Source organism: Schistocerca serialis, chromosome 7 (assembly GCF_023864345.2).
Source record: "Schistocerca serialis cubense isolate TAMUIC-IGC-003099 chromosome 7, iqSchSeri2.2, whole genome shotgun sequence".
NCBI lineage: Eukaryota > Metazoa > Arthropoda > Insecta > Orthoptera > Acrididae > Schistocerca > Schistocerca serialis.
The window spans coordinates 507,108,855-507,180,943 of NC_064644.1; the positions used below are offsets into that span (position 1 = coordinate 507,108,855).

The 72,089-nt window shown below is 41.4% G+C and overlaps 1 protein-coding gene across 1 annotated transcript; it reads right to left on the reverse strand.

The window, feature by feature from the left end:
• Positions 1-3,701: 3,701 nt before the first annotated feature.
• Positions 3,702-44,645, reverse strand: LOC126412106 (geranylgeranyl transferase type-1 subunit beta). The gene is made up of 7 exons (XM_050081537.1): positions 44,221-44,645; positions 43,889-44,105; positions 43,671-43,803; positions 43,425-43,544; positions 23,723-23,833; positions 23,457-23,586; positions 3,702-6,483 (listed from the first exon to the last, which is right to left on the reverse strand). The coding sequence occupies exons 1-7, from the start codon at positions 44,456-44,458 to the stop codon at positions 6,371-6,373; spliced, it is 1,062 nt and encodes a 353-aa protein (XP_049937494.1). The 5' UTR covers positions 44,459-44,645; the 3' UTR covers positions 3,702-6,370.
• Between the last annotated feature and the right edge of the window lie 27,444 nt (positions 44,646-72,089).

Here is a 72,089-nt window from a genome sequence, read left to right on the forward strand (position 1 = left end):
GTGATTGATTTGCAGTGTCAGAACTGTGATTCCTTTTTTAATTACCATTTATTATGTAAAATTCTTCTGATATATCACTTTCATTATTCTTCTGAATATCTGAAGTCAGGACACAAACAAGTTCTGGCAATTTCAATATTAAATAGGTCAAGCATATTGGAAAGCAAGACGAAATAATACATACAAATTTTCATGACACACACCTGCTATTACATGGACAGGTTGTTGTGGATGTCATCTGCATTGCAGCACACTGTGAATGTGTATCTGTTACAAACAGTATGTTGAAAGAAATAGGTATTCTACTTACGATGGTTGTATGTGGCATTCCATTTATGTAGATTAAAATTCAACACCAGAGAAATTACGGATCACAAATAAACAAGAAGGGCAAACAGGCATGTGAAATAAATGAATGTGTGTTCTATACATATATCAGCACCTCACACTTTTTAACTGTTGTACCAACCAACTCAAAGTAAATGAGGGCACACAGAGTTCTTTAATTGATAACAGCATGAATAGTAGTAATTCACATTCATGTGAAATTTTATTAGGAAACTGAAAATTTGATGTAGTTGCCCTGAGTCCATAGTTTGACAATAGTTTTTGAAATCTAAGGTATTAGCCAGATAGTGTACGCACTGAAAATAATTAACAAAATTGAGTATTGTTTATATGTACATATGGAAAGATACTAATGGCAATACATCTTCAGATTAAGAGTATCTTTCTAACTGCAAAAGTGTAAATTTAAAATAGATAAAAATGAAAGAAATAGCTCCCACAAACACGACTCACTTTTAATGGTTATTTAATTTTACTTTCGGTTTTAATTTCACATGCAGGCATATCTTACTTAGGTTTCTGATTTACAGTAAGGGATGGGAGACAAACTGTAGCCATTATGAATAGCTTTGTTCATCTTTTGGACTGATTGGAAGAAAATACATAATATATGTTGGTGTGCAGATGACTGAAGGCAGAAAAAAAAGCCTGCATTTTGTTGAACAAAAGGCACTTTTTTAAATTTCAAATAAAAAGTTATTTTGTCTGTAATGTGAATACCACATACCATGATATGCTGACCTTCGCATACATATTATAATGATCTATTACAAGCATGATGTGTATTTAGTTACCAGTAAACAACACAGTTATAAAAAGCAGAAGAAAGGAAAAGAATGTGATGGCAGTAAAGGTGTGTACCAGAATTTGGGTTCATTGAGAAGCAGGCTATCATCTGGTGTCATATACAAATGTTCAGGGACTTCATATTTGTAAGTATGAAACTATATGTGCATGCTTTTTAAACCTGAAATCTATGTTACAGTTACTACAGATGATGAAAGTTGTGTCTAAACTGACATATGGAAGGAAGTGTACTTTTTTTAAATCTCATTAAAGGTATCGGATGAAGTCTTCCTAAGGAATCTCCCTTATGAAAGTGTAACCAGAAACTGCCAATGCAGGTGTGCTGTGTGTGTGTGTGTGTGTGTGTGTGTGTGTGTGTGTGTGTGTGTGTGTGTTCAGTCAGCTCTGTATGAGGACTCATCCACAAGCTTAGAAATGTTTTCCATTTTGTTTATGTGCCTGTTGAGCACTGAATGGCTCAACAATATGATGAGTAGTTAACTTACACACTCTATTATTTATACCAAGGAGATTTCATTACCATATGTAATAAGGAAAAGGACTGTTCAGGACCTAAGTAGGAAATCGAGAGGTACATAGGAGAAGAAAAGGAGTGGACAACCAGCAACTGCTTTTTCATACTCTCTGAGTAGCCTCACTCCCCCAAACTTTTCCAAATTACAGAACTTCTAGTTCTATAATATAAGCTCCACATTTGTCACTAAATAACAAGATAAAGTCTTCACTTACATAACCACAGCATTTGAGTTTCAGTCGCCAATAATATGTCAAATTGGGTGACATCATAGAAACATTTTGCATCTGCTTTACGGCATATTTAATTCAGCAGAAGAAAGGAGAAACTGTGCAAACATGGTAGAATTATATTGCTCAGTTTTTATGGTAAGCTATTTGTGTATGTCCACTGTTGGTTTTAAATCTCATATGAGTTACAAATTTTATACAATGCTGGTTTGCCACAAGAGATGACAAACAAACCAAAATAACATAAGTAATAGACAGATATGATGCTGGAGAGTCTTGGAATACAAATAATGAAAGGAATAAAGATAACTATCATTGTGTAGCTATTCTTATTATCTTAAAATAATAAAATATCATACTCCATACTGGCACAGAGCTCAACAGACAGCAAAATGGATAAATTATCACTGTATAGGTATGGTGTTACCAAATAGCTGCAGTCAATGTTTTCAATTATAAAATGTGGGTGTGGGAACAATATGCAACATGGAATCTGAACCTCTTCATAAGCCCATCTTTTGAAAACTTAGAATTATGACTGTCATCATTATTTGTTCTGCACTGTGAGACACTCACCGAGAGGAACTATCACAGCTGCCAACAGTAGGACATGTCCAAAGTACAATATCAGAAACAAATATGAAAATACGCCGTAACATCTACACAAAAAGGTGTAGGTGCTTCATACACATATAGAGTAAACTCTTCAGTGCCAAATCTTGGCATTACACGGACCTATCAGTTCAACTACTCAATAGAGAGGTCAAATGAATTTCCTTAGAACTGAGAGTAAATGGCAAAGTTAAATTTTTAATAGAGGTAGAGAAACTAGCATGACTTAAAATGTGTATATTGGTGAAATTGCACAGTGTCCATAAGTGTATATTAGCATAAAGCATGTTTAATTTCAATGATTATAAATTTGTTGTACATTTAGCACAGTTAATGTACTGATGGTTGTAACATCTCAGATCACCCATAAGATTTTTTACTGATACTCATCATTCATTCATTGAATTTTTGTTTCTGTCCCACTGGTGCTTACAAAAACCACTTTAAAACAAACTCTCGCCAAAATTAAGTGTCCTGTAACTTCTTGTTGCACACTACTCAAGTGAGCTAAGTGCAGGTCCAATACACAACAAGAAAAGGGCTATTAAAGTTATGAGGCCAAACCTAGTGAAGGGAAAAAAAGGAAGGAAGGTTAGTATTTACGTATCACCACAGATATGCACTATGTAATAGTTTATCCCACATGAAAATGTTACATATGCAACACAATACTCTTAAATCATAAAATAGACAAAAATATGCTTTTTTCTTCTTGCTTTTTTTCTTCTTATACAAATGACCAATGCAATTTTGTAGGTCCCTATAATAAAAACTTTAAAAATAGTATGTTATTGATAACAGTAATATATTTATGTGAACCTTTCACTTTGTGCTATAGTTTCATTCATAAACACAGTAACTCTAATATTACAAGGAGATATATTCCTGTCAGCGAGTACATGAACTTCACCTTCTGAAGGTAAACTCTGGTCAGGTATTTATTCTATCTCCTTATAATTTCAAAAGTTTTCTTGATTTAACTTCGTAATTTTACAGTTTTCTCAACTGAATTTTCCTGTTGATGCAAACATGAAGTAAAATCAGATATGTACACTTGTAAGACTCCAATTGTACACAAATAAATATAAGCTATTTATATAGCCTTAGCAATAAAACACACAATACTAAAAAAAAAAAAAAAAAAAACATTTTAGAATGATTATGAAAGACAAAAATCTTTAAAGGCTATACACAAATGTAAATAATACTGTTCTGGAATAATTTCTTTCCTCCTTTTTGAATAGATGTATTAGCATCAATTACTAATGTTACATGCTCTTAAAGCAGCAGAAGAAATGAAGTTATTGTGCGTGTACTAAAAATGCTTCAACAGAAGCCAGTCAATGTGTAAATTACTTATTGTCCCTTGACATACACAGTAAATTATCCACTCACTCATCACTTTTTACCATTTTAGTATATCACTACCAAGCAAAATAATCACCAAGGCAGCTTTTAAAACTTGTTTATCAGTTAACTTCCTCACAACAAAGGTAGCAAAACAACGCTTTATACAACATGTAAAAAACGTTCAGTTACCCGTTTTCCTTCCTGAATTTATATGGGATACACTGCTTTGATGAAGAGGAACATGCAATAAATGACAACGAGCACCTGTTAAATAAAGAGGTGAGGTTTTGATTTAAAGATAGGTCTATACATAAAGGACAAGTCTATTACTAACAAATAGGAACCCTGCAGTCATAGCAGAAGTGACACATGTAAATACTTTTTCTCAGTAACTTGCAAAAGAAGGTAACATATCAAACATTTAATTTGATTGAAAGATTCACTTATAAATGTCAAAAATAATGTTATTAATGAACAACATTCTTTACTGAATAATGTCGCATAATAATTTCTGAAAATGCTATGTACAATGATAACTTTGACCAGATGTAATGTATACAGAACTTCTCACAACTACATTGTAAAGAGAATGCATAAACTTAAACACCTACTGTCACACTGTACATAAGAAATGTTGCACATAATCACAATACTCATTACACCTGAAGTAATGAGAACTATAAGGGGCTAAAGCACACTGTTACTGACTTTTAGATTATAGCAAGTAGGCACGTTCCTGCCATCTATTGCTCTTATGGTGAATCAGCTTTATCTCTATCAGTAGACCCACATTGTGAACATGAAGATTAATAAAAATATGTCTCACCCATTTCTCAGATATTCATCTGCATATAGGCCCAAAGCACAACACATTATTTTGTTACGCTGCAGTGCTCAAGTGTCATCTAGCATTTCCAACATAATTTAGTGTCTACATCATGTACATAGCAGTAGCATTTCGTAATCAGGGGAATAGTGGCAGTTTTAACTGAATGTCAAACTACAGAATGTGCTTAATGACAATGATGATATTGAGGAACATGAAGTGTTGGAACAGGTCATAATTATGTATATGGTGCATTCATTATCTGTTCTAAATGTTCTAATTCCAGTTTCACATTAATTACAAACTTTACAATTGTCAAACAACACTATTGTCACTATCCTCCACATGGAAATTTTGAGCTTTAACATTAGTAATAAAAATAATCCTAAATATTAATTAATATTTCATACCATAAAATGGGCACATTAGTTTTTTCATAGGTAATAACAGAAGTTGAGACTTGGTTAAAAACAGTTCAGACCTAAGAGAGTGGTGGTTTGTCTATAAATATGATTTTCCAAACATCTCTTTTCTCAAAACTTTGTGTCTGTGCTTTGGGCTCTCATGGTCCACAGTGTGTCATTTGATGAATGAAAATCTTTTATATGAGTTCCTCAGCACCCTCATGAGAATAATACTGACTAACTGAAGCAGACCGAATCTAATTAGTTTTCTGTCCCCATAGCTTACAAAAAGCTTCCTTTAAAAAACGAGGAAAAAGGAAAAAAATACATAAAGCTTATAAACATTATTTCATTCCCACAAATGGACACTAATCAGATGCTAATACCAAACAGTGATCAAATTGCTGCTTAAGTAATTACCCATGTAAAAGTCATACCACAGAATAATCAAATGCCTGTTTATCAGCAAGTTTCATCATCTACATAAGTATCTACTAAAATACAATGGGAGACTGCAATAGCTCTATGTACACAGCTATGCAGTGTTCTAATGTAAATCATAATTAGCTTAATGTTATACAAGTACTGATAATAGTCTGCATAGCTTAAAACCAATCAAAATTTCTTGTGTCTCTTAAATACCAATTACAATCCTTGTTCAATTAAATGGAATACAGAGATTTTTGTAACATGCCTACTAAATCCTTTTGTTCATTATACAAACTAACATGGCTGTTAGGATTATAAAGGAATCACAGATTGTAATTCAACCATAAAATGAAACTCACAGTTGATCAATTCAATGCTTACTTTTTCTGTGGGGGAAAATAGCACCATAGGAACAACATAAAAGCAGCTCTTGGAAAAGAAGTAAACACAGATTTTCTTTTCACAGTACAAAAATGTCTCAAAGAAATTTGTCTTTTGCTATAGAAGTCACTGATGTGACTCAGTTCAAATGGGTTCCAAGTGACTTCATTAATAAACTGAGACACAATAGCCTATAAATTCATGAAATTTGGTCTATATAATATCTCAGGGATAATTAGGCAGTTGTGTGTTTACATATGATGCAAATGCCACTGCTTCATTTAAAACAGGCATCATCCATGAGCACAAACTAAAAGTACTTACCATAGAATTCAAAATTCAAGCACTTTTCATGAAAAAATTACAGTATGCCAATCATCATACAAAAAGAACACCACTTGGACTTTGGTACCCTTGTGTCTAGCACAGCTAATACACATATAATGAAGCAGAATTTGTGCTGCTCATTCTACCACTCTTTATGAATCTTCTTAAGTGTAGCAAATGCCCGTTGCGTGATATTAAGTCTGGGCTCAACAGGTAATAGCAGCTCTTCATCCATAAGGCTAAGGCCACAAAGACCTGTGAAAGTAAAGTTTTTCAATTAACTGTTGGAGGATATGAATATGATTTAGAAATTACATGCAGTAAAGACAGCTGCTACTATGTTTTCAAGCATTTACTGTCAGGTCCCAAACTACAAAGTGTGAACAAAGATTTAATTATCATTATTAATTTTCTGTTTCTTTTCAAGTGTATATTTGCAGTCATCGTACACATTGAAATCCCTGTGCCACAGTACTGTGGCCTGACACAAGAAAATCCAAAATAAAATGGTGGAATGTTTCCTGAAGAGCCAAAATGCAGACTTCTACAATCAAAGTCTCCAAAAAGTCATCTAATGTTGGGACAAATGAGTTACACTTACATTAGAAGATGGATATGTCGAGGTGGACTAACCCCATCACCAAGTTGATTTTTTTGGTATAATAAGTGAAGGGTATAGCAGAAGAAGTGTTAACCAACAGGAGCATATTTTGAGTTACTCCATAATAAGACAAGACCATAAGCAAAACAAGACAAAACACTTTATACACTAAACTGCCATTACTAGTGGTATCTACACGGTGTCTGTAATTAAAGCTGCAGTTTCAAAATGACCAGAATGACATCAAATTTGAACAGAATATTATTGAAGCAGGGGTGAACATCACTGAGGAAAAAAAGAAAATAGATGGCGCTGTAAGCATCAGAACATGCACACCAACAGATGCACTGACATGGCAGTTCCTCAGTTTGTGCCCAGGATGCCCAACACCACTACCTCCACAAAGGATTGTGTACTGCCAGTAGCCCTGCAGAAGTTCCAGACACTCAAGGATTTGAAAAAAGACATTGGTCCAATGTCTGCTAAGTGTTTGGAGAAAATGTTTACAGGTTCTTTTGAAGTGCTACATGGAAAAGGAGGAAACAGCTGATCTGATGTCTGTTAAAGTTGCGGCCACAGTGTTGCAGGAGGGGTCGAGTGGTGGTGTGCAAAGACGCAGTGCACAGAGAACTGCCCAAGCGTTGGATCTGCCTATGAGCATGGTGCACAACATCATGCGAAACATCTTGCATAGCTGTCCATACAAAAATCAACCATGCTCAGGAGTTACTTCCTGCTAAATGCCAGCAAGACAAATGTTCACTCTGGAATTGCTTGCTTGCATGGAAGTGGGCAATGAATGACCATGGAACACTCTGTACATAGATGAAGCCCATTCCCATCTCCAAGGACATGTCAATACACAAAATTGGAGACTATGGGCAACAGGAAATGCACACACACGTCAATTGGCACCACTTAATTCTGCAAATGTAACTGTGTGGTGCGGGTTGAAGGCTCTGTTTATCTTAGAGCGGTATTTTACAAGTCCTGCAGGTACTATTACGTGTACCGTCAGTGGTAAATGTCATGAGAGTCTTTTGCACACCAATGTCATTCCAGCTCTCCAACAGTGTGGAAGTGGGGGTAAGACCATTTTTATGCAAGACAGCACTCATCCAAACAATGCACAGCCGGTGGCAGAGGCAGTTTGGAAATGCTAGAATTATCAGCTGTCATTTTACCATAGCCAGGCTGTCCTGATCACTTTGTCTTAATTGGTGTGACTTCTGGCTGTGGAGTTATCTGAAAGATCATGTGTTCTGCACTCAAATTATGAATTTAGCCAAACTGAAGTCATGCACTGTGCAATGTATTCTGAATGTGACCCCCGAGATACTACGATCTATTGTGGAATATGCTGTTTCTCAACTTCAGCTTGTGGAGTGGTGGATAATGACAGAGTCACTACGTTCTATGTTAATACTGATCTAGGACAATGTGTGACAGAACTTGAGTGAACACTGTTCCATCTATGGGAAACTGTTGTCAGTGACATCCTGTCATATGATTTTTATTTCATGAAAGATAACTGATCAAATGCATCATTAAGGATCAATTCATTTGATAAAGTATTGCAAGGTACAGGAAGATTACTTTGAGTGAATGTGGCAACAGAACTATTTGTTAACGTAATACGTGTTGTCTAACTACTGGAAGAAAACGAGGAAGCATGATGATTTCTACACACGAGTTTTGTATGCATATGGAAAATAGACAGTAAGAGTATTGCCATTTAGTTTTGATAACTTTGGGAGCGAAGATGCAAGTTTATCTAAGATATTAGTGATTGTCAGTTTAGAAGAACTTGATGAAAGATGAACACTTACGGAAAGGACAGACTGCTAACCACCGTGAAGATGACATGTTGAATCAGCACAATGAAAATATTGTTACACACTCAGCTTCTGGGCAAAGCTTTCTTCAGAAATGAAAGGAAAATACTGAAACATTCATACAAGCAGGCACACCTTATGCACGACTGCTATCTGGCTGCTCAGGTCAGACAGCACTGCTGGATGAAGATGATCCAGACACGAAAAGTTAGAAACCCAGTCATAAGTAAATCCACCAGCGTAACTGTATTATGTACTGTGTTACATGTGGAAGCCGAGCATTTAGAAGGAGCAGAGAAAATAACAATGGAGAAGCCACTGTTGAAACCTTACGACTGTCAGCAGCAACCCTGGTGGCGCAACACAGGATTCCAAATTGGAATCAATCACATGTTATCATAAGCCATACAGAGTGCCCATAAGATATAGCTGGTAATGGAGGAATCTATTAATCAGCAATTACATGATGGTATCATCCAGGATAGCAATAAAAGGAAAAAAGAGAAAACAGACACACTCAGGGTAGGTAGGTGGTTAGTGTTTAACGTCCCGTCGACAACGAGGTCATTAGAGACGGAGCCCAAGCTCGGATTAGGGAAGGATTGGGAAGGAAATCGGCCGTGCCCTTTCAAAGGAACCATCCCGGCATTTGCCTAAAACGATTTAGGGAAATCACGGAAAACCTAAATCAGGATGGTTGAAGACGGGATTGAACCGTCGTCCTCCCGATTGCGAGACACACTCACGCAAACCATATGCAAGATTCCATATATGTTAGGATGCAAAGGAAGAGCAGTAAAACTTGATCAAAGCAAAAGTGCTTAGTTCGGGCATCTGGCCAAACTGTACAAATATTTCAGTCCCAACACATTTAATACACTTTTATACACTGTGAGGGTGGTTTGATAACTCGGGTAAAAAATGTTTGTTTCTAAACTCATGTTATTTCTCAACGTAGTCTTCCTTGAAGGACACACACTTGGCCCAGTGATCCTCCAGCTTTTACATTCCAGTTGAAAAATAAGTTCCGTCAAAGCCTGCAACTATCTCTTCCTCATGTCATGAAAATTTCTTCATAGCAAGCCAAAGTTTCAAGTTCGGGAATAGGAAAAAGTCACTTGGGGCTAAGTCTAGTGAACAGGGTGGATGAGGATGCAATTCAAAGCATAATTTGTGCACTTTCACCACTGCCACTGCTGATGTGTGGGATGGTGCAGTATCCTGACAAAAGATCACTTTTTGTGTGCCAACCTGGGTCTTTGTTCAGTCAACGCAAGTTTCAAAAATCCAATGATGAAGCATAATAGGGTCCAGTTATGGTTCTGCCTTTTTCTGAGTAAAATGCTGTGGTCACCACCTTACCAGGTCACAAAATGGTTTTTGCCATCTTCAGTGCACTTTCACTAGCCTGTGTCCATTGTTTTGACTGTCATTATGACTCTGGAGTGTAATGATGAATCCAGGTTTCACTAGCAGTCATGAATCAGAGCAAAAAGTCTTGTGGATTGTGATTAAATACGTTGTGCTGGATGCATTTTTTGTGGACAGTGATCAATCATGGCACACATTTGCACACAGCTTCTTCGCAGACAATTTTCGGGGCAGGACATTATGAACTTGCTCAGTTGAGATGCCTACAGTCTCAGCACTATCACAAATTCTTATTCAACAGTCTTTTGATACCATATCAAGGATTTTGTCAATGGTTTCCTTTGTCATGACCTCAGTTGGATGGCTGGATTGTTTTTCTTCTTCAGTGCTTGATGAACTGTGGTGTCACCGCCAGACACCACACTTGCTAGGTGGTAGCTTAAATCGGCCGCGGTCCATTTAGTACATGTCGGACCCGCGTGTCGCCACTGTGTGATCGCAGACCTAGCGCCACCACAAGGCAGGTCTCGAGAGACGATATAGCACTCGCCCCAGTTGTACGAGGAGATTGCTAGCGACCATACGGACGAAGCCTTCCTCTCATTTGCCGAGAGCCAGTTAGAATAGCCTTCTGCTAAGTCCATGGCTACGACCTAGCAAGGCGCCATTAGCCTTACCTACTTTGAGAGTTATAGTATAAATGTCTCAAGAAGAATGCTGTAGTCATCAAATAATAAAGTTAAGTATAAAGCAGCTACGTACTTTTCTTGCTACCATTCAATAGTTATCCTGTTCCAGAATTCACGCCCGTCGGCGTGTGTGTGTACGCGTGCCTTCCTTTCTTTCGGCTACCCGTCACTGTGGACTGGCTGCCTTGTCAGTCCACTTCATTGGCGACGAGTCTACAAAGGATCTTGTGTTTTGCTTTGCCCTAATTTATTTGTGTCATGGCTTCGCCAGATGTACTGTCCGAATTTTATCGCTTGCAGAATCAGCAGACGCAGGCGTTATTGGATGCCCTTGGACAGCTCGTCCAGGGTCAACATGCGCTGCACACCGATGCGGCCGCCGCCGCTTCACCGCTACCGCAGCCACAACCTGCCGTTGCACCGCCTTTTAGGCACTACGACCCGAACCAAGAGACCTGGCAAGAGTGGTCCCGCCAGTTTGCCTTCCACCTCGCCGCCTACAGAATTCAAGGTAATGAGCGGCAGCCGTTTTTGCTTTCTTGTGTCGGTGTGTCCACCTACCGTGTGATAGTGAAATTGTTTCCCCGACGAGACGTAGCAACTCTGTCCTACGAGGAAATTTTGTCTGCATTAGATGTCTATTTCAAAGAAACAGTTAATGTGGTTGCAAAACGGTATACGTTTTTTCGTACAAAACGTACGGCCGGTCACACTAATAGGGAGTGGGTAGCAACATTGCAAGGACTTACTAGGGACTGTGCCTTTGAATGTGACTGTGGTCTTTCTTATTCAGATACAATGGTGCGCGATGCAATTGCACAGAACGTTTCTGATGTTCGCATACGGGAGCAAATTTTGAAACTAGTTAATCCCTCCCTTCAACAAGTGATAGACATATTGGATAGACAGGACACACTTGACTGTGCTCAGGAATCTTTTGAAACTTCGCCAGCTGTGTGTAACATTAACCGGCCCGCCGGGCGCTCTCGAGCTGCGCGGCCCGGTCAACTGCCCTCGCATACGTCCGCACAGCTGCCGCCGCGCGCTAAGCCAGGTGTGCCGCGCCAGCACACAAATGCAGTGAAATCATGCCCGCGATGTGCTACTAGACATTCGCGTGAACATTGCCCGTCACGCCAAGCTATTTGCTTTTTCTGCAATAAGAAAGGACATGTTCAAAGTGTTTGCCAGAAAAAGCTCCGTTCAGACAATCACAACCATTCCAGGCCCTTTGCTTCGCGCCGGAATCGAACCAAGGACACTCAGGCTCGTGGACCTTCGCCCATGGACATTCATGTCGTTAATTCCACTTCGTCCAGTGACACTTTCTCTAACAGTGACTGTGTTCGTCCCACAAAAACTGTGCGTCGACGTCGCCGGAAATCACGTCAATTAGCAAGTGATTCTGTACCGCTGTCTGTTCCAATTGCACAAAACAGTCGCTCTTGTCGTCAGCAGAACAATAAACTTTTTGTGGACTTAGACTTTGAAGGCAAAGTGATACCATTCCAGCTCGATACCGGAGCTGCAGTTTCATTGCTCAATCACGACACGTACAAACAACTGGGCAAACCTCCGTTGCGTTCCGCAAATGTTAAGCTAACCACATATTCAGGACAGACAATACCTGTGTTAGGACAGTGCAGCCTTCTTGCCACATACAAGGGACAAACAAAACTGGTGTCATTTTACGTTCTTCGTTCTTCTACGGCAGTGAACTTGTTTGGCTTAGATTTATTTCAGTTGTTTAACATGTCTATTGTAAATCAGGTCCTCTCAGTGAATCAGACTGTGCCTTCAGACAGTGTTTCTCGCTTATGTGACGAATTTGCAGACATTTTTGCACCAGGCTTAGGTTGCGCTAAAAACTATGAAGCACATTTGGAACTGAAAGTAAACGCACAACCGAAATTTTTCAGAGCGCGCAATGTTCCCCACGCCTTGCGTGATGAGGTCGCAAGAACATTAAACGATCTAGAATCACAGGGTGTAATTGAACGTGTGCAAGCTTCTCTCTGGGCCTCACCCTTAGTGATTTTGCCAAAACCTTCCGGCAAATTGAGACTTTGCGTGGACTTCAAGGCCACAGTGAATCCCCAACTAGTGACTGCTACTTTTCCTTTGCCCTGCCCGGAAGATCTTTTTGCTAAACTGTGCCCGGGAAAATATTTTTCGAAGTTGGATCTCGCCGATGCGTACTTGCAAATACCTGTGGACGCCGAATCCCAGCGCGTATTGGTGGTTAACATGCATCTTGGATTGTACAGGTTCAAAAGACTGCCGTTCGGGTGTGCATCAGCCCCTGCCTTGTTTCAGCAATATTTGCAAACTATTTGTGCGTCGGTCCCTACTGCCGCCAACTATCTGGACGATATAGTGATCTCTGGACAGACAGAAGAAAATCATCTTGCGAACCTCCGAACGTTATTTCAGGTCTTGCGACAAAATGGTCTTCGCTTGAGGAAGGACAAATGTGTGTTTTTTGCTCGTGACTTACCATACCTGGGCCATGTCATCAATGCCCAAGGCATACATCCGAGTCCAGAGCACCTCCGTGCCATACAAGATTTACCTTCCCCTCGCAATGTGAAACAGCTACAGAGTGTGTTGGGTAAAATTACCTACTATCACAAATATATGCGCAATGCCTCTTCCATTTCAGCTCCGCTTCATCGCTTACGCCGTAAAGGTGTTCCGTTCGTCTGGACGACGGAATGCGAACGCGCCTTTCGCCAGTTGAAATCGGCGTTGCTTTCTAATACGTGCCTTACGCCATTCGATCCCCAGAAACCCCTTTTGTTGATGGTAGATGCATCGGATTTCGGGATCGGTGCTGTGCTTGCGCACAAAGTTGGCTCCCATGATCGCCCTATTGCCTTTGCGTCCAAATTGCTCTCGTCTGCGCAAAGAAATTATTCACAGATAGAGAAAGAAGCTTTGGCTCTCGTGTTTGGTGTTACTAAGTTCCATGATTTCTTGTATGGTCGTCACTTCACCATCATCACAGACCACAAACCTTTGACATCGCTTTTTCATCCGACCAAGCCTGTACCTCCCCGTACAGCGCAGAAATTCTTTCGCTGGTCTATTTTCCTCTCGCAGTACCGCTACGATATCTTGTATCGGTCCACTGCTAAGCACGGAAACGCCGATGCGTTGTCCCGTTTGCCTGTTGCTGAGGATAAAGCATTCGATTCTTCCGAACTTGCTTGCTTGTTCATTGATTCGGAAACCGATGAAGTGGTCGAATCATTTCCGATTGATTTTCGTCGTGTAGCTACAGCCACAGCTGCTGACCCTGTCCTTGCTACTGTTTTGCGTTTTGTTGCTACGCAATGGCCGTTGTCAAAGTCTCGGATCGAGGATCCGTTGGTTCACCGATTTTTTGCTCACAAGGAGAGACTTTTTGTTTGACGTGGTGTTTTGTTGTTGCGTTCTGATAATGATCAGTCCAGAGTCGTGGTCCCACGTTCGTTACAGTCCTCTGTTTTACGGCTTCTTCACCACGGACATTGGGGTATAGTGCGAACGAAACAACTTGCTCGTCAGCACTGTACTTGGTTCGGAATCGATGCTGCGATTACGAATATGTGTTCTTCTTGCATGGCGTGTGCCGAACAACAATCCGCACCGCCGCGGAAAGTCTTTGCATGGCCAAAAGCCACTTCCCCTTGGCAACGCTTGCACATTGATTTTGCTGGTCCATTCTGGAATGCTCGATGGTTGGTTCTGGTCGATGCCTTCAGTAATTTTCCTTTTGTTGTCCGGATGTCTTCCACGACGTCCTCCGCCACCATCCAAGTGTTGTCTGCTATCTTTTGCATTGAAGGTCTTCCGCAGACTATTGTTTCCGACAATGGCCCACAATTCATGTCCGCAGAATTTCAGTCATTCTGCCAGGCCAATGGTATTCAACATCTGACATCCGCGCCGTTTTCGCCTCAGTCCAACGGTGCCGCTGAACGATTGGTCCGGACTTTCAAGTCACAGATGTTGACATTGAAAGAGTCGCATTCTCGGGAGGACGCATTGTTGCTCTTTTTGTCTTCGTATCGCTCTCAGCCCCGAGATGGTCGCTCGCCGGCTGAGTTGCTCCACGGTCGTCCTCATCGCACCTTGATGTCTTTGCTGCATCCGCCGCATCAGGTTCCTGTGCAGCGGCAGACTCCTGCTTTTGCTCCAGGCGACGTTGTATTTTATCGCAACTATCGCGGTTCACGGCGTTGGCTCGCAGGGTGCATTCTTCGCTGCCTCGGCCGCGCGATGTATTTGGTTTTGGGGGCCTCTGGTGAGGTGCGTCGGCATCTCAATCAGCTGCGCCTCTGTCGTCGCACGGGTTCTGCCGCTCCCCGTCTGCTTTCAGCGACGGTGCCGTCCGGTCAGCGCCCTGGGGACCCATCTACTGGCTCGCCTCATCCCCAGGTGTTACCGACGATGCCTTCCCATTTGCCCCATGGCGACGCGCCGCCGCAGCCGCAGCCGCCGCCGCCTGTTCTCCCGCCGGCGCCGCCCGCATTAGACGCTTCGCTGCAGCCGCCAAGCGCCTCCCAGGGTCACGCGCCACCGATCGCTTCCCGTGACCAGCTGTCCTCCGCCATGGAACTCCCGACCGCTCCGGACCACATGACGTCATCGCGCGTCGGCTACCCCGACGCAATGGAGTTCGACACTTCGACCCTCATGTTTCTTTACGGGCGCATACACCGCATGTTGACGTGCACCCTGGACTAGCTTTTCAGGCGTTTCCTAGCTCCCCTCGGACCGAATGACCGGGTGCGGGTGGCACAGCCTCGCCTGTTGTTAGGCTCCCCACCTCGTCGCATACGTCAACATGGGGTCCTCCCCACGGCGGGCGGAAGCCTTATCTCACGACCATTCGCCGATTTGCGGGGGAGGAATGTGGTGTCACCGCCAGACACCACACTTGCTAGGTGGTAGCTTAAATCGGCCGCGGTCCATTTAGTACATGTCGGACCCGCGTGTCGCCACTGTGTGATCGCAGACCTAGCGCCACCACAAGGCAGGTCTCGAGAGACGATATAGCACTCGCCCCAGTTGTACGAGGAGATTGCTAGCGACCATACGGACGAAGCCTTCCTCTCATTTGCCGAGAGCCAGTTAGAATAGCCTTCTGCTAAGTCCATGGCTACGACCTAGCAAGGCGCCATTAGCCTTACCTACTTTGAGAGTTATAGTATAAATGTCTCAAGAAGAATGCTGTAGTCATCAAATAATAAAGTTAAGTATAAAGCAGCTACGTACTTTTCTTGCTACCATTCAATAGTTATCCTGTTCCAGAATTCACGCCCGTCGGCGTGTGTGTGTACGCGTGCCTTCCTTTCTTTCGGCTACCCGTCACTGTGGACTGGCTGCCTTGTCAGTCCACTTCATGAACCATGTTTAAATACATTAATCCAAAAGTAACATTTGAGAAGAAAAGTTGCTACTCACCATATAGAGGAGATGCTGAGTTGTAGATATGAAAAAAATCCTCTCACAATTATAGCTTTCAGGCATTAAGGCCTTCGTCAACAACACACACACACACACACACACACACACACACACACACACGACTGCAGTCTCAGGCAACTGAAACCGTACTGCGAGCAGGAGCACCAGTGCATGATGGGAGTGGCAACTGGGTGGGGGATAAGGAGGAGGCTGGGGTGGGGTGGGGAAGGGATAGTATAGTGGGGGTGGCGGACAGTGAAGTGCTGCAGTTTATGTGGATGGCAGGGGAGAGGGGGGAAGGGGGGAGGGAAGTAGCGGAAAAGGAGAGAAATAAAAAGACCAGGTGTGATGGTGGAATGACGGCTTTGTAGTGCTGGAATGACAACATGAGGGGAGAGGGGGCTGGATGGGTGAGGACAGTGACTAACGAAGGTTGAGGCCAGCAGGGTTATGGGAACATAGGATATATTGCAGGGGAAGTTCTCACCTGTGCAGTTCAGAAAAGCTGGTGTTGGTGGGAAGGATCCATATGGCACAGGCTGTGAAGCAGTCATTGAAATGAAGGATATGATGTTTGGCAGCGTGTTCAGCAACAGGGTGGTCCACTTGTTTCTTGACCACAGTCTGTCGGTAGCCATTCATGTGGACAGACAGTTTGTTGGCTGTCATGCCTTCATAGAATGCAGCACAATGGCTGCATCTTAGCTTGGAAATCACATGATTGGTTTCACAGGTAGCCCGACCTTTGATGGGATAGGTGGTATTAGAGACTGGACTGGAGTAGGTGATGGCGGGAGGATGTATGGGACAGGTCTTGCATCTAGGTCTACTACAGGGGTATGAGCCACGAGGTAAGGGATTGGGAGTAGGGGTTGTGTAAGGATGGACGAGTACATTGTGTAGGTTCGATGGACGGCGGAACACCACCGTGCGAAGGTTGGGAAGGATAGTGGGCAGCACATTTCTTATTTCTGGGCACGATGAGAGTTAATCGAAACCCTGGCGGAGAATGTAATTCAGTTGCTCCAGTCCTGGGCGGTACTGAGTTACGAGGGGAATGCCCCTCGCGGGCGGATGGGGAGACTTCGGGAGCTGGTGGGAGACTGGAAAGATAAGGCACAGGAGATTAGTCTTTGTACAAGGTTGGGAGGATAATTGCAGTCAGTGAAGGCTTCAGTGAGACCCTCAGTATATTCTGAGACGGACTACTCATCATTGCAGATGCTATGACCATCGGTGGCTAGGCTGTATGGAACGGATTTCTTGGTATGGAATGTGTAGCATCTGTCAAAGTGGAGGTAATGCTGATGGTTAGTAGGTTTGATATGGACAGAGGTACTGATGTAGCCATCTTTGAGGTGGAGGTCAACATCTAGGAAGGTGGCTTGTTGGGTTGAATAGGACCAAGTGAAGCAAATGGGGAAGTAGTTGTTGTTCAGGAGGAATGTGGATAGGGTGTCCTCACATTCAATCCAGATAGCAAAGATGTCATCAATGAATCTTAACCAGGTGAGGTGTTTAAGGTTCTGGCCCACCAATAGGTTGGCACAGGATGGTGCCATGCAAGTGCCCATAGCCATACCCTGCATTTGTTTGTAGGTAATGCCTTCAAAGGAGAAGTAATTGTGAGTGAGAATATAGTTGGTCATGGCGACAACGAAGGAGGTTGGTGGTTTGGAATTCACAGGGCGTTGGGAAAGGTAGATGCTATGAAATCAAGTAGACCAAAAAAGTGATCTCTCGTTGCCCAAAAACACACTTAACAGTGTTTAATACAATCCTGTATTTGTCCAGGTTTGTAAAGATTTCAACTAATTCCTGTTGGTATCCTCTACCATGGCTGAAAAATGGGGATGTTGTCAAGGCATGTGAGCCAATATGACAAACCTTGAAGCCTGAGTCTATAAACTTCTGCCACGCCTGTGCAGCATTTTGTAAGCTGAGCATCGCGAACCAACTCTTGAAGAGGCGAAATGGTGCAATAATATCTGTCTTCGGTTTGTCCTCATCGGACTCAGAAATTTGTGTGTAGGCTTTGGCACTGTCTAGGACACTAAATATCATTGCACTACATAATGCATAATTGTACTTTCTTAATATGGGTACAGGATAATGACCTGGCACCATCTGGCATTAAGGGTGTAGTAATATTTGCATGGGCACCCCGCATATCACTTTTTTTTTGGCACCAAGTGTAGAGGCGAAAACTGTGGACTACTGGAAAGGCATATGATACCTTCCTTCAACACTGCAATACAGTCAGCTTTGGCAATAGGATAATAATCTGGAGCAAGGCCTCTTGGGCTACATGAAACTGGTTAGACCACGTTGGTGTTAATGTAGTGCACAGTGCTGTGACATACTTTTTTCAGAGTGCCTGGAGGTCCAGTGATACCTGGGAACTGCTCCAGTAGCTCGGCGTATCTGCTGCCTGTTGACTGGATAACTGTGGCATCATGCACTGCAGTGCATCATCGAAAACCGGTAGCAGACAGGCTGGTGATTATGTCACTGAACATGCAATGGCGATGTCTGGCAGCAGATGATAATGTACAAGAAAGTCAGCTCCGACTATGGGTTCTGTCACATTCAGTACTATCAACTTCCAAGTGATGGCATGGTGTGATTCTAAATTCAGTTAGGCCTATCTGTGTTGCATGTCGTAGGCTGCTGTGGACAAGTTACTGGCTGTAGACAGATGGCACAGTGGCCAGTATTTATGCAGCAGGATCCCAGGAAAATACATAAATTGGATCAATACAGGAATAGTTAATAATTCTTTTACTTGTGGTGGTGGAGTGTTCTCAGCTAGGGCACTGGTATCGAGGTTGGGGCAGTAGTTGAGTGTAAGCATCAATTGAGAGTGGCGGTGGGAATGGCAGGGGGGGGGGGGGGGCTGGTGAGGGGCTGGGAGACTGGGGGGGATTAGCGATGGGGACTGAGAGCGGTCGCAGGATTGGGGGGAGGGGGGGATTTACAGACTTTCTGTGAATCTGTGTAAAACCAAGTGCAGCTAAATACTCTGTGTATTTGCGTACACAGCTTAATAATGTACATTATAGGAAGAGATCTGATATGGATACCACAAGGCAGCACTGCATCTAGCTACACTTGGTCCTCAACATAATGTTCTTGTAACGCCTCCATCTGATGATGAGCCTACAGTGGCTCAAAAACATGTCCATGCTTGAATAAGTTGAATTAAAGGAGAGACTGGTCGCATATTTATTACCAGATAAATCACCAATTTACATCACAATCGCAGTTCATCATCCACAATGGATTTACTGAAAAGAGAAAGGCAAGTTTGACCTGGGGTGATCTGGGGAGAGGAAAGGGAGCAGGGCAGAGGAAGAGGGGCTTGGGAGAGGAGGGGGAAGCTGGGGAGAGAAGGGGGGAGCCAGGGTGAGGAGGTGGGAGCCGGGGGGTGGAGGCAGGAGCTGAGACTGAAGGTGAGAGCTGAGAGTAGAGGTGAGAGCTGAGATTAGAGGTTGGAGCTAAGTGTAGGGGAGGGAGCTAAGAGTGGCTGCAAGTGCTGGGAGTGGAGGTGGGAGAGGAGGGAGGAGAGAGTGGTTGGAGGGGGAGTGGAGGTGGGAGAGGAGGTGGGGGATGGATAGTGGAGGTGGGAGAGGAGGTGGGGACTGGGGAGTGGAGGCAGGAGAGGAGGCAGGCAGGAGCTGGTGAGAGAAGCAGGGAGTTGGGGAGCAAAGGAGGAGTTGGGGAGAAAGTTAGGTCATTCAGACCCCAGGATGACAGGGACCCCCCTATAGTGAGGACGCTGGTAGCCATAGAAGAAGGAATTAATAGTTCTGAAAGGTTGAAAGTGTATTATTTTTACTTTTATATGCATCTATCTGCATTTCTTCATATACATGTCCTGAAAAAATCATTGACATACAATGCAGGGGGTGACTAGTGGCCCAACAGAGGTCACAAGACCATTGATGGCGATGAGGAAGTGAGTGGCACTCTAACCCTGATCAATCGGTGGGACAAAAACTGATGAATAAAGATTGGTAGTGGGCCTCAAATGCCCCATTCGTGGAGGATGAGTGATACTGAATGCCATATACAGGTCAGAAAAGATTCCAAAAAGTTTTGTGGATTGTCCCTCTAAAAACTGCACTGATAGGGAGCAAAAGGTCCAGTGATTCAAGAATTCAGCATAACACGTGGGCAACCGTCCTCTCAAGCAGCTTACGGAGTATGTTGGCGCTATCTTCCCATTCCGGGGGGAAGGCACCTTGCAGCCAAAGTTGGCTAAAGACCCTGAGGAGATGTTGCCTTTGTGGACCGTTCAGGAGTTGGATCATTTGATTGTGAATTGAATCCAGGCCTTGGGCTGTGTCATGGGATGAGGCACTAGCCTGATGTAGCTCCTAGTCAATGAAGAGTTCATTATAGGATTGAAATTGGTGGGGAGCGATATACAAGGGGACGTCTTCAACTTGTCACTTCTGCAGTAGACAGGAGGAGGACAACAATGCTGTCACAAAGTGGGTCGCCAGGTGTTCTGCAAGAACTGATGAACTAGTCCAAAGACCACTCTTCAGGACAAGACATGTAACAGCTGTTGATCATTGGTGGCCCATGAGACTGTGGAGCTCAGCTCATACCTGAGGTGAAGAGGCATACATCCCAGGGAGGAGACATAGTGCTCCCAGCATTCCTTCTTACTGCATTTAGAGACAGCCATCGCATAAAGTCATTTAAAAGTACTAAGATTCACCTGTGTAAGATGTCATTTGGATCATTTCAGAGCTCATTGGTGATCCTGAATAACTATTGCAATGATTTGGTCTACCGCAGCACTAGTCAATGGTGGGGGGAGCTCCTTAGGAAGGGGAACAGCACTTCCAGCAGTGTGGGTGGTCACATCTGAGACATCTTGCACAACCTCATCAATGTAACAGAGAGGTGGCAAATGTAACAGCAAAGGCATAAAAAGGCCATTTGGCACTGTGAAGAGCCCAACAGCATAGTTGGTCTGTCTGGCAGTGACAAGGAAATGACAAGATTCCCAGAAAGTGGTCACTGTCAGAAATGTCACCATGTAATGATCAATGTATTGAAGTTACAAGATTAGAAGAAGAGGCTGTTAGATCAATAGCTGGAAAGACGTCATGGGCAGCACTAAGTGGGTGGGAGATCCATCATTCAGGAGGCACTGAGCGTGGTCAGTGAGAAGCTGGTCAATTAGAAGGTTCCTATCAGACAAAGTGGTACTCCCCTAAAAGTATTAATTCTACAGAGTTGGCATGGAGGATGTTAAGCCTTTATGCACATCTCTTAACCAAACAGGTTTAGTTACAACAGGGTAATACATTCAGATAACAGACTTTGTTCATGAATCAAGCAATAATGTTCAAGCATAAATGCAGATACACCCACCAACTGAATTTTGTTCTTTTGGATTACAGCATGCAGTACCCAACTTTGAACCTAACCCACTTGAGGGGAAAATGTGGCACGAATGTTAAATGGTTGCATTTCATTACTTTTCCATTAACTGGTGTCACACTGATGAAGATGATAAAACAATTTAAATCATTTTCAACAGTTCCCAAAGGTCTTCCTAAATTTGGAGAACAATTCACACCAAATCAATGCCCCTTGAAATGAGAAAACCATTATACAACGTGATTCAAAAAGAATACCACAACTTTAGGAATTTAAAACTCTGCAACGACAAAAGGCAGAGCTAAGCACTATCTGTCGGCGAATTAAGGGAGCTATAAAGTTTCATTTAGTTGTACATTTGTTCGCCATTTCAGCCAATAAAGTTTTTGGTCCCTTTTTCTTCGAAGGTGCTACTGTAACTGGACTACAGTATCTGGAGATGTTAGAGAATTGGCTGTTCCCTCAGCTCGAACAAGAAGCACAACAATTCATATTTCAGCAGGATGGAGCGCCACCACATTGGCACTTATCTGTCCGTAACTACCTGAACGTCAACTACCCGAGGCGATGGATCGGCCGCCAGGCAGCCCGTGACAGAGCACGTCATCACTGGCCTCCAAGAAGCCCTGATCTTACCCCCTGCGATTTTTTCTTATGGGGCTATGTTAAGGATATGGTGTTTCGGCCACCTCTCCCAGCCACCACTGATGATTTGAAACGAGAAATAATAGCAGCTATCCAAACTGTTACGCCTGATATGCTACAGAGAGTGTGGAACGAGTTGGAGTATCGGGTTGATATTGCTCGTGTGTCTGGAGGGGGCCATATTGAACATCTCTGAACTTGTTTTTGAGTGAAAAAAAACCTTTTTAAATACTTTTTGTAATGATGTATAACAGAAGGTTATATTATGTTTCTTTCATTAAATACACATTTTTAAAGTTGTGGTATTCTTTTTGAATCACCCTGTATTTTCATAATTTCACTGCAGGAACTCACCTCACTCATGGTATACAGGTTTCGTGCTGTGGACATGTCTAACAAAATGCTGCAAACTTCTGTAAAATTTTCATATTTTCTGGTAAATTCTAATACTGACTGTATATACTTTAATGTTCTGCCATATGCTGCATGAGCAACTGCCACATTATGGTTGTTATTGCACTATGTTCGCTCTGTTTATTGTAGATATTTCGCATGGAAAATCATATTACAACAACAAATGATTTTATGCTTGCCAAAGTAAGAGCAACAACATGTGTGATAGATCACAGACACATCATGTGATGCGGCATGAACAGCTGGGCATTGGCCAACCGCTATTAGCTAGCAGCTGAAGTCAGTTGAGGTGCAGCATTCTCTCCATTAATGCCAAACTCCCAAGCAGAATGGTTCTGCAGAAGCACATAATAGTTCTACGGTGGAAAATTTACTTTTATTACTATAGCAAAGTAAAATAAATTCCACTGCACTTCCATCAGGCAAATTTTTTTGGTATACGGACAAAACGTGGTTAGAAAATAATGGAATGTATGTTCTTGAAAGCTTCACTTTGCTTTTACGATGCACACTATTAACCACAAGATCACAAGCATTAACAGGTTGAGTGGAAGAGAACGCTTCCTCCAGCTACTGCCACACACTACAGTGTCACCAATGGAGTCAAAGCAGTTCCTTAACAGAGCAAGCAGTCTCATTTTTGTTTTGTCAGATCTCATATTTTGGAGAAGATTTTACACATAAAATAACAATTATGTTAAAAAAATCTCAGTAGTTTGACACACACACACACACACACACACACACACACACACACAAAGTATGAACACAGAGGATTTCAATGGCTTTATTTAGATGCTTCTTGCATTTGTGACATACCTAAGTAAGTGTGCATTGGATCTGAAGTTGTGTCAATCCATTTCGAAAAACCGCCAACAATTCTGTCTTGTGTAGAAAGTATGTAGAATCGGTTAGGCTTGTATGAGATCATATTAAAAACCCCAAGTATCTGAAAATATAAAGACATGCAACATTATTGAGGTTAAGTTACGAAGAATTACTTATTTTAGTTTCAAGACAGAAAGTAAACCATCACAGACATGAAAGCTCAGACAAAAATTTAAAAAAATACTGATAAATGTTACCTTCAATGAAGCTCCAACCCAGAAAGAATAACATGTGTCATCGGGTTTATTTGGGCGTCCCTGAAATCCTGTCACCTGACGCATCAGAAGCCATTTCTTCAATCTTGAACGCTGAAATTAGAGGCCACAAATTACTGTAAGTGAAGACAGCAATAAAGCAGCAAATTTACACAATGTGTCATGAGAGATCTCTCACAAAACAGGACAAACTAGCAATTCATTAAATACTCACTCCAAACTTTACATAGAGTTTACTTATCAGCTAACTAAAGTGTAATATTCATTGGTCATTTAATACTAACTTTAATGACAAACAATACATAATTGAAAAGAGTATATTATGCAAGTAATGATATGACTATAGCATGTACACAGTTCCAAGATAAAGATAATTTCTCCTCCTATCGAAGGTTTAAGGATGCTGCTGGGCTGTTGGCAGAAATATAGAGATCAAGGTAAGCCAATAACTTTTCAATTCTTTCTTCCCAACCTCTCGTGTTTCTGGGAAGATCAGCAGCAATGAAAATTCACATCATCAATAAACAACACTATCTCACCTTTCAAATGCCACATATTGTCTTTAGTGCAAAGCTCTCACAAAATAACTTGGGTCTTGAGTAGAAACCTAACCGAGTACATCTCTCTGTGCTGAAGGAGTGCCACTTAAGTTGTCTCTCCCTGTCATCCTGTGTTACTTTAATCAATAAAGAGCGGCCACCACAGATGTTTCTGTGATCGGTACTCTAGCCAGATACTACTGACTTTCAATATCTGTGTTTCAAATTGTTGGTGATACTACCCCAACCTATCCTTTGCAGACTCATTAGCTTTAGCTTAGAAATTCTGCAAGGTATGCATTTGTGCGACGGCTTCAGGTGTTGAACTATGACTTCTCTATGGTGCAATAGCTGTTCCCAATGGGACACTCACCACAACTGTTGTTCCTCCTCTCCCATATTGTCCCTTGAGCCACACACAGAACCAATCTCATACAGGAACACAAGTATGTCATAAAGGCCATCTGAGATCTGACTTTTCAACTCATGGGTTAAGTGACCCAAAGGCCACCGGCAGGCCATCAACTTATGCATCTATGTGAAATGATTAACCACTAGGGTTGTGTCAGCAATATTAAATCGAGAACGAAAGATTACATTCTGTTACGCAACACATTTGACAGAGCAGCTCACTACAACGACAGCTTTGTAACAGATGGCCTCAAACTGCTGATCTAGATGGCTGGTTGGTTGATTGGGGTTGGAGGGACCAAACAGCAAGATTATCAGTCCCTTGTTTCAAAGGTGGTCCATTTGGACGAATTTACATCTCAGAAGAGTCATAATGGTAAAACAAAGTGCTGTCATGTTGTCTATAGGGAAAACAAAAGGAAGGAAGTCAGCAAGTGGGCAACCAAAGGCTATGCTAGAGGTAGGAAATATGCCACCTATGACACAGTACAGGCAAGACCACGTGCTATTCAAAAGTGTTCAACCACAAGAATGTAAAAGTGTGTATTGTAAAAAGAGACTAACCAAATTGAAAAAGTGATAAAAACAGAGTAAAAGGGAGAGAAAAGAGGATCTTGGCCAGGGAGGGGTGTCAGGAATCTCCAAACACAGCTTACATTGGGAGACACCTCAACCCTCACTGCTCTGTCCCGAACTCCAGAGGGAGATTAAAAACCTTAGAAATGAAAATAAAAATCACTTTCACAGAGGAAACTGAGAACCAGTTCAACCCTCTGGGAATCTTCTGCCAGAATTAAAGGTAAAGTGCGGGGAAGTCTGTACTTAGTACGCAGACCCAAAATAAGGGGGCAATCCACCAAAATGTGGGCTACAGACTGGAAGGCTCCACAACCACAAAGTGGGGGTGGCTCATTACGCAAAAGAAAACCATGGGTCAGCCTGGTATGGCCGATGCGGAGACGACACAGGGTGGTCGAGTCCTTTCAGGAGAGGCGGAAGGAAGAACGCCACGGGACAGATGTCACCTTAAGCGCACAAAGTTTATTAGACAGGGAGGCAGCCTCCCAAGAGTTGGCCCATGATTGTGAGAAGTGGGACTTCATATGAAGATGTAAATCCGTTGCAGTAGGGGTTACAGAGAAAGTGGGGTAAGTGACTGCTCCCCCAGCCAAACGATCAGCAAGCTCATTACCTGGAATACCCACATGGCCAGGGACCCAAAGGAAGTCAACGGAACAAGCAGCATGGTGAAGATGAGCAAGACGGTCATGGATGGCTGAGACCAAGGGATGGCAGGAAAAACACAAGTCAATAGCCTGAAGGCCACTCACTGAGTCCGTACATAACAAAACACGATTGAGTTGGGACTGTTTAATGAAGGTAAGGGTCTGAGAAATTGCCATTAATTCCACAGTAAACACCCCACATGCAGTTCGCAGGGGATGATTTTCCATGCCATCAGAGGACATGAAGACATATCTCACACGATCAGCAGATTTAGAGCCATCGGTGCAAAAAACAACAGCATCCCAAAAATCCCATAAAATTCGGCAGAAAAAACAACGGTACACCATAGAGGGAACGGAATCTTTCGGACCTCGGCAGAGATCCATCCGAATCAGAGTGCCAAGGAACTAAGCAAGGGGAGGTGTTGGTGAGGGAATGTGGGAGACAGGACAAAGAAGGAAGCTGAAAATCACGGCGAAGAGACGCAAGGTGGAGCCCATCTGGTAAACCCACCCGAGGGCGGGAACCATGCAGGCGACAACCTTGGTCTGGGAACAGGATAGAATAGGAAGGGTGAGTGGGAGAGGAACGGACAGCAATTGCATAAGAAACCAGAAGCTGGGACCGCCAAACAGAAAAGGGAGGGGGGGGGGGGGGGGGGGAAGTTGGATCCCAGCTTCAACCAGGAGACTATCAACAGGGCTAGTAGGGAAGGCACTGGTGGCCGAACGGATACCACAATGGTGGACCAGATCCAAGAGGTGCAGTGTGGAAGGAGCAGCTGAACCATAAACTTGACAGCCATAGTCCAAGTGATACAGAACTAAAGCCCGATAAAGGCAGAGAAGAGTGGAACGATCCACACCCCAAGAGGTGTGGACAAGGAAGCAAGGGACAGTGAGTTTATGGAAACATCCCATCTTCAAAAGTCTGATATGAGGCAGCCCAAGTGAGCTTGTTGTAAAAAAGAAGACACAGGAAATAAAACTGTAGGACCACAGGTAATCGTTGTGCATCGAGGTAGAGCTCTGGATCAGTGTGGACCATAGTATGGCGACAGAAGTGGACCACCCATGATTTTAAAGGTGAGAAATGAACCCGTGTGAGAGGGTCCATGCAGAGCCACGCCGTAAAGCACCCTGGAACTGCCGCTTTGCAGAGGCCATCAAAGAGGAACTAACCCAAATGCAGAAATCATCCATATACAGAGCAGGGGTGACTAAAGAACCAACGGAGGCCTCAAGTCCATCTATAGCAATGAGGAAAAGAAGTACAATCAATATGGATCCCTGTGGGACACCATTCTCCTGGGTTCATGGAGAACTAAAAACAGTACCAACCTGAACCCTGAATGACTGATGTAACAGGAACTGGTGGATAAAAATCGGGAGTGGGCTCCGAAGACCCCACTCATGAAGTGTAAGAAAGATATGATGGCGCCAAGCTATGTCATAGGCCTTGCGAAGGTCGAAAAATACTGGAACCAAATGGCGGCACTGGGATAAAGCCTGTTGAACTGCGGATTCCAAGTGAAGTAATTGATCGATCATAGACCGTCCCTCTCAGAAGCCACACTGGTAAGGGGACAATAGATCCTTAGATTCGATGACCCAACTGAGCCAACGGGCTACCAACCATTCAAGTATCTTGCAAACAACGTTTGTCAGACTAATTGGCCGATAGCTTTTGACAAACAGGGAGTTCCTTAAGGACAGGAACCATGATGCTATCCCTCCATTGAGAAGGGAAGTCATCCTGGAGCCAAATACGGTTAAGCACCCAGAGAAGATGGTGTCATCATGGAGCACCAAGATATTGAAGCAATTGGTTATGAATGGAGTCTGGGCCAGGGGCTGTTATCATGAAAAAAAGAAAGTGCGGAAAGAAGTTCCCATTCAGTAAAAGGTTCGTTGTAATATTCTGACTGACAAGGGGTAAAACATAAAGCGGAAGCTTCGGCCCACTGTTTCTGTTGAAGGAAAGCAGCCGGATAATAGGCTGATCCTGATGCTGCTGCAAAATGGGAAGCATGATGTTCCGTGAGAATCAACGGGTCTGTGCAAAGGCCATCAGGGATGGCAAGGCCTGGGAGGGTAGACTGCTGATGGCAACCTTGGAGAGAGCGAAGTGTAGCCCACACCTGCAACATAGGGACAGTAGAACCGAGGGAAGAAACAAAGCATTCCCAGCACACCCATTTGCTCCATTTGATTAAGTAAAAGGCTTTGGCGCGGAGGCATTTAAAGGTCACATAACTAATGAGGAGGTATTGAACAGAATTGGGAAGAAGAGGGGTTTGTGGCACAACTTGACAAGAAGAAAGGACCAGTTGGTAGGACATGTTCTGACGCATCAGGGGATCACAAATTTAGCATTGGAGGGCAGTGTGGAGGGTAAAAATCATAGAGGGATGCCAAGAGATGAATACACTAAGCAGATTCAGAAGGATGTAGGTTGCAGTAAGTACTGGGAGATGAAGACACTTGCACAGGATAGAGTAGCACGGAGAGCTGCATCAAACCAGTCTCAGGACTGAAGACCACAACTACAACAACAAGATTGGCAGCGGATGGGTGCCTCTTAAGATGTTGCAAAGCTCAACAGCAATCACGGATGGCAATGGCAATGGCCGTTCTCCACCACAGGACTTGCCAGCGGCGAAATGGTCCAGATGAGCGTGGGATAGCAAGGCTAGCAGTGCAAACAATCGCATCAGACACATCACCTAGGACGTCATCAATACAACCCGACAAAGAGGGAGAGAAATTGACCTGTGCAGTATATACAGGCCAATCTGTGCATTGGAAAGACCAACGAGGTAACCTGTCCGTCGGGGTGAGGGAAGCAAGCGAGAGAATAAATGGGAAGTGGTATACTGTGGTGTGCGTACTGTAAGACCTTCGGTACACACACCATCGGATTATTTGACTTGTCACTCTAATGAAGTAGGCGAGTGTCAGCAATATGTCTCGTGGTCTTATCATGGTGTGTTTATCTTCTGCCGTTAGGTCAGTTGATAGAAATGCCACTTGCACGTTTAGAGTAGCAGATTGATGGTGACCAACTTTAAACAGAACTTGATTAATTTTCACACACATTTATTAAAATAATAAAAATCATAGACATTACGTAACTTGATTCTGGATGCTGTTTACAATTGACAATCTGAAGTTCCTTTGGTCTTGGTATGTTAATCTTATTCTCACATATCTCTGATACTTGACAAAGTGTCTATACATCTCTCTTCATGGCTATGTACAGGAATGTGATAATCTTATTAGGCACAGACTGAAACTTGACAACAGACTAATGCAGACTGGTGCAGACAAATGCAGACTGGTGCAGACAAATGCAGACTGACTAACCGGAGGTCTGTGCACTCGTTATAATACCTCACGCGTTCAGGTATCACTGCGCGAGTGTGATCTGCGAGGAGAAAAGGTTCTACATTAGCAGCAATCTCATTGGCTGCGTTACATATTAATGCGCGGATCGGCAGAAGCAGAATTTGGTCTGTCTCTAAGACAGCGCCATCTCGTAGTGCGGAGACGGACGAGCGCTGCGCCTGCGCTGTTGTGCTTAGCGGGGCGCGCTCTATTGGGAAAGTTGTGTATGCGCTGACTACGCGGAACTATGTACACAACATCTACATATACATCTACATTTATACTCCGCAAGCCACCCAATGGTGTGTGGCGGAGGGCACTTTACATGCCACTTTCATTACCTCCCTTTCCTGTTCCAGTCGCGTATGGTTCGCGGGAAGAACGACTGCCAGAAAGCCTCCGTGCGCGCTCGAATCTCTCTAATTTTACATTCGTGATCTCCTCGCAAGGTATAAGTACGGGGAAGCAATATATTCAGTACCTCATCCAGAAACGCACCCTCTCGAAACATGGACAGCAAGCTACACCGCGATGCATAGCGCCTCTCTTGAAGAGTCTGCCACTTGAGTTTGCTAAACAACTCCGTAACTCAATCATGCTTACCAAATCACCCTGGGACGAAATGCGCCGCTCTCCTTTGGATCTTCTCTATCTCCTCCGTCAACCCGATCTCGTACGGATCCCACACTGATGAGCAATACTGAAGTATAGGTCGAACGAGTGTTTTGTAAGCCACCTCATTTGTTGATGGACCACATTTTCTAAGGACTCTCCCAATGAATCTCAACCTGGTACCCGCCTTACCAACAATTAATTTTATATGATCATTCCACTTCAAATCGTTCCACACGCATACTCCCAGATATTTTACAGAAGTAACTGCTACCAGTGTTTGTTCCGCTATCATATAATCATACAATAAAGGATCCTTCTTTCTATGTATTCGCAATACATTACATTTGTCTATGTTAAGGGTCAGTTGCCACTCCCTGCACCAAGTGCCTATCCGCTGCAGATCTTCCTGCATTTCGCGGGAGGGAGGAGAAAGAGAAAGATCAATGGCAGAAAATATACTAGGTAGGGGAGCAATCATTAAGAAGGCACAAGTCGTAGTTTGCAAGAAACTGGTCTATGAGAAGACCCCGACTAGATGGAAATGCACTGCCCCACAAGGCATGATGAGATTAAAATCCCCGAGAAGGAGGAAGCGAGGAGGAAGTTGCTGAAAAGGGCAGTTAAGGCAGCAGATTGCAAACTGTGACCTCAAAGTCCAGGTGGACCCTAACAGCAACCGCTTCCAATGTAGTCTGACGAGGAATCCTCGTGTTATCAACGTCCGTATGGACCAACATACAAATGCTACCAGAGGCCCACAGGGAGCTGACCCAATTTTGACAGAAAGCATGGAACCCATGGAGGGCCAGCGAGTGATCATCAGTAAAATATGATTCCTGTAGAACCACACAAGCTGCAGAGTAAAACGAAATAAGGGATTTCAGCTCCGGAAGGTGACGGTAATATCCATTACAATTCCATTGGATAACCACAGAACAGTGATTCAAATGGGGGGTGAACAGGCTAAAGCCAGTCATGCCTCCGGGTCACCATCCATCACTGACAAGGAGGAGGTGACATCCATGGACAGCAGGTCAGAATCAGGTTGTGAAGGTGGGGATGGGACCTCTGGCGACACCAGAGGCTCCTTGTCCCGAGACTTATGCTTCTTCTTCTTTTCTGTTTGAGATCGAGGAGGGCTGTGCTGCAAAAGGGAGCCAGCTGCAGCAAGATCTGGAAAACAAAGAGAGCGGGCGACCTGAGGGCCCACAGACTGAGTGAACCTATACAGCAGATGCTGAGAAATATAGCTGCTACTATATCACCACCTCATCTGGCATCTGCTCTGTAGCTGCAGCTACTGTTAATGGTAACTACCCTAGAAAGGACAGATGGTTTTGGTCCACATCCTATGTTTTTGGCTGTTAATTCCACATTTATTTTTCAGCAGCGACTCAAGTCTAAATTGGGACACATGCACCTGCTTGCCTGTGGGAGTTGTTGGCTAATCACCACTACTACCTGCATGCTCAGCTGTCGTGTGGCAGCAGACCTTTGGCATGGAAGGTGCCTGGAAGAGGGGTTCTGGGAGGGGCGCCCTTGACCGGCAGACGCCAAAGAAGAGGGACACTTCTCCGGCTGGGGAAGGGGAGCGGCACCCGGAGGAGAGGGTGTGGGAACTGCAGGGGACGGGGGTAGGAGAGGGGTTCAGGACTGGGGTAAGGAAGGGGGAGGAAGGGGTGAAGTTGGAACTAAAGCACAGCTAGACGTCACTGACACAGGATGAAGTGTGCATACTTCTTATGAGCCACAGTGTAGGTTAGACGATCAAGGGACTTATACTCCTGTATCTTCTTTTCTTTCTTATAAGCCAATAAACCATAATCTCAGAGAAGGTATCCCCTTCAAAGGCCAGGATAAAGGTGCCAGTATCAATGCGATTGTCCTTCGGGCCCTTCTGAACACGCTCAACAAAGTGAACACCCCGCCATCCTAGATTGTCCCTAAATTCTTCATCAGTTTGAAGGATGAGGTTCCTGTGAAAAATTACACCTTGAACCATATTCAAAGACTGGTGGGGGGTAATGGGACACAGGAATTGTGCCATGATGGTCACAGGCACGAAGGGCCGCAGACTGGGCAGCTGAAGCATTTTTGATCAACAATGAACTCGACTGCATCTTGCTCAGAGAGTCCACTTCGCCAAACTTGTCTTCAAGGTGTTCCACAAAAAATAAAGGTTTGGTATTGGTGAAAGTATCCCCATCAGTCCTGGTACAAACCAGATAGCGGGGGAAAGGTTTGGCCCCTAGCCAAGCCTGACCCTCCTCCTAGAGGGCAGACAGGGAAGGAAAGGCTGAAGGGGCAGAAGAAGCAGTTCCATTCAAAGAGACGGCTATACAAGAACGACCAGAGTTCTGGACTCGTATGTGTTTCATGTGCATAGTATCTGCCCTGATACCACCCACTCCGATCAGGGGCTCTCCCCAAGGGCGCCACCCAGCCACAGCAAGGGCCATCTGGCACGGCGGCCATTGCCAGAAGTTACAATGCTCCAGGAAGACGAGCAACCACTCCTAGACTTACATGAGAAGGTCACAGCTCAGGTATCAGAAGTGTGATCCCTATGTTTTCAGGGTGCTCAACCAAAAGGGTACATCTGATTTGATCCATTATAAGTGGTTTTTGAAAGCCTGTGACTAGAAACGATAGGTTTGTTTATAAATAAATAAATCTTCCACTACTAGTCACGATTTTTCTTTATTTTACTTTTCGCACAACACGTTTTGAGAAATAAGTGTTTTTTTTTTGTGTGTAAAATAAAGAAAAATTGTGACTGGTAGCGGAAGATTTATTTATTTATAAACAAACCAAAAGGGTACATAGTGACCCCACCACACGGGCTGGCTACCATGCTGGCTATGTACCCTAGCATCAGACGACGATGTGAAGGAAAAGATGGAAGGAACCAGAAGGGCACACACTGGAGACACTAGGTAAGGTGCTCTTCCCCAAATGGCTCACACTATGGAATAGAAATTTAGTAATGGAGGTCAAACCCCAGAGGGGGGGGGGGGGGGGGGGCAGAGGATGCCGAAAGGATGAGGTAATTACTCAACAATACCAAATTGCAAAGCCAACATAGCCAGGATGATAGCATGGCCAACATAAACACCAAGAGAGGGCGGAGGGGATGGAGAAAGGACAGGAAAGGAGGGGAAGGGAAAGAAAATGCAGCCCCAGAAAGAAGGAAGGCTGCAATAGCTCGGGGCCCCATGCTTTCCACGCACATACTCATGATAGGACCGTGAGCTCCTTGGGGTGGGGGTGGGGGGGGGGGGGGGACGGGGGGGGGGGGGCTGATCTAGAGTTTGCGAGCTAGTACCCTGGGTTAAAGCAGTGACTGGCGGCATACACCACACATCCAGATGAGGACTGGGCTGTATGCACCTCACTGCCTTTGGGGTTCAGCATAAGTACAGCCTTTCTGATGATTGCTTACACTGTGTCAGCAATGTCTACCATCCCAAGCTGACCCCGAGGAGTCCAACAAACTGTCTCATCGGCCGTGAGGTAAAAAGCTCGCATGAAGAACCATTATGGGACAGGTGGCTGTGATACAGAAAAACAATACTGAGTGAATCTATACAGCAGATGCTGAGAAATATAGCTGCTACTATATCACCACCTCATCTGGCATCTGCTCTGTAGCTGCAGCTACTGTTAATGGTAACTACCCTAGAAAGGACAGATGGTTTTGGTCCACATCCTATGTTTTTGGCTGTTAATTCCACATTTATTTTTCAGCAGCGACTCAAGTCTAACTAAATTGGGACACATGCACCTGCTTGCCTGTGGGAGTTGTTGGCTAATCACCACTACTACCTGCATGCTCAGCTGTTTACCTGGAGGCAATTAATTAGTAGTATGCTTTCACAAATACGTACTGACACTTGTGATGGTTTGTGTCACTGCAGTTACTTTTATTTGCTACTTTCAAACAGTTGTGGAAAATAAAATAGCAAAGATACAAAACAACTGTGCTTTAGTATCCACTACAGTGGCAACTAACACAGCACAGAGGAGGTGAATATGATATTCCTTGTCCATGAGTTACTTTGTTACACATTCCCTGTGTAGTCTGGCCCTTACAGACTGGCGCAGTGTGTGTACGTAATAATTTCTATGATGTAAGCCCTTTGTGGGAGGTAGTGTCCCTATCAGTGGACTCAATTCGGTGTCTTTCACTGAATCAGTGTTCCTACCATTTCCTAGAAACCCTCCTGGATATAAAAAAAAGAAAACCAGTGAAAACACCCTTCTGATTTCGTTGTATTAAAAAATCCCTTTACTTGTAATGTAATCTCTACTCATCAATGTTCAAGAGGACTGAGTTACAGCCCTGCAGACCATTTGAACCACTGGAGAGTTGGTTTCAGGATACAAGGAAGCCCTACAAATGATTAGGGAAATACAGACATCACATTATCTGGATATACACTGATGAGCCAAAACATTATAACCACTGCCCCCTGAGAGGCTGAATGCTGTTGGGCATATGACAAAGTCAGGAAAGTAAATGGCCAACACAGAGACAAATGGGGAATCATTAGCTGCAAATAGTGGAATCCACTGACATAACTGACTTGAATGAAGAGCACATTTATGGCCTAGCACCTGGTACAAGCATCTAAGAATCAGCAAAGCTGGTTGGCAATTCGTGTGCTACTATCATGAGCATCTATGGAGAGTGGCTGAAGGACTGTGAAGCCATGAGTAGGTGAGAAGGTGTCAGATAACCATACCTCATATCAAAGAATGTAGAGGTCCAAGGCTTGTACAATCTGTAAAGCAGGATGGGTGACAATCAGTGGCAGGTATGACAACAAAATACAATGGTGGTGTAACCACAAGCATTTCAGAGTACTCTGTTTAGCACACATTGTTGCACACGACGCTCCACAGCAGATGTTCAACCAATGACACTGACAATTATGATTACAGTGTATCAGCCCATAACTTACGGAAATTGTGTGATCTGTCTATAGACGTCTGTACCACACACCTAGGACTTGTCAAATCCATGCCATGCAGAATTGATGCAATACATTCCAAAGGTGGACCAACCGGCAATTAAGCGAGTGGTTATAATGTTTTTGCTCGTGTGTGTGTGTGTGTGTGTGTGTGTGTGTGTGTGTGATAAACTCATCTCGGCCTAAGCTACATATTGATGAGGTGGATTATTATGGTGAGGCATAACAGTCATTAGTGGGCAACCTCAAGGGCAACTTTGTATCCCAACTGTATTACACCTGTGCAGATAATATGGTGTCTGTGTTGTGGGTTGGCAGGAGAGCCAACCCAGGAATACTAGAGGAAGCCGAAAGGCACGCTTTTTAGCTCACGCAGGCTGGCGTGGGGTCTGGAACAGGACAGGGAAATTAGCCTTTAGAAAAACGGACGTAGCTGGTGGAATACTTAACTTTAATCCCTTAATGGTGAACATCGGTCTGACGGTACATGCATCACAAGATCAATAGCAACAGATAATGGCGCCTTGTTAGGTCGTAGCAAAAGACGTAGCTGAAGGCTATGCTAACTATCGTCTCGGCAAATGAGAGCGTATTTTATCAGTGAACCATCGCTAGTAAAGTCAGCTGTACAACTGGGCGAGTGCTAGGAAGTCTCTCTAGACCTGCCGTGTGGCGGCGCTCGGTCTGCAATCACTGATAGTGGCGACACGCGGGTCCGACGTATACTAACGGATCGCGGCCGATTTAAAGACTACCACCTAGCAAGTGTGGTGTCTGGCGGTGACACGACAGTCTGTATTTCAATAGTCATTCAAAGGATTTTTGTGGAGACTAATAATCTCTAACCAATTCTCACAGTGGTTCAGATGAGCCTCAAGGTTATAATCACACCGAACTCTATGAGAGAACATGTGAGTTCAATATTCCTGAACAACTATAATTGACAATTAGTTGTAAGAAATGAAACACAATCAATTGTAGTTATGACATAATGTTTAGGACAAAAATATTAGTCTACAATAAACTGCATTTAGTTGCATTAACTCATGATTAGCATTTATGTCAAGTATGTTTGTGTAGAAACTATCAAGTGTTTTTGGTTTCATCTGGTAAAATCAAAAAATAAATTATGGTTATATGCAACATGTAGGTGGTCATGATTGTCAAAAATCTGTTGGCTTCCCTGTTACAGTGCTCAACTTCTTATTATTTACAAACAAGGTCCCATTACTATTTCATTTCATTGTCATTACTCAAGAATGTTACCTTCCAAGGGGGAATTGTGGTGTACTCCTGTAATCCCAGATACTGAGATGCTACTGTTTTGGAGAGATCTGTAGATTTACTAGAGATTTTATCATTTTGTGAACTCAGAAACACCCGTGGCTCATATATCATACCCTGTCCTGGTGTTAGTACGAAGGTTATTAAGCAAACAAAGCTCACAAAGTTAAAAGAAGCCAAAATTATAAAGTATTTATTTGTACAAATGACCCAGTGATCAGGCTGTGGAATGCAATGGAACTGAAGTAGATGTAAGACGGACATATGAAGAATTTATTTATTATTTTTTTAAAAAGTGAAAACCATACAATTTATGTTCTTTCTACAACTATATGCCTGATCATCATCTTATTTGACTATCATCAGGTAACAACAGGCTCCTCATTACTTGATGATAGTCCAACAAGCCTAAACTTGGTGAGTAATAAATAAAATGTAATTTATTTGGTTGTCACCATTAAATGTGCAGTTATTCTACTAAAAAGATATTGATGAAAACATGAACATAGAATTGAATTCTTTGAGCAGCCTAGCAATACAATGACTGCATTTTATTATGTCAACCAATTGTGAGTTCCATAATCTTTCTTCTTAAACAGAATACTATTGTCACTTAATTTTAACCTTTGTCATATAGCCTCAAATTTTTTAAATGAAGGTAGACATGTATAAAAACAGCCTCCAGTTGTGTATGTGTTTTCCTAAGTGTGGTATTGCTGATAATATGAAGCAGCACTGACAGATTGATGTCCTTTTTATTCATTTACAGAATTAATTACTACTACTACATCAACTACTACACATTTATACCACATGTAAAATCATGATGCAACTGGAAACTTTCTGCATCTGAACATGGGATACAGGCAATGAACCTCATTGTGCTTCAGAACAAATATTTTGTGGTCAAAGGTGATTCTTGTAACTGTATATCACCTCCTACTTCTTTGCCTTCTTCTTGTCATGGCATTACATCTCTGTGTTAATCTCAGCCTCTTCAATAAGTTTCCTCCATTCTGCCCCCACCGCAGCAGTTCTCCACATCTTCTATGCCCTGAGTTTTTATTTCTTCTTATATACAACATATCCACTGCTTTCATGCTCTTCCTCTCTTTCTCTTTCCAATTGGTCTCCATAATTTTTTTTTCATTCTTTCACATTCCAGCCAAAAAATGTGGCAAAGCTAGGCTACATTCCTACTTTTTATTGATTTTATCTCAGCGCCTTGCATAAGATGGTCCAACTGGGCATTTGTTCTAGATCTCCAAGTACCATTGTGACTATTACCCTGAACTGCACCGACTATTACCCTGAACAGCACCCATTTTGCAACACCCTGTATTTAAATACTCTGAGCTGCTGTTCATCAATATTAACTAATATCCATGTTTTACATGTGTAGGTCATGACTGGCATGATCACGACCAAGTATATTTGCCATTTAATCTGTCTGTCTTTAACACCCTGGAGCTTAGTAATTCCTTAAACCTTGAAACCACTTATTACTGTTTAAGACTTGCAATTTTATTTCAGCTGGCATAGAATTATTCCTATTAATATTATATCCCAGATATTCACGGTTCTGCATATGCCCCGAATTGGACCCTGCTGCTTATATTTTATTCAGATTGTCATTTAACTTCCTGGTAAATATCATGTACTTGATCTCATTGATAGCAAGGCCTCAGGGTTGTGTGGATTCCTTCAGCTCTTTAATGAACTGCCTCTAATGCTAGTCAGAATTTCTGAGTAACTGCTTGCAGATTCAAACTGAAAAGTATTACAAAAATGGCATCCCCTTATCTTACTCCCATATTGATGCTGAATCAAGTACTTAGTTCTCCATCCACTCATACTGGAGCCTTGGAATCAGTCGGGATTGCCTTATATTTAGGATGCCAGCTTGAAGTCTATGCATAGGTTATTAAGCTCAATGTTATCTTTATATGACTTTTATGATTTGCAACAGGACAAATATGTGGTATGTTGTTGGTCAATTAGAACACACTGATATTATCCCAAAATCTCACTCGCATTTTGAGTTAGCTTACTGTAGAGTGTATTGGGTTGGCATAAATTTGTAGCATTTCTTTATAAGTTAAATAAACACAACAGATACACATAACTGAGACTTAAGTCATTGGTAATATATTCTCCTTCACCATTTACAACAACCTGCCAATGCTGTGGTAATTTTTCGATTCCACATCTGTAAAGGAAGTTCCTTGAAGGTTGCTTTGCAGAGACTGGATAAAGGGAAAATCTGAGGATGCAAAATGGCTCTCCAACCTAACTACTGTATAGTACTTTTTTTTGTCAGTCTAGTGTTATGAAGGTGGGCATTATCATGGAACAGCATCAATTCACACCAGCTTCCTGGTAGCTGTTCTAGGACTGCATCTGCAAGATGTCTCATTGTTGACAATAATTGTCAGCAGTGATGGTTACACCTTGGGAAAGCGATCAGTAGTACGCCACATTGTCACCATTCCACCAGATGGATAACATTATCTCTTATGGATGCATGTAGGTCTTTGTATGGGGAGTTGCTTCTTTGTTTGGGCTCAAACCTTCCTTTTTTTCCTTTGTAAGCACTAAGGCACCACTTTTCATCACCAGTAAGGGTACAGGGTAGAAATGGTTGGCGTTGTTCACGAGACAATTGATGATGAGCAAACAAAGCTACACATATGGCCACCCCCTGATATTAGTGATTTTACCTTAAGAGCATGCCCACACCCATTTTTTGAACCTTCTCCATTGAAAGCAAATGTTGCACAATTGTAGAATGATCACCATTAATTGCATTCACCAGTTCTGAAGTACGCTGATATGCGTCATTGTGGATTAACACATTTAAATAATCTTCATCAAAACCCGAAGGTATTCTCAAATGAGTAACTAATGTCAAAATGATCCTCCTCAAAATGAGAAAACCATTTCTTTGCCATGCTCCATCCAATGACAATATCCTCATTCACGGCATAAATATCTCTGGCTGCCTCCGCTGCTGTGGCTCCTCTATTGAACTCAAACACAAGAATACGTCAAAAATGTTTCGGTTCCTTCACTTGGCACCCCATTTTCTACAGCTCCAGACTATCTCAAAATGACAACACGTAAACTCACTTAGCAGCAATGAATTGCAGATAAAAATTGACAGTTGATACATAAACTCATAGAAACTAGAATAGCAACATGCGGAACAAAACCACTACAATCTTATGCACCAACCTAATACCTGACAAACCTTCATAGGCTACACTGAAGGATAATTCCTCAGTATTTAGGACTGCAATTCTGGTCTATTTTCTTATGTACTGGTTGAATCACCAGTCTTCTGGGATTCTTCCCAGTTTCTACATCAGTTTCATGAATTTAAGGATTTCTTTATGAAGAATGCTTCCTCTTTTTCCATAACACTTCACCAGTTAGTCCATCAATTCCTGGTTTCTTGTAACTCTTTAGATAGTTCACTATCTTCAGTACTTTCAATCAGGTGGGTCCATATACCTTTGGGTCTGAAATATAATTGAGTAGCTGCTCAGTTTCCTTCCAAATTCTTTATCTATGCAGACCATCTTCTTTATCGGTACACAAACTTCTCTGTTTATCCTAACACTCTGCTATTTTATGTATATATTCCTTAGTTCTTTCTTCCTGAGCACCTGCAGACAACACTGGTCATGTGGGTGTGAAAAGTGCATGTAATGGTCTGGTTCAAGAACAATTTTCCACAGAAATGACTCATCATTTTGCACCACCCTCCCCTCTCTCCCATACAACTTCAACTATGACAGTTTTCACACTTGTTTGCCTGCAGAATTAATTACTTTTACCGAATAAATTATTACACTTCTGTACCATCCTTCTTATTTATCTGCTCAATAACTACACACTTATACTAGTAAAGATGTAAAACTAAGATGCAAGTAACAAATTTCTGGTACAGACAACAGAACGTCATTGCACATAAGAAGATAAAAGTTTTGTGGTGTAAGGTGGTTTTTGTAATTCTACAGTTTTCATTTGTTGGTCTGAAGATATTACCACAGTTAATTGAGTTTAAATTAAAATACAAACAATTCAATAACTACACAGTGACTAATTTTCTCTTTGCTTTGACATCTCTCTTTCTTTCTGCTTTGGCTGTTGTTCAGTATGCTGCCTGCAGTGTGTGTATTTCTAATATTTAGTGAATTATTATTATTTATCTAAATATTGCTTCTCAGCTTTTAACTACATAATATTCACAGTAATTTATAATTATGACAGCAGGTTATGGGCATAGGGCTAGGTTTTACAGTACGACAGTAACAACAGTGGAAAACCAACTCATCAATTCAACATATAATCCATAATAACGACACAAAAACAGGGAGCTACAGAGTGCCATTTTTTGATAACTCTAATTTTAGCAACTGGATACTCAGGATTGAAACTCATATGTGAGCTGGAATTATTGAGTTTTGTGGAAAGACTTACATAGAAATGGTGGCGTCTACTCAGGACACAGCTGAACAATACGCACAGAAGGCTTTTCTGGGAGTACTTCACAAAAACGAAAGAAAGTGTGATTCACATACATTCAAATGAGTTCCAGACTGTCACTTAGAGTATTCCACGAACAAAGAAACTGCTTGTAACTTGTGGAATTCATCACCTCAAACTTTTGAGCATGAGGAAGTGAAGACAATTTTTTTATTCTCTGCTGTTGCTGGAAGTCTTACATATGGCACAGTGGAGCAATTTCGACTTAGGGACAATGGAACATTTAGTTCATGAATCTGTTCCTTTGAGAATCTCAAGGGAATGGAAAATCTAATAAGAATTAGGGTGGTCAAAACACACATTTTTCTTTGCCAGAAAGGTTTGAGGAGTTGCGTGTTAAAAGCACCATTTGTAGAAAGAAATTTTAAATAAATGTAAAAGGTGTTCTTGTAGTGCCAGGGTTATTAAATAGTCTATTGTCAGTAGGTGAACTAGAAATGGAGGGTACATTGTTTTTGAATGGACTCAATTCAAAGAACTGATAAAGTTATAGACAAAAGCAATAAAGGAAGAACTGCACACTCTGCCAACCAATGGAACTTGGATTTATGTAGCACGTCCAGCAAATAAAAGAGCTATTGACAGCAGGTGGGTGTTCAAAGTAGAAAAAGATGCACATGGAAATACTGAAACAATCCAGTCTAATTCTCGGGGTGGGATTGGGGAGTGATGATTACACCCTGAAAACAGTGGGATAGAAGATTTTGTTTTTAACCCCTTTATGGGGTTGGAAAGACTGGAAAACCAGGTTTTGGCCACAAAATTTATGTTGGCTAACTTTCCTGTAGTCAAAAAATTTTGAAAATTTTAAATTTTTTCACTTTTTTGACAAAAAAATCTGCTTCTAGCAATAATTCATGCTTTTGTTACTGGTCTAAGTGAAAATACGAGGGTGGATGGGAGGGGGGATATGAGGCATCTCGTTCTATATACTCACAACTATACAAATGCAGGAGCCACAGGTCTGCAAGTGAAATAGTTTTTGTACAAGGTTTTAAGATGGTGGTAATGAAATTGGGTGATACTTGATGCTTTAATTAAAAAAAAAAAAAAAAAAAAAAAAATGCTCAAATGTATCTGAGCACTATGGGACTTAACTGCTGTGGTCATCAGTCCCCTAGAACTTAGAACTACTTAAACCTAACTAACCTAAGGACAACACACACATCCATGCCCGAGGCAGGATTCGAACCTGCGACCGTAGCGATCGCGTGGTTCCAGACTGTAGCGCCTAGAACCGCTCGGCCACCCCGGACGGCGATGCTTTAATGTTTGTGCTTGTAATCTGTCATGTGTCATTTTTTGAAAACTTCATGTACAGTTCTTGAGGATATTTTTATTTGGCCATTAAAACTACAAGAAAATGCACGTTTTTCTCAACAGATGCATTTTCTTTAGTGAAGTAAAGCATCATCAGTGGCCTATTAAGTGATACTTACAATTTGACTTGTTTATTAGATCAAAATACCTTTAATTGCAGACCACTGATGATGCTTTACTTCAATAAAGTGAAATCCATCTCGTGAGAAAATACACATTTTCTTGTAGCTGTAATGATGGAACAAAAATATCCTCAGGAATTGTAAAGCAACTAGCCTACTGACAATATGACCACATAAATGAAGAAGTCAAGAAGAGTTATTAAATAACAATTTAATAATTATATTGTGACTACTTTTCTATTTTCTTTCTCTCTGCCTAGGCTGTTGTTTAGTATTTTGTCTTCAATGATGGTTGTACTGTAATTATAATATTTACTAAATTGTTATTAAATGTGTAACTGTGGCTTCATGGCTTTTAACTAGAAAACATTCCTGAAAGTTTCTAGTTATAATAAGTTATTTGTTCCATGGATCAAAATTGTGATCAATTACTTATCTCTCTCTCTCTCTCTCTCTCTACGATTTCAGTTTGTGTTTGAAGTTAATTTTAGGAATTATAAGATCCTTTACACCACTGGATGGGTGGTCAATTATTTTATGGCCAAGTTCCTCACATTTTTTCAGTTGCACATTAAGGCTGAGTGAAGGATAGTATAGGTCAGTTCTCCTTTTAGTATAATATTTGTTAGTGTCACTACTGTTTTCGAACTGGGGTTACTGTTGACTATGAACTTCATATAGGTGTACACATTTGGACAACACATATTAGCCTATCTATTACATATGGCTGTGCTAAAAACATTTCACAGAAGAGCTGCATCAATATATGAAATCATAAGACAACTGATAAATAAAAATAATATGCATATATCAACTTTCAAACTGTCACCTTGCAATCTAACCTAGACCTTGCACAATTCTACATATCAGTACGACAACTTACTGAGATTCTGTATTCACATTCATTGGCTCTAACCACTCACTACCAAATTAGACCCTTCACGCTAATCTGTACTTTGGGCTATGCTAAGGTTCAGTCTATCATTGCAACTGACTGTCAAAAAAATATAGACAGAAAAAATATTGGCAATGTTCTGCTATACTTCTATTTGCAAACGTATTATGTCACATGCCACAGCACTTATGTCATGGAATGAAGTCAATGTGTAGTTTCAACTGACCCCAAAATTACATGTCGGCCTATTTTGTTCTACTGTTTCATGACAGTTCATTTGCAGAGACTGAGTAGCTATGTGATAGAAAGAAAACTGACAAAAGAAAGGTATTTTTGGACAATAAAAAGACACATGAAATACCTGAATGGGACTAATTTTTCTATCAAGCTCACCCATCAGAGCCAAGGCAGCAACAGCACAAAATGTAGTTCCTCCATGGCTTTCAAGATCAGGCCCTTGGCCAATTGCACCATCATATGACTATAACAGATGTAGATACACATTTGAAATCAGTCATCTGTGTTTTCAAGTCTTTGAAACTCAAAATTTGCCAATGACATTTACTGCATAAAATTAGGATACTCCCAAATTAAGTATCTCACTTACCATACTATCTAAGATGTATGAGATAGTTTTTTCTACATCCATTCCAGACCAATCATTTAGCATGTAAGAGATGCAGGCAGCACAATAGACAAACCTCATGTCACTTTCACTGCCGGAAAGTGTTGCGCAAAAGCTGGTAACATGAAACACTTTTAATCATAAACTTGATCCTGAATCAACAGAGATCAGTCATCAGGGGTAACATGGGCAGTACATACCTACCATCCTCTTGTTGCAAAGCCTTTATACCAGCAATAATTGCTTTCTTATTCACTTGAGACAAATTGTCACCAAGAATAATAAGTGCTGCAAGACCTGTATATGTCATTGCTAAATGACCACACACATATGGCCCTGAGCAATCGCTGCTGTCGCGCGAAAAGTTTAGTGTAGACGAACCCTGAAAACCGCATCGCTTCCAGCTTTCTTTGTCGTCTGTCGAAAGAATGATTTTAATTATTGACATGATTAATTTACTCTAAAGTTTATTTAAAGGACTGCGCTTACTCTAAGGTTACATGGCCTACAGCTTTACTTAAGACATAGTTACCTGTCTCTTGCGGTACGACCTGAAGGCTGTAAATCCAATTTATTATGTGTTTCTTTTTTTCTTCACTCAATTCATCTAGTGCGTTTAAAACGTCCAATCCGGAGAGTGCAAAAAACAAAATTGTCAGTCTAGCAGCATCATGATATGCTAACCGTGAAGGCAGAATATCGAGATGGCGAAGCAAATAGCGAATATGTTGCTTTCTTGCTAAATGGTTTTCCGATTCATCACAAATCATTTTAGATGTGCGATAAGTTAGCACCGTTCATAACATATTCCCACAAACAAATCACAATTAAAATCGTCAACGAACGATATCGAAAACAACACACACAGATAAATCCCAAGTTATTGTTCAACACGCCGCATACCGCACATCAAAACAAACATGACATTTTGGTCCTTTGGTGATGTTCACTGCCAAGCTTGACTTTCGATAAATTAATATCGACTTTGTACAATGTGCTGCGGCCAGTTCACACTGTCCTCACGTCGCGTTACGTAAAAACATTATACAATTAATTAAGCTTATCCATTACGGATATTTTAGAACCCGTGAATGTTAAATGAATGTAAATATATAAAGCTGCAACCAGTCACTTTTCTGAATATTATTTATAATTCCATGAACCGGTTTTCGAACCTTTTCAGGTTCATCCTCAGATGGTTTTCTGAATGCTACATCATTATTTATACCATAATGCTGTGTGACAATAAGATGCAACAGGCTTTAATGTATCGCCATGATTATTGTTTCCCTGTCGATATGGATGCAAAATAAACAATAATCATTATTGTTTACCTGTCGATACGGGTGCAAAATAAACAACAATCATTGCGATACTGTCACAGACCCAGGACCAGCATTATGCTAGAAATAATGATGTAACATCCAGCAAACCATCTGAAGAAGAACCTGAAAAGGTTCGAAAACCGGTTCGTGGAATAATAAATAATATTGAAAAAAGTGTCTGGTTGCAGTTTCATGTACCGGTATTTACATTCTGCACTGCATTTAAAATGGTGATATTCACCTACGCTGTCAACGGATCGTCACGTCACATAGCGTCAATGTTTCTTATGGGTAAAGTTTTGACGCCGTTGTCGTCTGGCAACATGGGAAATTAACCTATTTTCGCCGCACTGTTCTCATGTAGTAGTGAATTTTTGGGCTCTTGTAGTATCTAATCCTTACTTGTCATTTCCTTACATTTATAGAGTTCATTCCCAGTTTTTCTTTGATTTCCGCATTGTGGACACCCTCCTGCCATTGTTCCCATCTACTAGTACCTGCAATCATCCTAGCTACTTTCATATCCATAACCTCAACCTTATTGATAAGGTAACTTGAATCCACCCAGCTTTCGCACCCATACAACAAAATTGGTCGAAAGATTGAACGGTGCAGAGATAACTTAGTCTTGGTACTGACTTCCTTCTTGCAGAAGAGAGTAGATCGTAGCTGAGCGCTCACTGCATTAGCTTTGCTACACCTCGTTTCCAGTTCTTTCACTATGTTACCATCCTGTGAGAATATGCACCCTAAGTACCGGTACTTGAAATCGCCCACCTGTTCTAACTTTGTCCCTCCTATTTGGCACTTGATCCGTTTATATCTCTTTCCCACTGACATTACTTTCGTTTTGGAGATGCTAATCTTCATACCATAGTCCTTACATTTCTGATCTAGCTCTGAAATATTACTTTGCAAACTTTCAATCGAATCTGTCATCACAACTAAATCATCCACATATGTGAGACTGCTTATTTTGTGTTCACATATCTTCATCTCACCCAGCCAGTTTATTGTTTTCAACATATGATCCATAAATAATATGAACAACAGTGGAGACAGGTTGCAGCCTTGTCTTATCCCTGAAACTACTCTTAACCATGAACTCAATTTACCATCAACTCTAACTGCTGCCTGACTATCTATGTAAAGACCTTTAATTGCTTGCAAAAGTTTGCCTCCTATTCCATAATCTCGTAGAACAGACAATAACTTCCTTCTAGGAACCTGGTCATATATGTTTTCTAGATCTATAAAGCATAGATACAATTCCCTATTCCACTCGTAACACTTCTCCATTATTTGCCGTAAGCTAAAGATCTGGTCCTGACAACCTCTAAGGGGTCTAAACCCACTCTGATTTTCATCCAATTTGTCCTCAACTAATACTCGCACTTTTCTTTCAACAATACCTAAGAAGATTTTACCCACAACGCTGATTAAAGAGATACCTCTGTAGTTGTTACAATCTTTTCTGTTTCCATGTTTAAAGATTGGTGTGATTACTGCTTTTGTCCAGTCTGATGGAACCTGTCCCAACTCCCACGCCATTTCAATTATCATGTGTAGCCATTTAAGACCTGACATACCACTGTATTTGAAGAGTTCCGACTTAATTTCATCCACCCCAGCCACTTTATTGCACTGCAATATATTGACCATTTTCTCCACTTCCTCAAATGTGATCCTATTTCCATCATCATTACTGTCCCATTGTACATTGAAATCTGAAACATTACTGATCGTATTTTCACCTACATTGAGCAACTCTTCAAAATATTCCCTCCATCTGCCCAAGGCATCAACAGGATTCACCAGCAGTTTTCCTGACCTGTCCATAATACTTGTCATTTCCTTCTTACCTCCCTTTCGAAGACTGCTAATTACACTCCAGAATGGTTTTCCAGCAGCTTGACCCAAAGTCTCCAACCTGTTTCCAAAGTCTTCCAAAGATTTCTTCGTGGATGCTGCAATTATCTGTTTGACTCTGTTTCTTTCTTCAACATAACTTTCTCTGTCTACCTGAGTTCTAGTATGTAACCATTTTTGATACGCCATCTTTTTCCTTTTACAGGCTGCCTCGACTGTGTCATTGCACCAAGCTGTTTGCTTCATCCTACCTTTACACACTACTGTTCCAAGACATTCTTTAGCCACTTCTAGTACTGTGTCCCTGTACCTTGTCCATTCCTTTTCCAATGACTGTAATTGATATGGAATTATTAGCAAGTACTGTCATGGCTGTACTAGTGGAACTGCAAATCATATGTGTTTGATTAATTTTAGTGGTTATAGTGGAGGGATAGAATTTGAAGGTGTGTTTCACAGCTCATATGGTGACTCAAAAGATGGAGACTCAAAAGGGTATTAAAAAAGTTTGTGAATCCAAACCTTATGCTGACACAAAAATTGAAAATTATTATGGACAAACCTTAAGACAAAATAAAAATGAGCTTGAGGGAATGAAAAAGGCAGTATGGGCTACCTTCTTTCATAAATACTCCACAGATGACAAACCATGTTATGCACACTGGCCACCTGGCAGTGATTCATAGTGTGAGTACCAGAACACAGTTACTCTGGGTGAGACCTATAACTATAAACGTTCTTTGCCGTTTCCTATAATGGAAATTATAATACCTATTTATGGGGATCTTAGTGACACAAGATTATTAGAGAAATTCTTACATGGGAGGACTCAGAATCCAAATGAAAGTTTCAACAATTGTATATGGGAACAGATATGAAAAAGCGTTCTAGTAGGACTAAATACTTTGGAAATAGAGGTGCTAAATGCTGTTCTATGTTTCAGTGACAGTGCAGTGTCAAGACTTAATATTATGGAAATGATTGGAGTGCCTGGTGGACTAAATATGCATAGAGCTCTCATAGCCATTGATCGAGGGAGACTCTTTGAAGCAGAATAATCAATGTTGGAAGCCATCAAAGAAGCAAAAATAAGAAGAAGAAGTGTGAAAAAGAGAAGGGAGTAAGAAAAACACAGGAAACAAAATGAATATGGACCATGAACCATGGACCTTGCCGTTGGTGGGGAGGCTTGCGTGCCTCAGCGATACAGATGGCCGTACCGTAGGTGCAACCACAACGGAGGGGTATCTGTTGAGAGGCCAGACAAACATGTGGTTCCTGAAGAGGGGCAGCAGCCTTTTCAGTAGTTGCAGGGGTAACAGTCTGGATGATTGACTGATCTGGCCTTGTAACATTAACCAAAACGGCCTTGCTGTGCTGGTACTGCGAACGGCTGAAAGCAAGGGGAAACTACAGCCGTAATTTTTCCCGAGGACATGCAGCTTTACTGTATGATTAAATGATGATGGCGTCCTCTTGGGTAAAATATTCCGGAGGTAAAATAGTCCCCCATTCGGATCTCCAGGCGGGGACTACTCAAGAGGACGTCATTATCAGGAGAAAGAAAACTGGCATTCTACGGATCGGAGCGTGGAATGTCAGATCCCTTAATCGGGCAGGTAGGTTAGAAAATTTAAAAAGGGAAATGGGTAGGTTAAAGTTAGATATAGCGGGAATTAGTGAAGTTCGGTGGCAGGAGGAACAAGACTTTTGGTCAGGTGATTACAGGGTTATAAATACAAAGTCAAATAGGGGTAATGCAGGAGTAGGTTTAATAATGAATAAAAAAATAGGAGTGCGGGTTAGCTACTACAAACAGCATAGTGAACGCATTATTGTGGCCAAGATAGATACGAAGCCCATGCCTACTACAGTAGTACAAGTTTATATGCCAACTAGCTCTGCAGATGATGAAGAAATTGATGAAATGTATGACGAGATAAAAGAAATTATTCAGGTAGTGAAGGGAGATGAAAATTTAATAGTCATGGGTGACTTGAATTCGTCAGTAGGAAAAGGGAGAGAAGGAAACATAGTAGGTGAATATGGATTCGGGGGAAGAAATGAAAGAGGAAGCCGTCTGGTAGAATTTTGCACAGAGCATAATTTAATCATAGCTAACACTTGGTTCAAGAATCATAAAAGAAGGTTGTATACCTGGAAGAATCCTGGAGATACTAAAAGGTATCAGATAGATTATATAATGGTAAGACAGAGATTTAGGAACCAGGTTTTAAGTTGTAAGACATTTCCAGGGGCAGATGTGGATTCTGACCACAATCTATTGGTTATGAGCTGCAGATTGAAACTAAAGAAACTGCAAAAAGGTGGGAATTTAAGGAGATGGGACCTGGATAAACTGAAAGAACCAGAGGTTGTAGAGAGTTTGAGGGAGAGCATAAGGGAACAATTGACAGGAATGGGGGAAAGAAATACAGTAGAAGAAGAATGGGTAGCTCTGAGGGATGAAGTAGTGAAGGCAGCAGAGGATCAAGTAGGTAAAAAGACGAGGGCTAATAGAAACCCTTGGGTAACAGAAGAAATATTGAATTTAATTGATGAAAGGAGAAAATATAAAAATGCAGTAAATGAAGCAGGCAAAAAGGAATACAAACGTCTCAAAAATGAGATTGACAGGAAGTGCAAAATGGCTAAGCAGGGATGGCTAGAGGACAAATGTAAGGATGTAGAGGCTTGTCTCACTAGGGGTAAGATAGATACTGCCTACAGGAAAATTAAAGAGACCTTTGGAGAGAAGAGAACCACTTGTATGAATATCAAGAGCTCAGATGGCAACCCAGTTCTAAGCAAAGAAGGGAAGGCAGAAAGGTGGAAGGAGTATATAGAGGGTTTATACAAGGGCGATGTACTTGAGGACAATATTATGGAAATGGAAGAGGATGTAGATGAAGATGAAATGGGAGATAAGATACTGCGTGAAGAGTTTGACAGAGCACTGAAAGACCTGAGTCGAAACAAGGCCCCGGGAGTAGACAACATTCCATTAGAACTACTGATGGCCTTGGGAGAGCCAGTCATGACAAAACTCTACCATCTGGTGAGCAAGATGTATGAGAGAGGCGAAATACCCACAGACTTCAAGAAGAATATAATAATTCCAATCCCAAAGAAAGCAGGTGTTGACAGATGTGAAAATTACCGAACTATCAGTTTAATAAGTCACAGCTGCAAAATACTAACGCGAATTCTTTACAGACGAATGGAAAAACTGGTAGAAGCGGACCTCGGAGAAGATCAGTTTGGATTCCGTAGAAATGTTGGAACACGTGAGGCAATACTAACCTTACGACTTATCTTAGAAAAAAGGTTAAGAAAAGGCAAACCTACGTTTCTAGCATTTGTAGACTTAGAGAAAGCTTTTGACAACGTTAACTGGAATACTCTCTTTCAAATTCTGAAGGTGGCGGGGGTAAAATACAAGGAGCGAAAGGCTATTTACAATTTTTACAGAAACCAGATGGCAGTTATAAGAGTCGAGGGCCATGAAAGGGAAGCAGTGGTTGGGAAAGGAGTGAGACAGGGTTGTAGCCTCTCCCCGATGTTATTCAATCTGTATATTGAGCAAGCAGTAAAGGAAACAAAAGAAAAATTCGGAGTAGGTATTAAAATTCATGGAGAAGAAGTAAAAACTTTGAGGTTCGCCGATGACATTGTAATTCTGTCAGAGACAGCAAATGACTTGGAAGAGCAGTTGAACGGAATGGACAGTGTCTTGAAAGGAGGATATAAGATGAACATCAACAAAAGCAAAACGAGGATAATGGAATGTAGTCAAATTAAATCGGGTGATGCTGAGGGGATTAGATTAGGAAATGAGACACTTGAAGTAGTAAAGGAGTTTTGCTATTTGGGGAGCAAAATAACTGATGATGGTCGAAGTAGAGAGGATATAAAATGTAGACTGGCAATGGCAAGGAAATCGTTTCTGAAGAAGAGAAATTTGTTAACATCGAGTATAGATTTAAGTGTCAGGAAGTCGTTTCTGAAAGTATTTGTATGGAGTGTAGCCATGTATGGAAGTGAAACATGGACGATAACCAGTTTGGACAAGAAGAGAATAGAAGCTTTTGAAATGTGGTGCTACAGATGAATGCTGAAGATAAGGTGGGTAGATCACGTAACTAATGAGGAGGTATTGAATAGGATTGGGGAGAAGAGAAGTTTGTGGCACAACTTGACTAGAAGAAGGGATCGGTTGGTAGGACATGTTTTGAGGCATCAAGGGATCACAAATTTAGCATTGGAGGGCAGCGTGGAGGGTAAAAATCGTAGAGGGAGACCAAGAGATCAATACACTAAGCAGATTCAGAACGATGTAGGTTGCAGTAGGTACTGGGAGATGAAGAAGCTTGCGCAGGATAGAGTAGCATGGAGAGCTGCATCAAACCAGTCTCAGGACTGAAGACCACAACAACAACATGGACCTGGGATGCATTAGTGCCATACAAGTTTGATAGAAAAAGGAAGTTTTAAATTTAACTTGAATTTCTTGAAAATTAGATTATTTCATTGTCTGATACACTTTGGCTAAAAAATATTAAAGACAGAGATCTGAAATTTTGTATACTATCTTAAAACATGCTTAACTAAGAAGTAGACTGCCCTTGTGATTTAACTTTGAAAATAAAATGCTTTTTTGAAGAAAAACTCTGAATTCATTTCCAAAAGTTTGGATAATTACATTTAATTTTTTTTTACCACGGTTTATGACAGCACTATCTTTTCAGTGGTCTACTTTAAAGATAATAGTGTAAAGAACCTACAGGAAAACAATAAACCTTCTACTTTGGTTTCTGAGGAATGTGTACCTGTGATGTACATAAATAATTAGCATGGTTTATTTCACCTGGAAAAAAAGAAAAAAAATACAATTAAAGAAAAGTGTGAGAGCTAAAGCTGTGGTTCATACATACAAATGTTCTCAAAAGATGTATTAAAAGGTGGTAAGCATTATATGGGATCACAAATTTTATTCTTTGAGTTACACTTGTTTAGAAAACTGATAAATTTCTCAAGATTTCCTCTGGTATTCACAGACCTGTTCCCTTAAGCACTACCTGCCTAAGTGAAATTGTACCATACTGGACTCTTCGAAAATTGCTGTATATAGTCATAACTACAGTCAAAGATAAAACAATGGAAAGATGGAATTATGAACAGCTTGTAGTGTTCTAACATGTATACGTGCAGCTGTGCAGCATGAATGGCCTTTGCCAACAGTATTGGAACAAAAGTTCTGGATAGAACTTTAAAATAATGTTTTGAATTTATAAATTTAGTACATGAATCATCCTGTAAGTGATTGTCTGCTACATTTCCATACATTCACCTCAATTTGTAGACTGTTCTGCGATGTCCAAGTAGTACACATTGAAATTCTCAGTTATTCTTAAATAATAGTGTTTTGATTTAAGGTGTTAAAATGTTGCATTCCTGCTTGCAGGAGGAATTAGGAATCCAGCTAGGAAGAAGGTTGTATCTCATTGTTTAGATTACCTACTGAAGAGGGAAACACAAAGGCAAATAAAAAACATTCCCAGACGTGAGTGGAATCCATCAAACTAAATTGTTATTTTTATTAAGTATTTTCACTAACATTGTGTGTCAAGAGTAGAGATTTACAAGGAGTCTGATGGGAATGATTTCCCTCATCAGAGACCACTGCTTTTACTAGAAGCTGTGCCAAAATTACCATTCGTTACCATTGTATTTAAGTAAGGTTCAGCCTCCAACAAAGTGTGCTCCAGAAATCAGAAAGGAAGAGTGCACTCAAAAAATAGGAGGAAAAGGATAAAGCTTGGTTAAAGGAGGATATAATAAATTTTCAGTGTCTGTTTTTTAAGTATCAGTATAGAACAAACAGTGTAGGAAAGTAGTGTTACAGATAAAGACAATAAAATATTCATTTTTACTATAGATTATTTATTTTCTTTACTCAATTGGCATTTACAAGGCGAAGTATTAAACAAGGACATTATAGCAGTAAATTGACACATTCAGCATTACTTAATTACATAACACAAAATTTTATACAGTATCACTTATTTTTTGAAGTCATTCAGTAGCATTGTCCATGAGATTATGTATGTCCTCCAGTTCACCATTAAAACCATGCACAGTACACTCTATCTAGTGGGCCATTGATTGGTTGAGTCCACATTCACACTGAGGGTCGTTTGCAAGGCTCCATGTTGTCTTCATCTCCCTGCATCTTTCGACACCTGTCCTCACACAGTTCAGTATAGTCCACATTCTTCTGGAAAGCTTAAAACCCTCTATTGGTATGCTTGGGTCAGTAACCAGATTTCTGTACTTTACTATGCTTCTACTCCATAAACTTTTCCATTCATTTTCTGGGTCAGGAAACATCTCTTCACCTCTTTGCCATAGAGATGACCTAGATATCAGGCAGTTTTTTGGTGATAGGTACTGGTGTGTGGGAAGGTTTGGATTTGCCAGTATTTTGCTATATTATCTTGATAGAATCTGATTTTTTCTAATTTCAGGTGGTGCTATATTCGACAGTACGTGTAGCCTATCTGTAGGTGTAGGTCTCAGTGCTCCCAATGTCGTTCTCATTGTTACTCTCAGCTGAATATTGGTTTTTGATATGTGCACACTTCTGGCCCATACAGGTGCACAATACTCGGCCATGCTGTATACCAGTGCCAAGGCTGAAGTTCTCAAGGTATTTGCATCCCATCCCCAGGTGGTTCCTTGGTAAGAATGGGATTTCTAGATTTCAGTTTTTGTTTTGTATCCTCTAGATGGGCTCTGTACCGTATGGACCGGTTGAGCTTTACTCCGAGGAACCAAGGAATATCTTCATGTTTAATGATCTGGTATTCATGCAGACGTGCAGCCTTCTCTTGGCCTCTCTGTTATTGATATGCATGTTTACATTTACTGTCTTGTCTGGATTATGTTGTAGCCGTGTACGGTGGCTTGCAGAGTATCTATGTAGATGGAAATGAAGGAAATGTGAGAGCAAAATTTTTTCTAAGTCTGAACAGGCAGCCTTGTTCAGTCACGTGGAAGTGTCGCCGTCCGGCAGCCAGGAAGCGTAAAAATTTCAACAACGTTACTGGATCAGCCAGACAGCCATTTTGACACTCAGCAGAATATGGTTAGAACAGTGCAGATCAAATCGAATTTGTTACTCCGGTAACGTTACATAGGGTCACTAGGCAGGATGCAACAACGGCTAGCAGGGTTTTGACTGAGCACTAAACACGCCGTAACAAATTCGTTAACAAAATATAGCAGAACTAAGAACCACTGACAGTTCAGAAAGAGCAGAAGGCATTCAGTCATTATGAATGACACTGTAGAACAGAGCCTTTCCTCAGTGAGACAAATACTTCACACCCACTCCCTTTTAGCACTCCATCAGTAGGATCGATGGCGTTCAAGTTGTTTGCATTCAATTTTCTGGTTATTATATGCTAACATCTTGTATGTGAATTTATTCTAATGTTGGTCTTACACTTACTACCCCAAGAGATGATCAGCAATCCGAATCCAAGGCTGATGGAGTCCAGCGTCCAGAACTGATGTCATTACAGCGACCAGCACTGATTTTTAGTCCGAGGATCTAACAAGAAGCCTGTGGTCCAGGGCAGAAGTTTCCCTAAACTCAAGTGTCACATGGGTTCAAATGGCTCTGAGCACTATGGGACATAAAGGCTGAGGTCATCAGTACTCTAGAACTTAGAACTACTTAAACCTAACCAACCAAGGGACATCACACACATCCATGCCCAAGGCAGGATTCGAACCTACGACCGTAGCAGTCGCGCGGTTCCAGACTGAAGTGCCTACAATCTCTCGGCCACACCGGCCGGCCTGTCATATGGGTCTGAAGGCATTCAGCACAACTACATGGCATCCAACATCACGATCTATCTGAGGGGACAATGTGGGCAGTGATCTGGGAGGGATTGTGTACATAAAGTGTTTCACGATCCATGGGTATCCAGTCAAATGGAAAATTATCGACAAGTAGGTACAAGTGAAAAATAATTATGTGTTACTTGTGTCAGAACAAAGAGATGCACGGATTCTAATGTCGATTGGAGATCATAGAAATTGTGTCAAAGAGTTAGTCACCAGTTGTCCAGATTAGGTAGTTTAAACTGACAAAGAATCATATGAAATTCAGTAATTCCTAGGGTTATGGAAGCACCAGAGGGTAACTAAGTAGTACCACTGCCATAGCCATATTTCCAGAGGACTGGTAATCACCAGTTATATTCTATGTTTTCACCAGAGAAATTAATAGTAGCTTGCTACAATAATAAGATATTAATGGGTATGACAGAGTTGAAACAAAGTGGATTATTAGTAAACGGATCGATGTGTGATATAGCTGGGGCAAAGTTTCACATTACTGCTATGATTACAGGTACCATTATATGCACAGGAACTTGATCAGTGTTGTATTGGCCAAAGAAACCTTTTAGCATATTACCCATGCAAAACTTAACTTTCCTAAATAATACTTCAGATCCCACTTTATTAAAGACAATAGATGAGTTAGTCATTGCAGAAAAAGAGCAAATTTCTGCAGATTTAATGTTACATCATGTTCAGAGATATCAAGAGAAGCGCAAACAAAATATCATGACAATCAGTATATCAATCAGCATTTATTATGATGGTACTAGCTTTTATTTGTGTAGTCAACTTTTGCCTCGGAAAGAGGGTAAATCATGCAAGGGAAGCAACTGTTCATGAAATTCCTTTGTAGTGGATTTGTAGTTTGGTTTAGTTTAGTTTATTGAGCACCCGTTTTATCATGTACAATGATATGGGATTTGTCATATGTTACATACAGAAAAAATATGAATAACAACATATTATGTAAAAACTATTAGTGAACAATCTGAATTAAATATATGGGCAAAACAATTATAGCTCACATGATATAAATTTGTAACAATATAGGACACAAATAAGTTACATATATTCTGTGTATAATGGACAGCAGATTAATTAATTTTTGTGTGTACATAAAAGAGTCTACCCCACGACACAAGTTTGTATATGAGTAACTTATAAGACATGTGAAGGCACGCTATCTTTCTGAAGAATTCATATATTCACTAACCCTGTAAAAACTATTACTGATTAACATTCTTTTGAGTTCACTTTTAAAACTGCTCAGCTGCTGAATCATTTTTATTTTTAAGGGAAGAGCACTATAGAGAATTTTTGGGTGGTATATTGCACTCTTGTTGTATTGGGCTTTCTTATGCACTTCTCTGTGAAATTCATTACTCTGTCTTGTTGTATAGTCATGGAACTCACTGTTTAAAGAAGAAAACTGGGGGCGAGACTTCAGAAAGCATATACTTTCATAGATGTAAATGGATGGAAGAGTCATGATTTTATATTCCTTGAAAATTTCTCTACATGGATCTCTAGGTGCAGCTCCTTTTATGATTCTTATCGCTCGTTTTTGAATAATAAAGGAGCGTTTTGCCTGACTTGAATTGCACCAAAATATGACACCATATCGCAAAAGACATGCATAAATGCATAATATGTACACAATACTGTTTGATCACTGCAGCAATTTTTGAGCATTCTAAATACATAGCAACATTTACTTAACTTTTTATTGAGCACATCTATATGCTTGTCCCATTTTAGATGCTCATCTAACCAAATTCCTAAGAATTTTGTATTTGGTGTTTGTGTTATATTCTGTTGGCCTAGCTTCACAGTTATATTGGGCTTCATATTATTTGAAACATGTCTGTAATTCATCCATAATGTTTTTTCCTCATTCACAAATAAACTGTTGTCCCTGAACAATTTACTTGCTTCAGCTGTTGTTGTTTCAATTTTGCTGTTAAGGTCAGTCTCATTCTGAGCTTTAATAAAGAGACTTGTATCATCAGCAAAAAGTACACAATCAGCTTGTGTTAAATAGTTTGGCAAGTCATTTATAAAGATCAAGAACAACAGGGGTCCCAACACCGAACCTTGGGGCACCCCATAACTAACTTCCTTATAACCAGAAAAGTATGACTTTCCATCGTGAACTATTTCTACTTTCTGGGATCTGCCAGATAAATATGACTTAAACCATGCATGAGCAGTACCACGGAGTCCATAGCAACTAAGTTTTTCGAGCAGTAGTTTATGATCAATAACGTCAAAGGCCTTTGATAAATCTAAAAAGACCCCACAATTTACTTCATTATTATCAATGGAATTTAGGACAAGTTTTAGAAAGTTGTATATAGCTGTTTCAGTTGATCTATTCTTTCGAAAGCCATTTTGTTCATCGACAAATATTCCACTTTTTTTTAGGAAAGTAGAGAGTCTTCCATACATTACTCTTTCTATAATTTTTGAAAAACAAGATAACATTGATAAAGGCCTGTAGTTTTTTACATCATAATGATCCCCATTTTTGTGTAATGGTTTTATAATTGATTGTTTCAGCTTTCTAGGGAAAGTGCCAGTACTGAAAGATGCCTTAATTATATCTCTAAGAAGAGGAGAAATATATCTGCTGTGTTTAATGATTTTGTCTGGAATGCCATCGGTGCCACAGGATAATTTATTTTTTAGTTTGCTGATGGCATTCTCTACCTCATGTACTGTTACAGGATACAAAAACATAGTTTCGGAATTCAATGTGATGTTATGACTGATGTCTGTACTACTTTGGGTTTGTATGAGGTTTTGAGCTACACTTGTAAAATGACAGTTGAATATATTGGCAATTTGTAATGGATCATTTATAGTTTTGTCCTCAGTATTAATAACAATGTTGTTTCTTACTTTGCTTCTTCCTAAGTTACTATTGATCACTTTCCAAACTGATTTCATTTTTTTGTTGCCATTATTTCTACTGATATATGAATCATTATTTAACTTTTTTGCTGCAGTGATTACTTTCTTGTATAATTTCCTATAACACTTAACGCGTTGTTTCAAAGCAGGATTTTGACTTGCTGATTTACTTAACATTCTGAGTTGCTCTCCAGATTTTCTTATGCCCTGTGTTATCCATGTGTTAATTTTGCCTTTTACTTTCATTTTCTTAAGGGGAAAAGCAATTTCAAAGTTATGTTTGTAATCAGCTAGAAATGACTCAAACTTCATGTCTATACTATCATGTTTATCTAGATCCCAACTTGTATTTTTTAACAAGGAATTAAAAATCCTAATGTTGTCCTCATTAATACGTCTCCTGTGGATGTGTTTCTTACTTGGCCTAGAGTTTTTACAGAGTACATTATTTATACTAAGTTTTAGTGCTGTATGATCAGAGAATCCAGTGTCAATCACTTCTACAACATTATCTAGTTTACGTAAGTCAAGAAATATTTGGTCTATTATTGTTTCAGAATTCTTTCCATGTGTAGTGTATTCAAAGATAGTTGGTGCTAAATTATGTGAACAAAAGACATTGGTCAATTTTGTAACATTTAAACAGTTGATTTTAAAGTTGACATTGAAATCTCCAAGTACAATAATGCTTTCTGTAGAATGTCGTAACTCACTAAAAAGACTTTCAACACTGTCCAAAAATTCCATAAAATTACCTGATGGGGAACGGTATACACACACAATAATTATTTTAAGGTCTGTTAGTTTGCAAACGCAATATTCAAATACTTTTTCAATGTTTTTTATCTTACTAAACTTGATTTCTTTATATTCAATTCCTTGTCTGACATAAATGCATGTTCCTCCCCCTTTAAAAGTTTCTCTACTGAAGCTACTAACCATTTCATATCCTGTTATTCTGGCAGCAAAAGCTTGATTTTCTTTTAACCAATGTTCACATACACATAAAACTGAAACATCCTTTAGTTCATCAAGCAATAGTACTTCTAATTCTGGAATCTTACTAATTATACCCTGTACATTTTGATACAAAACTACTAATTTTTTATGCCTGGCATCTGTTGCAGTGCTCACCGCATTGGCTGATTGGTGCCTGCCTCCAATAAAAAATCTTTGAGATGGCCTGGTGGTGACAGTCTTCTTTTGCTTAAGGGGTGGGTGGTTTTCATTGCTTCTGCTCGGGTAGTTGGTACTGTTGTTGAACCTGTTAGTGATGTAAGTTGATCTGCTTCTACTGAAGACGGTGATTGTAGTACTGGAGAAGATGCTGTAGACTGGGCTACTGGAGGCAGAAGAATAGTGGGCTCACTTTCCTTAGTAGGTACTGTTGTTGAAGCTGCCAGCAGTGTAGGCTGATCTGCTTCTGTTGAAGATGGTGATTGTTGTCCTACACACGATGCTGTAGACTGGGTTACTGGAGGTGGAAGAATAATGTGCTCACTTTTCTTGCATCTGCCTAGTGAACAAAGGAAGTCTCGGATTTTTTGTCCTAATGCAATCTTTCCCCTGTTGTTTAAATGCAGGCCATGTTGGGTATAATGTTCTCTCTCCAGTGAATCTACACTAATGAAATGTGAGTTCTGGAATGCTTTGCATATCTTCTTGAACTGTCTGTTAGCCTTAATGATTTCTTTATTTACAATAGAAGTAGTCATAAGATCATTTCTATGGGGAATACCAACGACAATTACAGGTGTTCTAGCAAAGCTCAAAATTTCTTTCAAATTGTTAGTGGATTTGTAAAGTTCATTCCTATAGACATCATTAGCTCCACCCATTATAATTGTACACTGAGTTGAGCTGGGGCGATTTCCGCCTTTTATGTTCGTTGTGATTTCAGACATGTACCAGTAAGTAAGAGATTTTAGTGTAAAATGAGAAAAGAAGCAAGCTAGAAAAATAATGTTGAGCTAGGATAAGATTTTTTGTGATCAAAGGAACAAAAGATTCAAAGTAAATGTAAATGTGAAGGGCGTTCAATAAGCAATGCAAGACACTTTTCTGAAAGCAGGTTCATTTTATTTGTGATTCCAATACAGTACTTGTGTTCCCCATTCTTTTGGCTACAAAATCCTATTTCTCATCATAATCTCTGTTCAATGCAACTGTCTTACATCGCCTTACTCGAAGGGCCTGTGTGCTCGCATGTCAGAGTCAATGTCTTTTTGTATCATTAACCTCCACATAATTCACATATGCTTCATGTGAAGTGCATCCTTCATTGGGTCAAACAGATGGAAGTCGGAAGACGTGAAACCTGAGCTGTAGGCTGGATGGGGAAGAACAGTCTAATGAAGTTTTGTGAGCTCCACTTGGGTGTGTAGACTTATGTGAGGCCTTGTGTTGTCAAGGAGAAGGATAAGTTCGTTTGTATTTTTGTGGGATGAACCCGCTGAAGTCGTTTCTACTATTTCCTCAGGATACACAATACATTTTAGAATTGTGCATTGCAGTGTGAGGGAGGACAACAAACAAAATACCTCTTCGGAGTCCCAAAAGACCAACGGCATGACTTTGCCATCTGAGAGTGCGACTCTGAACATTTTCTTCAGAGGTGAATGGTGCAGCGCCACTCCATGGATTGTCAGTTTGTTTCCTTTGTTTTGTCGCCTGGGACGATGTTAGATAAAAAATTGTCACGATCAGCCTTGTAACACACAAGCAGTTCTGCACAGGTGTTCCTTCCTTACTCTTTATGGTCTTCTGTTAGGTGGCGAGGAACCCAGTGGGAACACAACTTTGAGTATGGCAAATGGTGGACAAGCATGTAAGCACTATGAACAGAGAAGTCCAGTTATGAAGCAAGGTGTCTGATTGTGGTCCATCGATCACCGTGAATGAGAGTATCTGCACATTCCAACATTGCAGGAGTCACAGATGTGTGTGGCTGGCTAACACGCAGGAGATAGGTCAGGTTTACAGGACCTTGTTGTGATGATAACAGATGCTTTGCCCAATGACTCACTAACTGCCAGGTTTATGTAGACAACCTGCAAGCGCTTAGGAATATCTGCTATGCTGTGGTTTTCTGCCAAAAGAAACACAATGATAGCTCTCTGCTAGGAATATATCTCTGTTACAGGCGCCATTTTGAAGGCTACATGTATAGCACCTCGAGCTGTTGGAACTTCAGGAAATACAGAGCTGAAGTAGGGATATTCCATGTTGTCCCACAACAAATTCCGCATTTTTTCAACCCAATTGGCTGAGGAAAAAGAATTGTTGGGAAAGCATAAATTCAGGACGAATTTTATTTAATTCACGGGGAATGCTACGCAACAAAATTAGCAAGAAAATGTGTCAGTTAATTTTTTTCTGAATTCAAACATCTGGTGTAACACAGTCACGCAAAAGTGTAGCCAGCCGCCAACCAGGATGCGTATACATTCCATCACCGTTACTGGGTCTGGAAGACAGGTACCTCCACACTCTTAAGACACATAGCGGTATTACACACCTTGGCTGGCAATGAACAACTTCCAAGAACTGATGTAAGCACATCAGTCAGCGCTGATGTGTACTCCAAGGGTCTACCAACAAGACTCTGGTCTAGGTCAGAATCTGCACTAAATGCTAGCATCAGACAGGTATGAAGGCCTACTGTACTGGTGGGCTGGTTTAAGGATTCAGCCGGACTAAACAGCATCGAACATCATGGTACATCTGAGAGGACAGTCCAGTCATTGATTTGAGGAGGGGGGGGGGAGGACTGAGTACTTACTCAGCATGTGAAGCAAAACACACACGTTATGGTTACCACCACCTCCAAGCAGAGCTACTAACGAGGTGTGCCTATCTGGCCAACTGGCAGCAGAACCACCATATCAGGGTGTAATTAACTCGCAACCCAAGCTGATGTAGTGTTTTTGTCAGCCATGATGAGTACGCTAATGAGTGCAGCTGAATATTCTCCAAATTTCGCAGCTGCCTGTCGACATAGAAGAAGCAGCAACGACTTGTATTTGAAGTAATACGTGGAATAATCTTGAATATTGTTTTATTGCATTTAATATCGCTGTATAGGTCCTTGGTCTGTATCCTGACATATTCGTATGTACTTCCAGCCCAGTGGAAGGCTGCGCGAACACTTCTGTAAAAAATTCCTCCTTTCAGCTTCATTCAGCATCATAAGTTAAGAAAATTGTGGTGACACCTTTATTGGAGCTATGTATTTATATACTAATCACACACAACAACTGACATACATTTACTCTCCGCTATTTGAACGTGTATATGGTCATGCTCCACACATAAATCATGTGGAAATGTTTTTTTGGTTCTCTACTTTGCCAAATGTAGACCTTTAAAGCTCGTTTAAGAAAAAAAGGACACTTTACCCTGCTGACAAATCCTTTTCAACACAGCAGTGTATCAAATTGTGCAATAAATATCGATGGAGTTAGTTCGACAGGACAAACTTTGGTGTGCTTTCAACATGTTCTATAGTCTGAAACTCTGTATTATAGATTAAAATTGATGATTTCGTAAAGTGATCACAGGTTTAAAACATCGTATTTCTGTCGTCTTCAAATACTGTATTGTTGCAGAGCACAGGAGGCTACTTTTTCTATCCCTGCTCTGAATCAATTAATGTTATGTGTAGGAAATGTTGGAGGTCTACAAAGTAATCTATAATGCATGGATAAATTTAAGTTTAAAAAATAATGTACAGAAAATGGGCAGCTGCCAAAGAGCTGGAAATGGATAGGTGCGAGAAGATGAAGTTAGCGTTTCCACCACAAAATACATTTATTTTTTATGAAGGTCCAAATACCTAATTTTATTATTAACAAGGCCTTAAACAATTACAAGAACTTCAGTTATACAGTTGACAGCAAACTCAAAATATACCTTACACCCTGAATTCTCTGAATTATATGAACATCTAAGAACTATAACAGAAAATATAAACCAAAAAGATATCTTTCGCTCTGAACCTGTGAATTATATAAACACTTAAGAACTAAAACAGAAGGAAAGACTCATTAACAAATTGCCATAACACAACTAATATAAATTGAAACCTAACAATTAGTTCACGTTAGGTAATTATAGACCATGAGGGTAGTGGGCAAAGTCAATACATATAATTTACTGTCAAGCAATAATGCCCTCTTAATTGAACAAGGCATATAAAGGCAGAAATGATTTAACAGCCAGTACTCTGCTACTATTGATTAATTTCACATGTGCACGCTTCAACAACCAGTCGTATGACACATCTTAACTTCCCAATCAATAGCTTAATAGGAAACTCTGTGTACTTGATTTGTACTAAACAAAATGCCCCAGTAGGCTCACTTAATTCTGTTAAAAGGAATCAGTTCTCGCCCCCAAGAAGACATTACATTCTTACTCATTAATAATCATGATTGATGCATAACACACGGGGCTCACATCCATTGTCGCCCTATAGCCACAGGCTGAACTCAAATGCACAAATGTAGCCATGGGCAAAAGCCCATCTTATAAAATGGGACTTGTGCCACATTTAACAATCAACTCCACAGCACTGAATGTGGTGCTCATGACATATGTCCTCATGTTTATACTGCTCCACCCAGCTGCTGTCACTGCAGGTAATCGACAGCTGGGCAGCGAAAATTGCCTTGTGGTGTTGCCAATGTCTTTATCGGCCAAGTTCCATGACCCGCACTTGCACTCTGGATACAGTTCTGTCTCAAAAGCGTTAGTGATTCGCGGTCGCACCTCCAGTGATTCGCAGTCGCACCTCCCCAGCAATCTGCTGCTCTCCAAGGAACTGCCTTCTACTAGATGTAAGAACTGACTCTCTCTCACCCAACCTGAAGAGATTTTAGGCCAGCTCGGCAAGGCACACACACACACACACACACACACACACACACACACACACACACACACACACACACACACCACCTTTCTGGTGGTCGCGATACTGGCACCAAAAGAGTTACCTAGAACTTCAATGTATCGAAGGTGTGCACAGTTCGTTCTTGTCCCCCCAAAACTCGACCCTGTGGGAGAGGACTAACCCTGTACTCATCTGTGAGGAGCCCATCTTCACCTGACTAATATGAACCCTATGGATTTTACTAGTTGCTACATTCCTTACCAAGAGACTTACCGTCCTCATAATCTTACAGGTATCAAGAAAACGTGGCACAAGTTTTGCAGCGACATTGTCTGCGTCCCTGCTATGAGCCCAAAAATTCTTAATGTAGACTTGATCACCAACCATTAATGAGGCAGCCCATCTACCATCACTTTATGTGCGAGCCTCTCACCTTTGTGCGAACCTAAAGTTGTTAATTGCTTTACTCCAATTCTAATGGTCTTAGCATCGATTTTCTTCAGCAAGAAGTCACTGATCGATCATGAATTAGAAATCGGAGAATTAACTGAGAATGCCAGTATTAATTTAACAGAGGCTGTCTTATGTGCTTCATGCACCATAGAATTGAATGAAAAGTCAAGCCAGCTAATGGGTCTATCTCAGGTTTCCTGAGAGTGGCTACAATAAAAAATAAGGGCAGATTTGAGCTTGCGATTAATACTGTCTACAAAAGACAGCTTGGGATAGTGCAGAATTGTGGTGATATGTGATATAGCGTTACCAAAACAGAATTTTCTGAATTCCCTAGATGAAAGTCGGCTCATTATAGCTGACCAATACCTTTGGGGGGGGGGGGGGGGGGGCAAAATAAAAAAATATCTTGCTAAGTGCTGATTCATTAAAGCTGTCATCATAACCCTGCTTGGGACCAACCTAATGAAATAGGTGAATGCATCCACTACAACCACTATACATTTATTGCCACTCTTTTTATGTGGAAGCAGCCCTAATTCGTCTATGAACAATTTGCCCATGGGACTTTATCCTTGAATAGAATGCAGCAAACCACGATGAGGACTTTGCTGAACAACATTCACGGCACTGCTGGATCAATTTTCTAACATCAGAATCAAAGATAGCCACATTAAGTGAATCATAGTTTTCATGATGGTCTTAAACGTCCCCATATGGAATTGTGAAAATACCTAAACGCTGCTGGGACCAATTATTTAGGAAAGCATATCTGTAACTTTCCATCATAAACATTCTATAACATAGAATTCCCTTGTTAATCTGATAGGCAGCTATCGCCTTCCCGCTGAGGAGCTGTTGTTTGACATCACTGAGCACCGAATCCCCTTGCTGTTGCTCTCCCAAGTTCGCCAACAGTGCGGGAATCTCAGTGAGTACAACCCCACAAACATGGTAATCCTCATCGGCCTGCGCTATCTTAGCAGGCCCCTGGGGCTCGGCGATCATTTGCCTCAATGCTTCTGCCACCAATTGTGAGGACCCCTTACACGCTTCATCACTAACATCCTTCATATGCTTCATCACAAACTGGAAAGCTGAAATCCAAAATGCCCATTGGGCTATCCTACCGGTTTTCTGAGGCCTCGCCAATACCATGATAGTGCCTGACTGTCAGTTGTAAAAGAAATGACTTAAATTTCTCCAGACCAAATAGCACCACCAAGGTCTCCAGTTCACACATGGGGTATTTAACCTCTGTCGCTGACAGAGCCCTTGAGGCATAGCCGACTGGCCTACAGTCCACATTAAATACCTGCAACAAAACAGCACACTTCAGAATTGGAAGCATATATCTGAAGAATAAGCTGATTCTGAAAATCAGGAATGGCCAATGCGACGACATTGCTGAGCACTTGCTTCAAAGCATTAGTGGCAGACTGTTGGACATCAGAACACCTGAATGGTTCTCTTTTACGATGCAGTCGATTCAAGGGAGCAGCTAGTTGGACAAAATTCAGCACAAACTTCCTAAAAAATTCACCATGCCCACAAAGCAGGGAATTCTCTTTGTATGCCAAGGTGACAGTTAATTATAAAGAGCCTTAGTGCTGTCATGGTCGATCTTGACACCATTGGTGGAAACGAAGTAACCAAGAAAGATATCTCCAAACAGGCTAAATTAATATTGATAGGTTTGACTGTTAATCCTGCCTCCCTAAAACAGTTTAATGCCTGCTTTAGATGCTGAAGGTGTTAATCAAAGGTCTTGCTGTAAACAACCACATCGTTCAGGTAATTATACACATAATGAAATTTCTGCTCCCACAAAATGTTGTCTAGCAAATGTGCACAAGTTGAACCCTGTTGAACTTGTACAAATTCCAATCACTGCAGAAAGCAATCACTGGTTTCGGCTCTTAAGCCAGAGGTATTTGGTGGTAGAGTATGTTTCAGGTCCAAAATAGTGAAATGTCATACTCCTGTAAATCAAGTGAAGCACGTGGGAAGGTCAGGCAAGGGAACTGACTCCAAAACCATCTTTGGAATTAAAACTCTGTAGTCAACAAGGGGCCTACGCCCTTTGACCTTGGTCTTGGGGACTAAAACATGAGTGACACATATGGAAAAGTATATGTCTAATCACTCATTCTGAGATCAACTTTTCAACAATCACCCTCAGCTCTCGCATCTTGGGTGGCAATAAGCAGTACGGATCTGATTGGTGACTTGGATTCTATACCCTATTCTATCTGTTGCTCCCAAATGATTGGTCAAAATGGCCAGAAATTGATGTAACAACTCTAGTATCTGCTGTGCTTCATCCTGCTCCAAATGTCCAACATCAAATCGGAACTCCTCGAAATTCACGTTATTGACTCATACTGTTGACCATGACTGCACAACTAAAATCCCTCATCTGGACAAAACTTGAAGAAGAACTTGTTCCCTGAGTAGTCCAAAACACCACCGGTTCTTTATATGAAATCACAACCTAACAGTACATCAACAGACAGCTGTACAGCAACAAGAGTAGGGGGACAAAGAGAGAGTGGATGCATTTTGTTAGTGTGGGTTGCCTATGTCAGGGGCAGGTATGCATTCAGGAGCAAACCTACTATTCTCCTTTTATTGACACGTCATTAACCTATTGTTCTCCTTTGATGGACAGGTACTTAACCTATTGCTCAACTAAGAGGATCCTTCCTTTTGATTGACAGCTACTTAACCTATTGTCCTCCCCCCTTCCTCCCCCTCCCCCATCTCTCAGGAAACCTCCAACCCACCCCCTCCCCTCAATGATACAGGTACACTTTCAGGTCTGAGTTCTTGGAATAGCCCCTCTCACTCTTATCAATTTGATTGACTTCTCAATTAAATTGATCAATTTATTAACACCTCCCTTCTCTGGTAAATCCCTCCACCCCCTCCCCTCCCACCCTGCCTCCCGGAAATCGGCGGGAAAACGACTCCATTGATTGGTATTTAGGAGGGAATTCGATTGCAGTGTATGGAACATTGTTTAAACAATTTAGACAATGTATAGAATACTGTGTAATTATTTATGGGAGTGTATGGGATAGTTTGTTTATTTAGTTAAATGGTTTGTCTGAAAATCGATTGCAGTGTAAGGAATATTGTTTAAGCAATTTAGAAAATGTAAGGAATATTGTTTATTTAAATAATTTATGGGATTCAAGGCAGTGTATAAAATATAGTTTATTTATTTATTTAAAGAATTTTTCAGGAAATCGATCCCACCACTCCCTCCCCCTCTCCCCAAGCCCCCACCCCTCCTATACCTGGAAATTGGCGGCTCTGCAGTGAAGAGGAAGGATCTCAGAAGGAAAATTCAAGGGAGTATTGTTTATTAAAAAAAAAATCAGGGGCAGGATTTCTCTTGCTCATCATTCTCTGATATTTGGAAAGATGCAGGTCTTGTAAGAAGTGATTAAATCAATCGCTTTTCTTTTTAGTCCAATTGCTCAAGGAATACCGTCATGAAACACGTATCACACGTAATTACACAGTTAAAAATCTTTCAATCGCGAAGCACGCGACGCCCGCCGTCCCCTGTCCACTGGTCCGCACAGAACGCCACCGCACACGCTCCCAGGACTCGGGATGCAAGGGGCGGCCCCCCAACCACGCGAAGATGTCAGTTTGGGACCGGCGAGCATGAGGCGGCAGCATCCCTTTCGTACTTGACAAATGAGAAATACCTGTCGAAACATGTGTCTACCTAGACACTGTTGCTGGCGCGATGACGCATAGCCTTTGTACCAGCGGTCCATCGAGATGTTCGCATAGCAGATCACCCTCAGCGAGATGTTCTCATAGCGACTCTCCCTCACAGGCGCAACTAAAACATTGTCAGTGTTATACTGATGTCACACATCTACGTAAATATGAGCCAAGTCTACCTCTCAGGAATCGTAAAGTGTTGCAGGTACAGTTAGCGGTCGCATTGTTTTTCTGATGTCTCAGCTTGCCTGCACGAAAATTCTCGCCCTACCATTGCCTATTTACGAAAATAGAATAGCACCGAATGCATTCTTTCTGATGATCCTAACGAGATATCACGTGTTTCCTTCCTGGAAATCGTGACGTCCTGCTTTCAACATACGTCTCAGAAATGGTAAACGCTCTCACCACTGAAAGCCTTCATCATGTCTGTGCACACTCGTGGAAACACCTTTACTCATAAAAGCATTCTTGTTGTTTGGAAAGAGAACACTGTCTAAGCACAGACAGAAGGTGTTGCCCCTCCACCAAAACTCTTTCTCCATCTTATACAAGCGATGTCAGGCAATCATTATGTGGTAACCAACAGCATACCAGTGGACGGATGGGATGGAAAAAACACTGTCGATGTACTGTGATAATAAGCATCAGAGTTGATTGTGCGAACAATTTTGTCAATTTTTCAGTAACTTTAACACCGACCAATGATGTGACAGCATGAATCCCAATTTCAGTATTATTGCAAAGCCACCCCTTCTATACTTTGCGAGTACCATTGCAGATGTAGATAGATGACTGCAGTACGTCCATTCATTGTTAATTCTTGAACATACACATCATCAAAGTATACCATACAGTGATCTACATATTTTTAACACCTTGAGCATAGTGCATAATTTACGATCTTACTCTATATGGATGGGAGTCACAGAGCATTCTTGCATTCTTAGGATAAAGTGAGAGAGTGAAAGGCCCCCTCGTACAGTCTTTGACCAACCCACCCTGAAGTACTGTTACTGATTTAATCTGCAGCTGACCAGAAGTAGACCACTACATTCCACGTCTCGTGAATGAATGGAGCTTGCTGAGTCCTTGCCCATCCAAGTGTACAAGATTTATCCGGATGTGCGCATGTTGAAGAGGTTAGCACACCTTATCGATGTATAGTAGTAGTTTTCAAAGTGTTGTGATGTAATAGCAGACAGTTAATAAGAACAAGAAACAGGTGGTTTTTCTGTATGATAAAGTTCCAGACTCATAGAGTTTTAAGCAGTTTTACGTAAATCAACCACACTATCAACTCTAAAGTATTATTCTAATGTCTGGAATCAGTACTAGGAAGATATTGGTAAGAGAGAACATAAACACACACACTCCTAAGGCTCCATGGTTCCACACTTAAAACAGGCTATAATGTTAGATCACTTGTTTCCAACCTATCAGTCATGTGGAATGCAGCGCTGTTAATATTCCAATGCATAATATACATCCATTCTGCAGGATTCTCTCACTGGTGGACCCAACTTCGAACATAGAACACATCTTCTGACGTAACGTGTGGTTGGTCCACCTGCAAGCCCTATCCCAGACGTGACATGTGATGGATCCACCTCTGAACATCGGTCTGGATATATAGTGTGTGGCAGATCCACATTCGAATGCTAACTTGGATGTGGTATATTGTGGATCTGCATCCCAACACCGCTACATACATTGTGTGTGGTGGATCCACCTTCAAACCCTATCATGGATGTGGCATATTGTGGATCCACATCCAAACGTCACTCCAGATATAACATTCAGCAGATCCACACTCGAATGCTAACTCGGGTCTACTGCAGGTCCTGCGAGCCATCCGCAACACATGCACATTCAGAGGCATACAGAAAACAGAGCAAACGTACTGCAAATGTGGAATATGTGGGTGGAGGCGACAGTATGAAATCGAGTGCAGTGCTATACTATGCCTCCCGATGAGAAAAATAGTGCACTTGTGCTATGTGTTGGCAGTTGTACTACATTTACAAGCAGTTTTAGAACACGGAAAGAGAGGTTGTGTCAGGATCCCAAGGGTAGAGCTGACATGAAATAGATAGAATTGCGAAAAATGACGAAAAATATGTATAAATTGAGGGAATATACACCGAAATGCGGGAAAATTCATGAAGTACTTGTGTGTCTTCTGGTTGGCGCAGAACAATTTGTGCATGGAAACAAGTATGTGACAGCAAGAGGAATCCGAGAAAATGTCAACATGGAAGCAAAGGGAATCAGGTAAGCAGTCACTTTTTTTCCATCGAGGCAGCATTCTACTATATGTCTATTGAGGTAACAGTGATTCTCGCGAGTTGAATACTGTACTTGACGCTTTTCAGGGAAACAGAGAACCATCCGCCTCGAAACTTACGCGCATCTGTGTTAAAGGATGACAGAGAGTGGGCAGAGTGATTGACGACCGAATAGCGAACTAAGTACGTGCTGGGCGGCTTTCGTGATCAAGAGTAACTTTGAGAAGATGGTGCGTTTGCGGTGGAGCGTTAATCCCTCCCATGTAAATTGTTCTGCACATTTGGTGCCTTTATTTAGTTGAGGGAGTATCGTTTGTGGTGTGTTGGATACACGTTTACCTGTTCTCAGGACGTGGGTAAGACCCTAGTTGGTTTGTAAACAATATTGATCATCCGGAATCTGCTACATCGCTGACTTCGGTATTCGAGAGTGCAAATATCATTTTACTCTATTTGTTTCTAGTTAGTCAATGGTTTACAGCACATTGCACCTCGCTAAAGTTTGGTTTTTGTGGAGAAATAATGTAGAGTCTATATCTTGTACATTATGTCGTGTTAGCGATCGGGAGGCTACTGCTGTGTGCTTGATATCGAGAAGTACGTCGAAAATTGTATAACAAATGGTTCAAATGTCTCTGAGCACTATGGGACTCAACTGCTGAGGTCATTAGTCCCCTAGAACTTAGAACTAGTTAAACCTAACTAACCTAAGGACATCACAAACATCCATGCCCGGGGCAGGATTCGAACCTGCGACCGTAGCGGTCTTGCGGTTCCAGACTGCAGCGCCTTTAACCGCACGGCCACTTCGGCCGGCCTGTATAACATTATGGCGAAAATATGGTTGTTCTTTTAATCGACGAGTCTGGAGATGTCTGTAGAAATGCGAGAAAGAAAGCGCAAAGAATAACGCGTTTGTGGAGGGGGGAAACAAGCTTGTCTTTCACGTCAGTTCTGAGAGAGTGACTTCAGTTTGCTGATGTAAAGGGGATGATATGGTATGGTGGGGGATATGGACTGCATGTTCACTAGATCGAGACAGTTCTCAGAGATATATTACATGGTTGGAGATCGGTTTGACGCTCCAATATTCTTGTGAGTATAGTATGTATTTGATGACCTGTAGACAACTTTGCGATGTTTAGTTGCGGGTGCAAAATGGTGATCAGTGTAAAATAGTTTATTATCACTGAGTGTAGCGCCTGTAGAAAGAAAGAACAGGTTGGGGGTGTACAGATTGAGGGAACTGTCGGTGCAATTTAGCAATCTTTGCAAAATAACGACAGAAAGTGCCAGAAAGAAAATGCTCGACTGATTGTGGTGAAATATAGGAGCGGTGAGAACATTTGCGAATGTTGAGAGCAGGAAGGCTATCGTGTTATATCCAGGAGGAAGACTGGATTGCCGGCCGGGGTGGCCAAGCGGTTAAAGGCGCTACAGTCTGGAACCGCGCGACCGCTACGGTCGCAGGTTCCAATCCTGCCTCGGGCATGGATGTGTGTGATGTCTCTAGGTTAGTTAGGTTTAAGTAGTTCTAAGTTCTAGGGGACTGATGACCTTAGAAGTTAAGTCCCATAGTGCTCAAAGCCATTTGAACCTATTTTTTTTTTTTTTTTTTTTGAAGACTGGATTGGGCGATATTTTGGTAAACAGGTTCTGTTAGGGCGCGAATTTTGACACTTACAAGCTGAGACAACAAGAAAGCGAGCGTTAACTATTTATGGGGGGCTACGGAATTTAGTAGAGTTAGACTTGGTTATTATTTTAGATAGCAATGTGACCTGAGTACGGTATAGGATTGATAACGTTGCTAGATGCGTTTGCGATGGTATGTAACTATGCGCAGTGAAGCGTGAGTCAAACGTGACATATAGTCCGTTAGAATCGCGAAGGAGAAAGCAGGTACTGCTGTTGTGGAACGGAATTCAGCAACGTCTTCGACGTACTGCAGTTAGAATGAGGGTAGCGAGGAACGCCCTAACATATCCCTAACACGGAT

Bases quoted from the DNA above. Each gene is read 5' to 3' on its own strand.
- LOC126412106 (XM_050081537.1), bottom strand. From the start codon at position 44,458: ATGATTTGTGATGAATCGGAAAACCATTTAGCAAGAAAGCAACATATT. The intron at 43,545-43,670 runs GTAAGTGAGATA...CATCTGTTATAG, and splicing joins CATACATCTTAGATAGTATG to TCATATGATGGTGCAATTGG. The intron at 23,587-23,722 runs GTAACATTTATC...TTATATTTTCAG, and splicing joins GGGTTGGAGCTTCATTGAAG to ATACTTGGGGTTTTTAATAT.